This window comes from Cupressus sempervirens, chromosome 2 (genome assembly GCF_028749045.1).
Source record: "Cupressus sempervirens isolate cs-2001-9-10 chromosome 2, ASM2874904v1, whole genome shotgun sequence".
Lineage (NCBI taxonomy): Eukaryota > Viridiplantae > Streptophyta > Pinopsida > Cupressales > Cupressaceae > Cupressus > Cupressus sempervirens.
The window spans coordinates 133,491,904-133,563,992 of record NC_143119.1 but is presented as its reverse complement, the minus strand read 5'-3'; the positions used below and the strand labels follow the sequence as shown (position 1 = coordinate 133,563,992).

Genomic DNA, 72,089 nt, shown 5'->3' with positions numbered 1-72,089 from the left:
CAGACGCTAACCAATTGGGAATGGGCTTAGAAATAGCGGAAAGGGAAGCTTGATTATCAAATGTGCGAGAAAGAGCATCTGCCACAATATTCTCCTTACCCTTCTTGTAGGTGATCTCATAATCATACCCCATGAGTTTGCTGACCCATTTCTGTTGTGTAGGAGAGGATACCCGTTGTTCCAGGAAGTATTTCAGACTTTGGTGATCGGTTCTGATGCAAAAATGACTCCCTAAGAGGTATGGCCGCCACTTCTGTACAGCATGCAAAATAGCCATCATTTCTTTTTCATAAGTAGAGAGGGCTAGATTCTTACCAGAGAGGGCTTTGCTAGTGAATGCAATAGGATGGTCATCTTGCAGGAGAACAGCACCCAATCCATTGCCGCAAGCATCACTCTCAATAGTGAAGGGTTTGGAAAAATCTGGCATCGCGAGAACAGGTGTACTGCACATAGCCTGTTTCAGTTGTTCAAATGCAGTCTCAGCAACAGGGGTCCAGGAGAAGGCATCGTTTTTTAACAGAGCTGTCAATGGTGCTGCAATTTTCCCGTAATCTTTGACAAACTTGCGGTAGTAGCCAGTCAACCCCAAAAAACCCCGAAGGCTCTTGAGAGTTTTAGGATGCGGCCAAGTTTTCATGGCATCTATTTTTGTAGGATCCACCCGCACTCCATGGTGTGCAACAATATGCCCGAGATACTCCACTTCCTCCTGGCCAAACACACATTTAGATAGTTTTGCACAGAGTTGATGATCAGAGAGAAGTTGCAAGACAAGCTCCAGATGATGGAGATGCTCAGCCCAAGTTTTGCTATATATGAGGATATCATCAAAGAAGACCAGAATGAATTTCCGGAGGTATGGTCGAAATATGTTATTCATCACTGCCTGAAATGTTGAAGGAGCATTCGTGAGGCCAAAGGGCATGACTAAAAATTCATAGTGACCATCATGTGTGCGGAAGGCAGTTTTAGGTATATCCTCCTCATTAACCCGAATTTGATGATACCCAGAACGAAGATCTAACTTGGAGAAAAAATGAGCCCCATGAAGTTCATCAAGAAGTTCATCAACAACTGGAATGGGAAACTTGTCCTTTATAGTGAGATGATTAAGTGCTCGGAAATCAATGCAGAGTCGCCATGACCCATCTTTTTTGCGAACAAGCAGAACTGGAGAAGAAAAGGAACTGGTACTAGGGCGAATAATACCTTGCTTCAGTAAGTCACGGACAAGTATCTCGATTTCGGTCTTCTGATGAAATGGGTAGCGGTAGGGCCTGATGTTGGGCGGAACACTGCCAGGAAGGAGCTGAATACGGTGGTCCTCTGGACGAGAAGGAGGTAATCCCACAGGTTCAGCAAATATACCAGAATACTTGTCCAAAATGTGTTGGAGATCGGCAGGAGTGCTAGAGACTGCTGATGGCTGCATCTGAATGGAATGGAGCTGAGCGATGACACCATGTGAATTCTTCTTAAGAAGTTTTTCCATACGGTGTGAACTGATGATGCTGAGAGACCCTGGTTGTAAGCCTTTCAAAGTGTGTTGGTGCCCCTCGGCTGAAAACTGCATCCAAAGTTCAGCAAAATCCCATAGAATGGGGCCAAGAGTGCGTAACCATTGGGCACCCAAAACCACATCACAGCCACCTAAGGGTAAGGCAAACATGTCAGAGCGCATGTTATAATCTCCAATAGAGAGACGCACATTGCGACATTTCCCTTTACAAGGTAAAGTGCCCCCATTGGCAATCATGACTTCAAAGCTAGAGCAGGGATGGATAAAGCAATCAGCCTGTTTGGCTATGCGTGGATCAATGAAGTTATGAGTGCTACCAGAATCAATGAGTATAGTAAGAGGGATCTTCTTGAAGAAACCCTGGACCCGCATGGTTTGTGGAGTAGTGACGCCTGCCAAAGCATGGACAGATATCTCTGGTGGAGCTTCTGGGGAAGGAGGTTCAGGCTGGTGAGGCTCAACCTCAGCATCCACTGTTTCCTGAGCATCTACATATTCTTCCAGTTCCGGTGGAGAATCCACATCCAAGAGATAGAGCTTTTGCTGAACACATCTATGGCCCCGAGACCATTTCTCATCACAATTATAACAAAGCCCTTTGTCTCGCCTAACTCGCATCTCTGTTTCAGACAAGTGCTTGATCGGAGTAGTTCTGGGAGCTGGTATGACTGGAGGGTTGTGAGAACCTGTATTTCTGAATGGAACAAAATTAGATCTGGAGCATTGTAGAGCACTAATCTTGTCTTCCGCTAACTTAGCCAACCCAAGGGCTTCCATCATTGTAGTAGGTCGAAACATTTTGACTTCTGAGCGAAGTGCATCCTTCAGACCACTGACAAAACAACTACGGAAGAATTCATCAGACAAGCCCTCTGTGTGATTAGCTAATTTTTCAAACTCTGTCTGGTATTCTCTTACAGTGCCTGTTTGACGCAGTTTAGTGAGTGCTCCTGTGAAATCATCAAAGGAACTAGGGCCAAAGCGCTCCAAAATGAGGGTGCACAATTCGCTCCACGTTGGGCCTACATTAGCCTTGATGTACCAACGGAACCATTGAAGAGCTTCATGTTCCAAATGAAAAGATGCAAGGGAGACTTTGTGGTTATCCAAAGTATTATGCAAGCTGAAATACTGCTCTGCCCTATAGATCCATCCAGTCGGATCAGAACCATCGAAGCGTGGAAAATCAAGCTTTGGTCCACGGAAATTGCCAGAAGAGGACCCAGTATCTCCTGAATGGTTTCGGCTCATGGCTGACTGCTGAAAGTTAAGACCCAGAATTTTGTCATCCAGATCTTGAAGTCTGGTTTTGAGGGATGCAATTTCCTCTTCCATGATTTTTGCTCCTGTACGCGTAACAACCATAAAACAAGGTTTTTTTTTTTTTTTTTTTTTTTTTTTTTTTTTTTTTGAAATGGGTAGAAGATGAGAAACAAAAACTTTTTTAGTTACGGCAAACTTGGATTTGGGTAAAACTCATATAGGAAATGGGTGTTCGACGGGTGGTGGGAGACTATCTGGGGACAAGGGAAAAAGAAAAATGAGGGTTTCAAGGGTAGGGAGGCGAAATGAGGCGAACAGTCCAAGAGGGATAAGGGAGCAAAATGAGGAATTGAATCTTGTGGCTCAGTTTGGTGGCGATTGGATGAGAGGTGAAAAAGATAGGGCAAACCCTAAAATTAGATAAATGAGGGTTTTAGGGCTTTGATATGTAAAATTTGGGGTTGGGTCGCCAAGGAAGGAAGTATGCGAAATGATATTGCAGACGTTCTGCGGAAGTATGAGCAGAAACAGAAAGCAAACAAGGAAGCTACGACTAAAAAACAGAAAAAATTTTACTCTTTTTTTTTTTTTTTTTTTTTTTCTGAACAATCGACTTAAAAAAAATTCACTCACAGACAGAACAACTGAAAAGAGTTATTGCAATAACAAGAGATATTAGAAGTGAGAGGAACCTGAAGGCCACGACAGAAAAAAATTTGATGTAATTTCCACCCAGCGAGCCCAAGAGAGTGCTCTGATACCAGATGAGAAGAACCTCCTTATAGAAATATCGTGAGAATGCTCGAAATAACAGAATACAAAGTGATAGCAGAACTCAAAATAAATCTACTGATCGCAGGCCACTTCGAGGGGGTAACCTCCTTTGAGCAAGCTCAATACAATAAATTCGTCCGTACCCATCAAGGGCCTCAACCTATTCTTATATACTGGGTACGATCTAGAAAAGTAATACTACCTATGCATGTGGGATAATAAAATAAACTCACGGGACGACTTACAAAGCATATGCGTCCAACAACTCTACTCTAACAAAATAAACAGAAGGAACACACAGGTTCCTAACAGAAGTGTTGTGACTTTCCAAAGGATTTGTATTATGAAAGGTTGTGACTCTTGGAAAAAGAGAAACAAAATAGCATATTTTGTCCTTTCCTTATAATTAGAAAATGAAAAATTTTGGAAAGTAAATATAGAGTTGAGATAATCTAGAAGGAATAATTCATTGAAGGCTTGACTAAGGATAGAACCATACTGACCAAGAAAAGAAAACATGGGCATCAAAAAAGGTGGAGAAAGGAGCAAGTCAACGCTGCTAGCAATAACCTCTAATTTGCCAAAGGACAGGACAATGTGGAGGGAGTTGATCTGCACGTCTCCACATCAACCAAGAACCACATCATCCAACACCCACAGAAAAATGGTAATAAGGTAAACATTTATTATTTTAAATGTTGTTTAATATTAATTATGATAATAATGAGGTAACATAATTAAATAGAAATACCAAGGTAATAAGAATGAACATTTTCTTTCATTTGATATAATTAAATAAAAGAAATAAACATATAATCGATGTAATTAATTAAGAAGAGGTAATGATTCACAAAAGATCTCAAGATTATGATAATAAGTAAGAACTAGGTGGATAAGAGGGTAGGGCTAAGTCCTAAGGCAAGAGGGGAACATATCGACTCTTGGGCTTAGGTTTATCAAGTTATAGGACCCCACCACAATGTTTGAGGACTGAGGTATTGTGTGGCATCTAGGCATGGTGAGGGATGGAAAGCACTCATTTGAAAGGCGAGGACCAAGGTCTTGTCAAACCTTTAATGTGGTCTCCTTGTCCAATCCCGAGTGACCTAGAATATACATACAATGTAGTAGATAGGATATGAAAATATATATATATATATATATATATATATATATATATATATCTGAAGAATTATTTTAATTAAATAATGCAATGACAATCTTTTAAATTGATTCTTTGGGGAAAAAAGGACAATATTATAAGCCCTTGCAAATAGGGACATTATAGTGGTATCAAAGCATGATCTTGCCATCCTGTAGGGTTAAAAAGGATCTAAAAAAATAATTTATATGAAAGACTAATGTGGAAAGTTAATGACTATTAGAAAGGATTCAAACATATCCATGATAGCAACCTAATAATTTGGACTAAAAGAAATATATATTTCAACTCAACAAAAGAAATTATCTAATTGCTTGAGGACAAACAATTTGAGGAAGGGTGGTCTATCATATCCTCATTTTAAGATAGAATTTTAACAATTATTAGATAATACAATGTTATTAAATAAATAATAAAGTTATATTAAGACTAATACTAAGAAATATAAAGCAATATTGTATTTAATAACATTGTATTATCTAATAATTATTAAAATTCTATCTTAAAATGGGGATATGATAGTCCACCTTTCCTCAAATTGTTTTTCCTCAAGCAATTAGATAATTTCTTTTTTTGAGTTGAAATATATATTTCTTTTAGTCCAAATTATTAGGTTGCTATCATGGATATGTTTGAATCCTTTCTAATAGTCATTAACTTTCTACATTAATCTTTCATATAAATTATTTTTTTAGATCCTCTTTAACCCTACAGGATGGCAAGATCATGCTTTGATACCACTGTAATGTCCCTATTTGCAAGGGCTTATAATATTGTCCTTTTTTTCCAAGGAATCAATTTAAAAGATTATAATTTAATAATTATTAGATAATACTAAGACTAATACTAAGAAATAATTATTAAGAAATATAAAGCAAGAAAATATAATTATTGAATCTATATTATTATTAAAATAATATTTAATATGATATTTTAAATAAAAAAAATTTAAAAAAATCAAAGAGTAAAAAAATTAATTTAATTAAATACAAGAGACAATATTGTAGATTATGTTAACTTTCTAAATAGAATTTAATAATAAATAAAATAAACACAAATAAGTAAGTAAATAAATAATATACATTAACTAAATCTAATAAAAAGTCAAGAGATGTTTAACAAATAAACATGACTCGTTAAAATTTAGATATAAAAGGGAGGAGAGTTTATTTTAGAGAGTAGGAAAAAAGAAAGAGAAGAAGAGAGGAATTTAGAGAGAAAAGTAATATGAAGAAAATAAGGAAGTGACTTTCTAAAGAGGTATCAATGGTATTGACAGGATGCAAACCTTTGAAAGGGTCATAATTATGAAGAATTGTGACTCTTCAAAAATATTTTGATTATAAAGTATTTGGACTTTTCCAAAGGAATTTAGTTATGAAGTGTCATGACTTTTCGAAAGGATTATAAATATGAAGTGTTGTGACTTTCCAAAGGATTTGTATTATGAAAGGTTATGAATCTTGGAAAAAGAGAAACAAAATAGCATATTTTGACCTTTCCTTATAATTAGAAAATGAAGAATTTTGGAAAGTAAATATAGAGTTGAGATAATCTAGAAGGAATAATTCATTGAAGGCCTGACTAAGGATAGAGCCACATGGACCAAGAAAAGAAAACATGGGCATCAAAAAAGGTGGAGAAAAGAGCAAGTCAATGCCACCAGCAGTAACCTCTAATTCGCCAAAGGAAAAGACAACATGGAGGGAGTTGATCTGCACGTCTCCATGTCAACTAAGAACCACATCATCCAACACACACAAAAAATGGTGATAAGGTAAACATTTATTATTTTAAATGTTGTTTAATATTAATTATGATAATAATGAGGTAACATAATTATATAGAAATACCAAGGTAATAAGAATGGACATTTTCTTCCATTTGATATTATTAAATAGAAGAAATAAATATCTAATTGATGTAATTAATTAAGAAGAGGTAATGATTCAAGAAAGATCTCAAGATTATGATAATCAGTAAGAACTAGGTGGATAAGACAGTAGGGTTGAGTCCTAAGGCAAGAGGGGAATATACCAACTCTTGGGCTTAGATTTATCAAGCTATGGGACCCCACCACAATGTTTGAGGACTGAGGTATGGTATGGCATCGAGGCATGGTGAGGGATGGAAAGCACTCATTTGAAAGGCGAGGACCAAGGTCTTGTTAAGTCTTTAATGTGGTCTCCTTGTCCAATCCTTGGGTGACCTAGCTTATACATACAATGTAGTAGATAGGATACATATATATATACATGTGTGTGTGTGTGTGTGTGTGTGTGTGTGTACATATATGTATTATATATATATGTATATATATACATATATGTATTATATATATATATATATATGTATATATACATACATATATATATATATATATGTATATATATACATGTATATATGTATATATATATACACATGTGTATATATATATATATATATATATACATGTATGTATTATATATATATACATGTATGTATTATATATATACATACATACATATATACATATATATATATATATATATATATATATATATATATATATGAAGAATTGTTTTTGATTAAATAATGCAATGATAATCTTTTAAATTGATTCCTTGGGAAAAAAAAAGGGACAATATTATAAGCTCTTGCAAGTAGGGACATTACATATAAAGTCAATTTATTTTTAATACTTCTTTATTGAATCATTAGTCCTCATCAACCCACATAAAAAAAGTGTGGAATGTTGAAGGCCAACCCATTTAATGAACTAGTTCAACTTCTTTTTGGAATATGAGATCATCTCATTCTTTCTTGATATCTAGGACTCCCAAAGATTATCTTTTAAGTGATGTCATATGAGGCCACTACCTTAAAACTTCATTGATCCACAAATAACCTAGAGGTTGTCACTTATTCCCTTCTTTACAAGTTATTAAGACTAGAAATAAATTGCTAATAATCATTTGGCTATTAGAAATGAAATAAAGTCCAAACTTCATTTGATTTAAGTTAGAGATAGAGCCCCTAGATATTTTCCCAAGATCTCAAAGCTCATTTCATTTCCCATGGATCAAGTAAATTATGTATGAGCACAATATCGTCATAAAAATTAAATTCATCTGTCAAGCCTCTATCAACCTTGGTATATGTTCTCAAATATGAAAACTATGAAATTTGGTAGGAGTTTGATTAAACCTAGGCTTTTGTAGATTATGGGGAAGGAAAACCTTATTCATTTTGAGTTAATGCATGGGACCAACATAGACCTTTTTGTGTCCATTGATATCCTAGAAGTAAAATATAAATGTATTGAAGTTAGTCGAGTTTATACTAGTGATTTTAGAATGTAGTCATGCAAAATGGTGCAAAGATTTAAACATAAAAACCTTAATTTATTTCATTAGGTCAACAATTCCCTCTCCTTGTTGATTATTTAGCTCATGTTTTATATTTTTAAAATGCTTCTTTAGATAAATATTCAAATTTCTTTAGATAGGGTTTAGGAGGTTCTAGAATTTGCAATATTTAAGATGGTTACAAAATACTTCTAGAAGATAAATTAGAAGTCAAGACTATAAGCTTTAGAAAATGGTCTAGGATCCTATGTTGGCCCAAGGTTAATGCATTTGTGTGGCTTAAAGCCTTGTATGAAAAAAAAAAAATGAAGAAAAATAAGATAAGATTCAAAAAATGGGCTTGTTGATCCAACAAATATATATATCCTTGAAGAGTTGGAAAAGTCTATTAGACATCTTTGAGCTTGCTGTTTGTAAAGTTTCTTCATTATTTACAATGTAACATGTTGAAAATTTCATAAAATAATTTTAAGCCCATCTAAAACTTCTAAATTAGTTGTGACTTTCGTTAGGTTTGAGGTCGAATAATGATCATTGTAAAAGAACCCTATCAAATTTGGATTCAAGATTATGAACTAAATTCTTGGTGGGATTTCAAAAATCTGATGAGACATGGTATTTGTATACTTTCATCATATACCTATTCCAATAATAACCTTAAAATTATCAAATTAGTTGATGGAAATATGATCCTCTATGATTAATCAAAATTAATCATAATGGTGCATCCAAAGGCAATGCTAGAAATACTAGCATGGTAGCATTTTTCATGACCATAATGGTAGTCAAGTTTTTGTTTGCAAGTAATCATGTTGTTGGCTCTAATAATTTTGCAAAGGCTATGGTCAGTTATCAAGCTCTTTTGCATATTATACAAAAGTGATTAATTAACATTATTCTAAACCCTAAATCTACAATCTTAGTTGATCTTTTCAAATATCCTCACTTCAAGCAAATATCATATGAATGAATGCAAAAAAGACATCGAGGTCCTCATGCATGGTTTTGATGTTATTAAGTTGAACTAGGGAGTGAACGCCAATGGCCATTATAGATAACTTTACATACCCTAAACTCCTAAACAATACATTGAATTTCAAGGATTATTTTTATTGTCTCCATGGTTTTGGCTTCTAGGTAGTAAAGATGAATGTTATCGAATACTTTATGTGTGCAAGGGTCAATATATTATCATTGTAAAGTGTCATCCAAAACATATTCTATATTGCCACATTACCCATTTTCTTTAATGACCCCAAAAAATTAAACAATCAGCATAGTACTTATACACAAATGCCCCACTAATCATAGAGTCCTTTCCTGCTTTCTTCTTCTTCTTTTGTACTTGTTCCTTTTTGGACACAATTTGGTGCTCTGTTTGTTTGCTTTCTTCTTGGTGTAAGCTTCCAATCCCATAGACCCACATTTCGGTCTTTTGTTGGACATCAATAAAATTATCTTATCTTATCTTATCTTATCATACACAATTGGTACCAATGAAGTTGGCACAATCAATATTTGTCACATTTTTCTAGCTATTAGATAATGTCAATGATTGAGTAGATGATTTTCTAGCAGGAAAGAATCAGACCCCTTCCCCTATACTAAAAGGAACTCAAAATGTCGATCTTTTCACTAAATCAAATTCTGGTTGGAATAAATTTAAGGTTGATTCTATAAATAAATAAGATTGACATATTTAATATATAAGTAAATACTATAGTGATCTTTTGAATGCTAACTATAATGCCTCTCTAGATTTATATGTTATGTGTGTCTTTCTTATTATGCAAATTCTTTCATGTTCTTACTATAGGGCCATAATTACTTTGATTTTTCACATTTTCAAATGGATTCTATGTTTCAAGGAAATTAACATAAGATCAAACATTATTACAATGTTGGGATTCTTATTTGGAATGGACAAGTTCAATTTGTTCATCAATGGTTTGCAATGTTGTAGAAGGATGTAAGACAATTGAAAGTTTCATTTGTGCCCATTTTTTCATTGCCACTATTATCTTCTCAAACTTTATTTTTCCATTCTCATTTTTGTCTTCCCAAAATTTTCTTTTTAGTCATCATTTTTATCTTCTCAAATTTTGTTTTTTCATCATCATTTTTGTCTTCTAGAAATTTTTTTTTTCCTATTAGGATTTTCATCCACCCACAGATGGGATGATTCATAAGGACATGTCTTGTTGATGTTTTGTAGCTTTTGTCGGATAAACCTATATGTAATTATATATGAGATATAATTTATATATAAGTTTATATATATATATAACAATGATTAAATGTTATTATATTAATTATCAAATTAACGAATAGACATATTCCATGAAGGGACATGTCTCTTCTTATCTTTTCTCTCATTATGAATAAGAGGTCATTGTCATTTGGAACACACATACCAAATACAATGACAATGCTTAGTACATTTGTAGCGATCTTTAGAACTCCAACATGGTATCAAAATAGGTTTATTACTCGGAATAATGTAAATACAAAGGTCTAACAGAATCTATTAAATTGAAGTTTGTGATTCTTATATCTACCATGGAGTAAAGGAGGAATGTTGTTCAACATCCTCTCTATTTGAATGGAAAATCACCATGTAAGAAACTCGTACATAAAGGGAACCAACTAACAATGCTACACCATTTATGGCCAAGGGAAGAAATCAAGGTAGAAAACTATTTGGAGATTATCTGGTGAGTCTCCACAGTGATAAATTTCATCTCTTAAAATGTTCAAATCAGAAAAAGAAGATACAACAAATATGTGTTCATATATTGTCTCCATTTTTGTGAATAAAAGAGAGTATTAGCAATAGACTGCAGAGCGTCTAAATCCAGTAAGAGATTGTCTACTCAAAGATGAAGATGGGAAATCCAAAATTTTTATTTAACATGGATTCCATGATGTAAGCCAAAATTTGGGACGACTCGGTAGAAGCTACATGCGAGGTGAGACCAACCTATAATTGCTACCTTTGAAGTATCAATCCCATGAGTCGAATGCACTTTGATGACTGTTCACAAAAGAGATCACCCATGGATATGCATACTTGAGTAATTCCTGCATGAGAGGAGGCATATCTATAGCAAACAGAATTGAATGATTTATTGATCTCGACCCCAACTTATTATGGTAGGCTCCCCATTCAAATAATAAAGATATGAAAAGAAATATTTGAATGCAACCAATCTGAAGGTCATTGTTGGAGAAAACCATAAAAAGAAAAGCAATTATAATAAAGAGGGGAATCAAGATTGTTATCCATTTGCACGTGAATCAAATGAGACAAGTCTAACGTAGCACAAGGTGAATAGTCACCACGGATATTGCTTGAATTTTTTTGTGAGCACACAATTTGTGTGACCGCTAGGTATGATGTGACCAGTGATGGGCTTTGTGCTCAATTAGAGTATTCTACTCGAGTTTGAGGGGGTCAGGGTTTAACCCAGAAACCTTCCATGAATAAGAAGGTAAAACTGGGGTGGGGATAACACCCACAAAAATCACTATAGCAATCAATGTTCAACCACTTCTGATGGTCTGCCCTGTGAAAGGCCTACCCTGTGAAAGGCTTTACACTGTGTCAATAGTGACCTAGTTAGAGGATTTACAAACACTTACATGAAGTGCCACCCTATTAAAGGATTTACAATAGGTTGTTAAACCCACCTAATACATAGGATTTTTAGTCACCTTCTCCAAAGGTTCTTCTACCTAGTTGTTAAGCTAACCTATCAAGATAGGATTTCAACCTCTAATACAATTGTGAGAGAGTATTACAACATTTGACCTAATTGAATACAATCTCAAATTACTAGGTTTAGGTACTAAATCTGCTCTTCTCATTCTGATCCTTGCTTGATCTGATCTCTATATGTGTTCCTTATCCCTTGTGTTGTTTTGATCAACTGGATATGAAATTGCTACTATGTTCCTCTAAGTCTTTTCCTCCTCACACTGAAATTTCACTATAATCTCCCCTTATACTATTCTTTTCCACATATGCAATGGTGCATTCAACCTCCTTATAAAGAATGCAAAAACTTAGGGTTAGGTATGGATCTACGATCCATATTGAATCTCAAATTCTTGCTCAAATCCTTGGATTTTCTTCATTGGTTGCATGCCTTCTCCATTTTTCTAATTGGTTACATGCAGATTGCATAGGGAATGCAAATGATTCATCCTTATCCTTTTTCTCCTTTGAAATCCCTTTAAGTCGGCTCCAAAAATGGTTTAAATCTTAGTTTGTGAAAGCACAAACTCTTATGATGATCTTGAGTTACTCGGCACTCATGACATTACTGATACTCGGCATGAATCGATTCCTGGATTACTCGACATCTATTATTTTCCTAGTTTTCTTGGCACTTGTTAAACACTATATTGCTTGGCACATGTATGTTCTATATTGTTTGGCATCTAAACATTTATGGATTACTTGGCACATGAACTTTTCTAGATCACTCAGCACATGAACATTTCCTAGATCACTCGGCACATGAGCATTTCCTAGATCACTCGACACATACTACATTCTGACTTGCTTGGCACCAACTGTGGCTCGGCACCTATAGTGAAAATGGTTAAGTGTGTTGAAACTCAATTGTCAAGACTATTCTTTTGACCAACAATCTCCCCCTTTGACATGAGTGTCAAAAACACTTAACTAAGCATTTATGAACTTAACATTATTGAGCACATTCTTTATCTGCTCAGCGTACGTGCAAAAAATTTAAAACATTGCGAGTATCAATATACCTTATGACTCCCCCTAAGTTGATTATGCCTTGTCCATTCTTATGCCTTGTCTGTTCTTATGCCTTGTCCATTCTTGAGACTAAAATTCTATGCTAATGTGCCTGATTCTTTTTGTTGTTTGTCTTGTTTCTACATTCTGAGCCTGTATGTTGTATCTGATCTATGTGAAGTTCAAAATTTTGCATCTCCCCCTTTCTCAGGTTTATTACTAGTCTCCCCCTTTTTGGCTATTTACAAACTTTCTACTTTATTCTCAAAATGAAGGAATGTAATAAAAAATGATTCAAAATTTGGTATTCTCCCATAATATCTGCATATATACATATCTCCCTTTATACATATATCTCCCCCTTACTTTATCTCCCCCTTTTTTACATTGATGTCAAAGGGTTCTATGGAGTAATACCATGCTTAGCCAAAAATGTGTTATTTACCTCCAGGAGTATTTTTAGAGTTGCATCCCAATTTTCTAGTGCAATGTCCAATGACTTATATTGGATGGCAATCTCTACAGCTAGATGTACAAGTCCATCTGAGGCCTAAAGATTTGAATCTTTCTTGAGGATTGTTTCTGCATACATTTTCTCCTTATGGAGTACCTCCAAGTGAGGGGTTATGGAGGACTACATTGCATCAACTTAGCTTTCGTATTAGCCTCCTTTGTTGTTAATATAGCTAATTCTCTTTGAGTGTGAAGCATTTGAGAAAAATGCTTCTCACTCTGAGTTGGATTGGTGGGGAGTTGCATACTAGAAATCTTTAGATTTCTCTCCAAGCTCATTATTCTCTAGCTAGTCTCCTGTGTGAAATTGGAAAAATCACACAACTTGTTGTACAGGGAGAATATATTCCCAAGTACAATTTTCACTCTATCCAATTTCTTAGCCAAATCAACTTGAGATAGTACTATATCACCAGATATTTTCTTATTTACCTTTCCTTGGAACTTCCTTTCTAACCATTCCATTAATTTTGCATTTGTATCTTGGTCTTCATTAGTCACCTTGTCAACTATGTTAGATAGTTGCTCTACTATTGGCCTTGACTCATCAGGTGTCTACAAGCTGAAGGCATCCATAAAGATGTCCTTTATCTCATTCAGTGCTTGTTTATATTTATATTCCTTTCTCAATACCTCTTGCCTTTTTCTTCTACCTAGTGCATTATGTATTTCATTAATCTTCTCCTCTATGAGAGTGTTGGATTCATAGTAGGGTATTTTAATTTCTTCATCTAGCTCAGGAATTCCATATTGAAGTTTCCTGGCTACTTTTTTTGAGCTTGAGCCTGGTGTTCTAACTTGCAATGCTAGCATTTCAGTGCTCGGCTTCTAAAGAGTTTGAGTGGGAGTACCTGTATTTGGGTAGTTGAACCAAAGTTTGTATGGTAGCCTACTCCTCATCTCTTGTATCTTCCTTCTCTTCAGCTTGTTTCACCTTTTCACTATCAATGGTTGGGGGTGTGCTTGCTGGCTAATCTATTTTTCATGTATCTACCCTTGCTATTGCACTTGGCACTTGAAGTGCATCTGTTATTGTTCTTGGTGGAAATGGAGGTGGAAGCAATAAGAGTCCAGTAGTTTGAGTGGTCGAAGGTGGTTCTTGTGTTTGCACCTTGACTTCCTTTGATTTTGTTACTACTTTTTGCAACTCATCAACACTGACCAGTATTGGGCTTGAACATAATCTAGCTACTTGTGTTGATTGGTCAAGGATCTTTGTGAGATCCTTTGCAGTCAATAGATTGATGTTTTGAAAAGAGGTGTCAATAACATCCTTAATCTTGATAATCTATGCATGTGTGATGGTGGCATGAGGAGGGCTAGGAGGTGGTAGTTGTGTGTCTTGCATACTTTTCTCTTGTTGCTCATCTATACCCTTTTCTTCCTCTTTATTCTCCTCTTCATTTTTCTTTACTTCTTCCACTTTCTTCTCTTCCTCAGCCTTCTTCTCCTCTTCCTTCTTATATTCCTCCTTCTTCCCTATTTCTTTCATTTCCTTTTTCTTGGCTCTTACTTCTACCTTGTATTCCTCATCAAACACATCATCAATTTTCTTTAAAATTATTTTCAACAATCTTGTGGATTTGCTGACTACATCTTCAATTTTATTTTGCAAAATACAAAATGTTCTATACTTAGGAGTAAATCTACTATTGTGCCTCTTGACTGCATTAGTTATTTGATCCTTAGTCAAATCAAGTAAAAATCTAGCTAAAGTAGACTCCCTTATTTCCTTTTCCATTTGCAAGCAAAAATGACATTTGTCTTCTACAATTTTATACAATTCTTTGGGCATTGAGCCATCTAGCTCTAGAGGTATGTGCTTGTACTCAGCCATCATAGCATACACAGGTTCCTCTATTTTATTTTTCTCTTCCTTAGTGAGCTTATTAAAATCTAAATTCTTTAAATCTTTCAAGTCATCATTTCTAATCTTTGTACACAATTTATCAATTGAAGACTTGGGTGGACGACTTACCACTTTGAACTGACTGTTATCATCTATTTCTATCTTTTCTTCATCTGAGTTAGGTTAAGCTACATATTTTCTTCTCTTCCTTGGCTCCTCATCAATCTTCTTGGTGGATTTCTTCTTCTTTTTTGCCTCTTCTTTGGCCTTTTGTGTTGTAGCTTTGGTGGTAGGCTTCTTTGGTGCAGGTTTTGCCACTTTCTTTGCTTTGGGTTGAGGAGTAGGTGGATTTTTAGCCTTCCTCTTGGTGACTTTAGTTTTTATAGGTGCTTCCTCAGCTTCTTTTTCCTTGTCACCTTCCTCTTTATCCTCACCTAGACCTTGTGTTAGTTGTAGAGGCTCATCTTCTTCATTTTCATTATCATCCTCTTCTTCATATGCTTCCTCTTCCTTTGTTGAGCTTACTTCTTCAACTCCAAATATTTTCTTGATCTTCTTGATCAATTTGTCATTCTTTTTCACTATTGTGGTTGTCTTAAGGTTTGTCACCACCCTTGATTTTACAATGTCATAAGTTCCAAAATGTTTAGCAACCTTGTCAATGTCTTCTGCAAGTAGAGTTGTTATTGTTGCTGAGGCTTGATCAACATCAAGTTCATAACCTAGTGGCCTAAGCCATCTCACTCTAGGTATGACTGCTTGTATATAAGTGTAATCAATATCCACAAGGAAGAAAATGTCCTTTTCATGCTGCTCAACTAGTGAGACTGGTGTCCTCATCCTCTATTTCATGGACTTCTTAAAGTCCTCAAAATAGCTAGTCATTTGGGCATCAAAATTCTCACCCATCTACTCAATGAATCCATTTATTTTCTCAACAATGGTCTTATTCTGATCCCATTTCACCTTCCCTACTGAAGGGAATTCTTTCATAATATAGAAAAACTTACAAACCAAAACTGAGCCAAATTTGCATTAAGCTCCCTTAGACTTCCTTATAGCTCCCAGATTCTCATTGATCTGCTATAACATGAGCTCTGCAAGTTCATATTTATGATCTTTCTTTACCAATTTATAGGCAACATCCACTGCTATACATGGTACACTGTTTAGTCTACTTGACTGGTAGAATTTGTGGGATATGACTCTCACTAAAAAATCTAGTAGGGGTTATGTAATGGTGTCTATTTTTATTCCCCTATTATTCCATTTGGCACCAGTTTTCTTCTCTATGGCTTCCTTTTTGTCGCTTCTCAGGGTCTTTGGCCGATCTAGGGCTAGAATACCAGTAACTCTATGGACAATTTTCTTTGTAAACTTCATTGGCCCTGTCTCTAACCAAAAGGCTCCATCATGGATTCTGCTCAACACTATGTGTATCCATTCCATTTTGAAAACAATAGGAAAAACTAGGGCTTTGGTCAAACCCTTCTTCTGAACTATGGAGAATTCATCTTTAAGTTTTTCATTATCACACGGTTTATCAAATGCATTAAAAATCTCCAAATCTCCTATGGCTCCAACTTTACAGTTATAACACTTTCGAATGTCTTGAACCATAACAACTTTATCAGGTATTACGGATAGGGCGCCAGTGGGATCATTCTTATAGGCGACTTCAAGAATGGGCCTAAACTCTGGCTATTTGACTTCATTACTAACAAGTTGAATTTCATGAATTTCCTTCTCCTTAGTGGTTTTTGACCCAGATGCGATCATTTACCAAACTAGGGTTTAAAATTAAATAAGCTTTCAAACTCTATGTAGCTCGACACTTGAATGAAAATACCTTTGAATCGATGAAATCGAGTTGAATTGTTGTTGGAATCGCTGAAAATCATTGTTTGATCACTGTAGAATCGCCTCTTCGCTCGGCTCAACTTCACTTTGTGTTTGAATGATTCAAAAATGAACGATTTTCAACTTTATTAGGTTCAAAAACCTAGCATTTATTGCATTTGTGATTATAGCTGTACACTTGGCTTCCAAAGATTTTATCAGCTCAACTTCCACTGAAGTTCATCTACTCATCAGCCACTAACATCTCTTACTCGGCAACCAAAGATAGCTCGGCTCATCTTCTAACTTTTAACTTGACATCTGTTCTCATGCATATTTCTTCTTTACAGTACTTCTATGTTTTCTTGGGTTGATGTATGATACATCTTTATATGTATCAACTCCATGTATCTGTCTTGTGCTTAATTTGATGAGATGTGATCACTTGACCTCTTGGGTTAAGTGATCTCTCCATTTGATGTGTTGCATTCACCTTTCTTCTTCCATGTCTTGTTCATTTTCCCTCTCATTTGTTCAATATCAATCTTCTCTTTTCCTTTTGTTGACTTCAATCTTTGGTGCTTTTGACCTTGTAGGACAGTTTTTGCTGATATGACCAGTCTTCAAGCAACTAAAACATGTAGTTTGGTTTTGCCGCCTGTTGTAACTTCCCTTGAAATGTGTCCTCATGCAATTTTTAGGAATTTGTCCATACTCTTGACAATAGTGACAGCTATACCTGGTATTGTAATCCCAATTGTAGTGATGTGCATGATTGATTCCTCTTACAAGCTAATTAGGTGTCCACATAGGCTTTGATCTACATTCAAATGCTCTATGTCCATACTTTTTGCAATTGTAGCAGTGGCCCTCAAATCTTGATGTCCTCATGGTTTGGTTCTGCAGTCTTGTGTTGAATGTCCTTGCTTTTTGCACTTGTGACAAAAATTTGCATTTGTAGGCTTATCATACTGATGATTATTCTTGCTTCTGCACACATTAGAGGTATGTCCCTTTTTACCACAGAAATGAAAAGTAGGCTTAGTTTTCTTACCTTTGTTTATTCTTTCTTTTTTAGCCTTGGATGACTCTCCTTGTTTAGTGTTGATGTAGCCAAGTCCTGAAGGAGCATTACTAGCCCTTGGTTATTTCAACAATTGCTCAAAGTACTTAATGGCCTCATTGGGTTTGTTAACTTTCTGCTATTCCTTTTCTCTCTTCAATTCATTCTACATCTTCAAGGTGGAGATCTCAATGTCCTTCATGTTTAGCTCATGATGAACATTCATCATCTAGCTTAAGGTGTACAACTGTATGTTTGAAATATTTTCAATTTCAATTGTCTTCTCTTCCAACCTATTGGTGAGATTTCTCTTGTCATCTTCTATCATGGCCTTGTTTTCAATAGCTCTTTTCTTTTGTGCAGTCACTTCACAAAGCATTATGGCTTGTGATTCTTGTTCAAGCTTGAGTAATCTAATTTCTTCAGCTTGTGCTCTATTTTTCTCCATTAATTATGCTATTGCTGCATCAAATTCCTTGGAATCTCCATTGGAAAACACTTGTGTGGTGTCAATCTCCTTGTAGTGTATGTCATTTTCAGCTATGGCTATCTCCTTCCTTCTTTTTAAGGATATTCTCAGTTCCTCCCTGGCTTCCTCTACTTTGTGTGGAGCTAGTTGCACATCAATCACTTGATTATCAATGATCTTCCCAAGTTTGAAGACTTCCATCTTCTCACCTTTTTCTCCAAGCTGTTAGGCTTCTTCTTGTGAGAACCAGCACTTTGATACCAATTGTTGGAATGTTCAAGGAAGAGTACTTCTAAGGGGGGGTGAATCAAAAGTAACCAATTTTTATCCTATTAAACCCTTATTAACTCATAACTGAAAGCAATGTACATGTATGTAAACATATAAGAAAACATGAAATGAAAGCATGCATCAACACATAACACTAGAATTTATAACCCAAAAACCCTCCATGAATAAGAAAGTAAAACTAGGGTGGGGATGACACCCACAAAAAACACTATAGCAATCAATGTTCAACCACTTTTGATGGTCTGCCCTATGAAAGGCTTGCCCTGTTAAAGGATTTACACTATGTCAATAGTGACCTAGTTAGAGGATTTACAAACACTTACATGAAGTGCCACCCTGTTAAAGGATTTACAATAGATTGTTAAACCCACCTGATACATAGAATTTTCAATCACCTTCTCCAAAGGTTCTTCTACCTAGTTGCTAAGCTAACCTATCAACATAGCATTTCAACCTCTAATACAATTGTGAGAGAGTATTAGAACATTTGACCTAATTGAATGCAATCTCAAATTGTTGGGTTCAGGTACTAGATCTTCTCTTCTCATTCTGATCCTTGCTTGATCTGATCTCTGTATGTGTTCCTTATCCCTTGTGTCATTCTGATCAACTGGATATGAAATTGCTACTCTGTTCCTCTAAGTCTTTTCCTCTTCACACTGAAATTTCGCTATAATCCCCCCTTATACTATTCTCTTCCACATATGCAATGGTGCATTTGACCTCCTTATAAAGAATGCGAAGACTTAGGGTTAGGTATGGATCTACGATCCATATTAAATCTCAAATTCTTGCTCAAGTCCTTGGATTTTATTCATTGGTTGCATGCCTTCTCCATTTTTCTAATTGGTTACATGTAGATTGCATAGGGAATGTAAATGATTCGTCCTTATCCTTTTTCGCCTTCAAAATCCCTCTAAGTCGGCTCCAAAAATTGTTTACATCTTAGTTCGTGAAAGCACAAACTCTTATGTTGATCCTGAGTTATTCAGCACTATTACAGTATTGATGTTCAGAATGAACTGATTCTTGGATTGCTCAGCATCGATTACTTTCCTGGTTTGCTCGGCACATGATTGGTTAAACACTATATTGCTCGGCACATGTATGTTCTGTATTGTTCAGCATCTAAACATTTCTGGATTACTCGGCACATGAACTTTTCTAAATCACTTGGCACATGAACATTTCCTAGATCACTCGGCACATGAACATTTCCTGGATCACTCGACACATACGATATTCTGACTTGCTCGGCACCTATAGTGAAAATGGTTAAGTGTGTTGACACTCAATTGTCAAGATTATTCTTTTGACCAACATGTAATGCCTACCCCTATTTGACTTTTTTTATTTTGTTCTATGATTATCAGGTCTTGGTTTCCATATCTCAGTTGATTTATGTTATCAGCTACTTGAGTTATTCAGTTATTTCATAGGTTCATGATTATTTCGATGATGGTATATGTATGTTCATACAGTGATTTCAGTAATTTCATGATGTTTGTTAGATGAATGATTAATATTTGTTTCTATGGATACATACCCCATACTGCATGTGTATGGTGTGCATGTATATTTTCTTTATGTGTGACTTTTTTAATGTGGTTGAGGAAGGGAGTCATAGTCACCTGCTAGTCGGGATCTACACGATGAACCACTTTCTATCATTGCCTATTTAGTTTAGAATATTTTGTTTGTACATGCATGGATTTTATGCAGATTGTAGGTATCGGGTATCAATTTCCTTAAATTGCCTGGATGAGTGTACCCTATTGCAGTATTTCAATGGTATAAGTGGCTAAATAACTCTTGATTCCAAATCCTAACATAAGCCAATTGTCCTAGAAAATAGGACAAGTATCTAAGTTAGTTTCACCTTTCTGAATTCGTCAAGTGACATGAATTCATGACTTTGACCCTGGTGTTTGATTTAGTTTTATGTTATGTATGACGGGTTTTCGTATTCAGTCTTGTGAGCATGTGGTGATTTTCTATTAAAATTAAATCGACTTAAAAGATAATTTAATGATTTAATTTATGAAAAAATTATAAAGAAATTTGATATTTAATTAATTGAGAAATTAATGAAATAAAAATAAAGATATTTAAAGAATTTATTAAAGTTATAATTTTGACATATTTATATTTATTGAATTTAATAATAATTTATTTAGGAGTCTTATTTTAATTAATAAACTCTAAATAATATTATTATTTAAATTAATAAATATTATATTATATTTATTTAAATTAATAAATATTATATTATATTTATTTAAATTAATAAATATTATATTAATAAACTCTAAACGTATTAATTAAATAAAAGAATTGAACTTAAAGATAAAGTTATAGTTCTAATTTAGGCATAATTATATTTATTTTATTTAATAATTATTATTTAGGCGTTTTATTTTAAATAATAAACTCTAAATAATATTATTAGTTGAATTAATAAATATATTATTAAAGTGTCTCATGATTTAATAAGAGAGAGAAAACATAATTTAATAAAGTTAATTTAAATTAAATTGCATAAAGCTTATGCATGAAATTAAACTATAATAAATTAATTAAAGAGAGAAAGAAAATTAATTTAATAAAAGATATTTTAAAATTGCTAAGAGTTGTGCATGAAAAGGTAAAGGATAACAAGTAATAAACAGTAATTGATCAACGAGATCCCTTGCATGATTGCACAATCAGAGTCCCAAATTAAGGGAGAACCCTTTATCAGAGATCGCGTGATTGCACAATCAGAGCCCCAAATTAAGGGAGAACTCTTTATCAAAGATCTAGAGCTCATTATGCAATTACACAAGTTTTGGAGGAGCAATTTTCATAAAAAGGGAATTGTTGCATGTTCTGTGTGTCTGTCGTTTTAGCATCAAATCTAGGTAGGATCTTATGGTTTATTTGAAAAATGGTTTTTCGTTCTTCAAACTTTTGTCTTCTTTGTGTCTATTGAGTGTTCTAGTTTCAGAATGTTATTACGTTGAAACCCTTGTATGTAGGTTGATTTTTCTTTGCTTGAGAAATATTTGTTTATGCTTTGAGAATTTGAAATCCCTCGTATGGAAATTATCACTCTTCATTCTTAAAAATATCTATGAATGAATTTAGATTTTGAATTCCTTGTTTGAAAGGAAGTTGATTTCCGTTTTATGTTGTCTACGATTTAATTTAAAAGCCTTGTATGCAAACTATTGTTCTTCAATTGAGAAATATTTGTATATGAGTACGATGAATTTAGAAACCCTCATTTGATTAATTTGATAATTTGTAGTTCGAATCAATTGAGAAATGTATGTTTTTAGGGTAGGGTTTAGAAAGTTTCTATTTTTGAAAGTTTCCATTTTTAGTAAGTTTTCATTTTTGGAAAGTTTTTGGTTTTAGTAAGTTTATATTTTTAGTAAGTTTCCATTTTTGAAAAGTTTCTATTTTTAGTAGGTTTCCATTTTTGGAAAGTTTTCATTTTTAGTAAGTTTATGTTTTTAGTAAGTTTTCATTTTTGAAAAGCTTATGTTTTTAGTAGGTTTCCATTTTTGGAAAGTTTATATTTTTAGTAGGTTTCTATTTTTGAAAGTTTCTATTTTTAATAGGTTTCTATTTTTGAAAAAATTTTGTTTTTAGTAAGTTTCCATTTTTGAAAAGTTGTTATTTTTAGTAGGTTTCTATTTTTGGAGGTTTCTATTTTTAGCAAATTTCCTTTTTGGGAAAGTTTTTCAAAAGTTTAATAAATTTAAAATTATTATGGTAATAATTGATAACTATCATTATTAATAATGTTAATAAGTATTGTTAAAATTTGAAATTTAGTTATTTGAAAATTTGATATATTACTTTATTATTTAAATATAATTCTAAAATAAAATGGAAATCAATGAAATTAATTGGGAGAATTAATGGTTATCTTTAGTAAACTTGGGTTGTGTTTAATGATTTGATTTTATATGAAAATGATTTATTTTGCTAGGGAAATTTTCTTATTCAAAAATCTTAGTAATTAACATACTTTAAAATGTCAAAAACTTAGAAATGAAAACTTGAACTCGTATGTTTTGATAATGAATCGAACTATGAACAATGTTTAAACGACTTTATATGAATTGTTGAATCGTCTAGGATTCTAGTGAAATCAGAAACCATAATAAATCTAGGAACTAGAGAAATGAAAACATGAACCCTGAATGAAATTTAAAAACTCTATAAACAGTCATACTTGGAAAAGAAAATTGAAACCCTAGTTATTCTTGAATCTTTGTGTTGGAAATGAAAAATGAAAACTTGAAAACTTACAAATGAAAAATAAACCATTGTGTTTTCTAAACCTAATATTTTGTGAAAATTACTTATGTATGCACTATTTTTATGATGTGTGATTTTACTATTGGGTGTTGATTTGACTTTGACCAAATCAGGATGTTTACCAAAGGCTCTGGAGTTCTGTTTTGTGATATCATGATGATGTTTTGATCTTGATCTTTTAGACTCAACCATGGTAATGTGTCTTGTATGCTCTATGAGGAGTTTTGATCTATTGATTGTTATTGCTTTTCAATGTTATTATGTGAAACAGAGGTGAATGGTGTGACCTATCTGATATTACCTTTGAGTCTTCAATCAGTTGTATTTGGATTGCTTTCCAGTCACTTGTATAGGACTGAGATGTTTGTATGGTTTGTTCTTGGTGATGTTATGTTATGGATTGGTTTATATGTACTTTCTTGGATCAATCCTGTTAGGATGATCGTTTTAAGTAATGCTTGTATTTTCACTAGTGATATTTCAATGCTTGTCAGTTGCTTGTTTAAGAACTAATGTATGGTATGTGGTTTTTTGTGATCTTTTTATTTTATTGAGCTTAGGGTAGGTTATTTGTATGTCATATTGAGAAGTGGCTTGCAATGGAGGCCGAGGCCCTAAAGAGGCTAACAGGTAACACATTGTAGATTATTTAATAAGTGATAACATTTCATTAAATGAGTTTAAAATGAATTAATAAGAGTCATTATTTTCTTGCCAATAGTGGCATGTTGTGATGGTTAAGTTGTTGAGTTGTTATCATTGCCATCAAAGTTCAAATCTCACGGGGATGAGGTCCCCTATTTGTGGCCTCACTGGTTCATAACTCCAGGTCAAAGCGTTTACCCCTTTAAAAAATAAATAAATAAATAAATAAATAATGGTCATTATTTTCCTCGCCCATGCCACGAGTGCTAGTACAAGCTAGGATGGGAGTAGAGAGGATGCTTGGTTGTGACCATGCTTCATTAGTATGTCTTGTTAGTATGAAAGGATACTAGTGTCCCATAGAGTCACTAGGGGGCTAGAGGATTAAAAGACTAGCTGGGTAACCCTAGAGTTGGTTTATGTGATGACACTTTCTCACATGCATAATAAATTTCCTATGTGTGTGTTGCCTCTGGGTTTAGTTGATTCTTGTGTTTTTGGTACCTTGAGATAGTTTGCTTTCAGGTGATTCCTTGAACCTAGATGTTGGTTTTGACTTTTGATTTTGTTACCATGTTTGGGATTTGAGTTTATCTCATTAGCACAGTGGGAGTGGGTCATTTAGGTTCCACGAGGTCAGGTGGTAATGTTTTTTCTTATACCATTGAGATCCGACTGTCAAATGTCACTACTAGATGTGTTTGTGCAGATGTTCCTTTCTATCTATTCTTGTATTTCTATGATGGATGGTTATACCTAGTGTATTGTATTTGATTTCATAGATCTTATGAGATGATGTTATCTATTTTATGATGTATATTATTTTAGCCTTTCATACCCTATGACCTACACAGTGGATGATTGTGCATTCTATTTATTGCCAAGTGGCATCATATATAATTGTGTATTGTTTAAATGGAATTTGTACTTGTAGATATTCATTAATATGGATATATTGGTTTTAGTATTAATTAAACTTAAATTTGATTCAACATCATGGGACCCTTGAGAGTTGTAACCTATTTTTGTGTTGTTGATGTATGAGTGTATGTTAATTTCTTATGTTATTATATATTTGTTCTTGTATCTTTATCTTTATAAAAAAAAATGTTTGGCAAACTTAGTGAAACTTTAGGTTAATTTATTTTGGGTCACATGGTGGGGCGTTACATCATATGTAATATCAAACCTTATCGAGTATTTGATGAATATCATATGTTGATATCCCCAAAGACCAATACTCTTGATATAAAATATGATATGAAAATTATGGATATATCCTTAATCTAATAGGGAGTGTTGATTTTGTTGGAAACTACAATTGGAACAATCGTTATGTTGTGATGTCAAACCTTATTGGTGAGACAATTTGCTATTTGATGTAAGTGTCATATTTATTTGATTGATTAAGAGGATTTGAGAAGTTGGTTATAACAAAAGTATCTAGAGGACAAATTGAGTTATGAAGAGGAAACTACAAATAGACACCTAATTAGTTGGACTTTTGACAATATAAATTGGTTGCTTAAGTCATGTTATAAGCAAAGAAGACAATTACACTGAAGCCTTGAAGAAGAGATCAAAGATAGACCAAATGCATAGGCTTGACTGAGCAACAGATCAAAAGATTAAGGAACTTAAAGTGTATGTCAAGTGATGCTAATGTCAACTAAGTCACAATAAGTGTCGAGCAATAATAGTGTTGATCGAGCATTAGTTTGACCAAGTGACAGTATATGTGTCGAGGAAGAAATTTAGTAGCAACCGAGAAACCCAATGATGACTAAATGTCAAAACATATATTATATGGCCGAGGAATACGATTTTGACACATTCATTATATTATATATAATGATAAAATGATGTGTAATTATATTATATTAAATAATTTTTACTATAATAATAATTTCTTGCATATTACTGTTATCTAAATATATTGATAATTATATTTAGAAATATATCTATACTTCATTGTTTTCTATAGAACTTATGACACGCTATAGTCAATATAATTATTATATTATTTTTAAATAATAATTATATGTTATATAAATATAACATATAATTATATTTTAGTCTAACAGTTCAACTTGTTTTTTTATGAGAAGCAATGTATTAAACGTCTAAACACAACTAAAACTAATTAACTTTATAAAAAAAATATGTTTCTAGTCTATAATGATATAAAACTAACAGTTGCATGATTTTGTGCTTCAAACAATAAATCGATAGATACTTGATAATATTATAAATAATTTTCAATTTAAGTAAAATATTATGTTAAAATTTTGATTCACATAGAAAAAGAAATATTATTTATTTTTATTCAATTATATATATATAATGATCATTTTTTAAAAAATTAAAAAGTACTAAAAATAATTAGAAAAAATAGGAATCAAACAATTTACACCCTCTCAACCAAATAAATTATAAAAACTTAAAATCAATATTTAATTTTATCAACATTAAAATTAGAGAATGTAAATATTCTTCTTCTTTTAAGACTTGGAAGTAAAATTTGGCACAAACAATAAAGGTGATTCGAAGGTAGTTTAATCATAAATAAGTGCGCGCTCTCTCTCTATATATCAATCACAAAGGAAGTTTGCTTGTCTTTAAAATACTCCGACATCATTTTCTATTAGTTGTTTTTTAATGTGCTGAATAACCAATAATGAAGAAAAGAAAATATTTAAATTCTATAGATAGTGTATTAACATTTGTATTAATGAAGGTCATGTATGCTCAAACATATATAAACTAGTCATTGCACCTTGGTATGCAATGGGTACATCAAATAGGTCTGGATGACCCATTAGGGGAAAATTGTTATTAGATGGATTGAATAACCAATAATCAGGAAAGGAAATCTTTAGATTTTATAGATAGTGTATTAGCATTTATTTTCATGAAAGTGAAAGTCGTGTATGCTTTGAATACTATTGACTAGCAAGTGCACCTTGGTGTGCAATGGGTATGTCAACTAGGTGTGGAATATGGATTCAAACAATAATTGGTATACAATCGCTAAATGAAGAAGAAAGTATGGGTTGATTAAATTAGAAAAATAGTAATCAAACAATTCACACCCTCCCAACCAAATAAATTATAAAAATTTAAAATCAATATTTAATTTTATCGACATTAATATTAGAGAATGTAAATATTCTTTTTTTTAAAAGACTTGGAAGTAAAATTTGGCCACGTAGTTTTATCTATTTGATTGAAATATTTAAATTTATAATATATTTAATTCTTAATATTTAAATGAACAAATAATTATTTTTATTAACAAGTTAATTATCTTGTAATTTTTTAGAGGAGAAACTTTATGAATACATATAGATAATAAACAATTTTGAATTAAGTCCTCTCTATACCTTGACCGCTCACCCCCCTTTATTGTTATACCTCTCTTCTCCACACTCGTCTACTTTACCTCTCTTTGTATCTCTCTTATTCTATATGGCCATCTCTCAAATTATCTCTCTTCCTCATTTAGCAGTTGTATCCCAATTATTGTTTGAATCGTATTCCACACCTAGTTGACGTGCCCATTGCACACCAAGGTGCACTTGCTAGTTAATAGTATTCAAAGCATACACGACTTTCACTTTCATGAAAATAAATGCTAATACACTACTTATAAAATTTAAAGATTTCCTTCACCTGATTATTGGTTATTCAGTCCATCTAATAACAATTTTCTCTTAATAGATCATCCACACCTATTTGATGTACCCATTGCATACCAAGGTGCAATGATTAGTTTATAAATTTCTGAGCTTACACTACCTTCATGAAAACAAGTGTTAATACACTATATATGGAATTTAAAGATTTCCTGGTCTTGATTATTGGTTATTCAGTACATTAAAAAATAACTAATTAAAAATGAAGTCGAAGTATTTTAAAGACGAGCAAACTTTCTTTGTGATTGATATATATATATAGCGAGAGAGAGAGAGAGAGAGAGAGAGAGAGCGCGAGCTTCTTTATGATTAAACTACCTTCGAATCTCCTTGTGCAGTTAAACCCCTCAGAATACGATTTCTCCACTAAAATTCGAAAACTATTCCTTTCACCAAATATATTTTCTACTTATAGTTTGGCCTACCAGGATAATTGATAGTATTGTAATAACTATTAATGATTTTTATGCAGCCTTCGACTTCTCTACAGATCAGAAGTCATGTTTTCTGTAATGCTTACACTCTCAGAACAATAATAATTTTACAAGAAACATAGTTATCATTATCTTTAGTTTCTCCAATAGGTTCCTTTAACAACATTAAAAAACTATATATTTGTTTTTTAAACTAAATTATCTAACCTATTCCCCTCATTTTAGTGCTGTAAATTCAATGATGGTCTCGGTTCCAAGTTCAACGCATGGACGAGACAATTCAGAATACATCTATAAATCGGTCTTCAAACTTTTTGCCATAGAAGTATTAAGTTCATACAGGTTAACAGATTTGATGTGATGTCACAACTCACAAGATGAGATGCGGGGCATTTCCACCTCAAAAGATGAGCTTCTACCATGCCATGTTTAAATGAGTCGCAGTGTATTACCATCTCAAAATATACGCATCTACCATGCCCTGCTTACAGATGAGTCGTAAGTCCTCGTCATTTAATAAATCTACTGTCATGGTTTCATGTCAAAATCCAAAATCATTGCTCAGAATTAAGCCTCTATTGTGCCATGGTTTTATATCGAAATCCGAAATTGTTGCTCAGAATTTAACTAGTCTATGATTGGTAATCAACCACAATCTCACGTTTTAATTTAAATATCTCAAGTCATTTAATTAATGAGTTAATAGAAAATACTCTGTCGGTTAAAATAACCTTAGAAGAAATTAGACAATTTCTCACCAATGTCCTACTAGACATCAGAGTCGTCTTTCCATTCTATTTTTGTGCAATACAAAGAAAGCCATCCTTCCATCTTATCATATGCATGAAAATGAGTTCGAAGACTTAAAATAGCAACACGAATATGCTACTGTTGAAATGCGGCAAGTTTAATTCAATGCCTGTATCATGCTATCTGGGCGAAGTAAACAACAGTAACAACCATTGCTAAAGTTATCTTCTGAATGTAAATCCCCTCAAGCAGGTATATCTCTGCATGCAGCAGGCCCTTTTCACAAAATAACACCGCCATTGAAATAGCTTTGATCACATAAGATTCAAATGGCAAGGTTGAGAAAGGCAAATTTAAAACATTTAAACAGAGCTATTGGCGTTTTAAAGAAAATGAGCTGGATCCTATATAAGTATGGCCTCAGCTCTTGCTCATAATACAAGATTACATAGGAGCCTGATATCCTACATTAGTCTCAATCTCTCCTAAGTAAATCTGCTTGTCGCTACTACAGGATCCAATAATTGGCTCCGTCGGATGGAAAACACACTCATTTACAGAACCATTGTGGCCTGGCAGCTTGTACAAGATACGACGTGATGTGGTATCCCATATGTAGACCATACGATCAGCACTCCCAGCTGTGACCTTACTTCCATCTGACGACCAGCTACATTTCAAGAGGTTCTTTTCAAAGTTGTGTTGGTGGCCTGTTAGGATCTTTACACATCGATTCTGTGGAGCATATGGTCGCATGTCCCAAATGCGAAGAGAACAGTCCATGGAATTTGTCAAGAGATATGATCCATCGGGGCTCAACTGCATACCTGTAATTGTATCTGTGTGGCCTTGGAGCCGCATGGTGACCTCATTTCTTCGTAGGTCCCACACCTTAATCTCATTGTCGATTCCACCAGAAAATATCTTGTCTGCAGAATCAGAGAATCCAACAGCAGTGATTTGGTATTTGTCTGGAAACGTTTGAATAGCTCCTCTGAGACGCAAATCCCATAACTTTGCAGTACCATCATCAGAGCCACTCACCACAAGTGGAGGGCCCCTACGTGAGGGACAACATGAATTAACAAATGATGAGTGCTCTGACATTTTCTTTATTTGCATGCCTGTATCTGCATCCCAAGCTCGTAGAGTCTTATCAGAACTTGCTGATATGATTTGACTACCATCACTAGTCCAGTGGAGATCTAGTACTGCATTTTTGTGACCTTTCAAAACCATAAAACTCTTGCACTCTCCATACACATTCCACAAAAAAATTTCCCTGTCATGTGATCCAGATGCAATCACAGTTCCCAATGGATTGAATTTCATTGTATATATTGCACCTTGGTGCCCAGTCAATGCCATGATAGGAGACTCCAAGCCGGATGTTCTTCGAGGCCCATCATTACGAACTCCAATCTGATTGGATGTTTGAATACCATATGAGAAGGCTGACAGATCCGTTTTTGGTCTTTTCACCATCATCATAGGCTCGTCTAGTGGCCTCTTTCCAAGCATTTTTTTTCTTCAGAAAAAGACACCTTGCAAGCAAAAAATGTAAAAGCCACTTGCATCCACTCGTCAATCTGCAAGAAAATCAAGTGTCTGAAAAAATGTAACTTACACAGCAAGTACCATGGTGCTCAATAGGACTAGCCACTTATAATTGTAATGACAACCAAAAACTACAACAAAATCACAGAATGAAGATTTATGATATACACAATATGAAACATTGAAAGTTCTTATTGCATCAGCTTTATCTTATGGAGAGTAAATGTATTTTGATTTTAAGAAAAGTACTAACTTTTTAATTTTCAATGTCCATATGGGATTAATGCTAACCAAGTTCAATCCATGCTCTTTCACAAACTGGAGATCTGAATAGGTGGTGGCAAAGGGGTAGACCATCCATAATCATAATAAATTGTTCCTTTGGAAGGTTCCTAAGTTTTTGACAGAATATCATATTTTTATGTTTTATGGGATGCATCTTCTAGGCTTTTCTGGCCATCCCAAATCCAGGACAATTTGGAGAGGGTAGATAAGTTGGAAACATCCCTGAACTATCCCCTATCCCTCAGAGCGGACCATTAACACCTGGAGACATCCAGCAAGAGCTGGCAAACCCATCAATAAATACCACTTCAGTTGGATAAAACAGAAGGGGTGAGTGCCAACAAGACCCCCATAACCCTAAAAGCATCCGTGGACTGTCAATATTGAATGAACTTGCAATGTGAATGTCCAACAAAAGGACTTGGCTCATAATCGCTAAAAGCAACAGAAAAAATAAACGTGCATGTGACTGGGCAGTCGCATAATACTGTTCACTATTTTAGCAGCATCCATATTGTTTAAGGCTGACTCCTGAGGTTTGCTATTGCACTGCGCAGCTAACATTTCGTCTTTTAGCGGCAACTTGTAGCTACCATTTCAAGTTTCAGAGGGCAGTTCGCAGGTAAGGAAAAGCAACAGCAATGGTCAAGTAATAATTTCTGTATCTTTCAAAATTTGAAGTTAACAATTAAAACCAAACCCAAGACAGTTTTCTGAATTTCAACCAAACTCTAATTTTCTTCTCAAAATGACAATATAAGCAGAGTGACGGTAGCGAACATAAAACTTTTGGCACAAATCAAAAAGGAATTTCGGTTAGGGATTCTTTCTGCAAAGGGCTCGTTCAAACCCTCTTTAACTTATAACAAATAAATAATAATTAAAAGTTAAAACAGATAAAACAATAATTTCAAGGGGAGACAAAGTAAAGTTCAATTGTTTCAATTGTGCAATAAAGATTTCATAAAGAGCTCCATGGTATCTAAGGGGAATTTAAGGTTTGTCCAAAGATTACCATAGCTAAGCAATAAAGGTAGTATATTGTATATTAAGGGCAAAATAGCAAAAATGTTGAATGTGCAATCAAGGCAAGTGGCGGATTCCTCAATTGCCATTTTTTTCTTTGCACATGACGTACCAATTCATTTGGCAGAGTCTCTCTAATTCAAATAAATTTTAAAACATACAAATGTCATTTGTCCCCCATATGCCCCCTCAGAGAACATAAACTGTTCACCAGTCTTCCTCACAGAGACTTTGCTATGGTCAATTTGTTAATGGATGTCACAATGCAAATTTGGCTAAGCTAGGGACGGGCTGCTCTATAATAATGGGTAGATAGACTGAGATTAGACATCAGTTGCACATCAATATCATAATCGCATGTGCAACAGACTACTATTTCTTAGACTTATTGATTGTTTAGAAAATTTGGGTGCAAACTTCCAATTTGAACTTCTGAAGAACTCATAAAGGAGGTTGGGATTCAAATGTTGTCGTGGACTGATATTAGACAGTGAAACAGACTACTATTTCCTAGACTTATTGATTGTTCAGAAAATTTGGGAGCAAACTTCCAATTTGAACTTTTGAAGAATGTTATAGAGGATGGGGCTCAATTTTTGTACAAGCAGTCACCAATTTAGCAATGCAAGTTAGCTAGAAATATGCTGATGGTAATTAAAGAATATTTGTTGGACTCTGTGTTGCATTCATGCATTGAACAAAATAAAAAGCATTATAAAGATAGATTGGGTAAAAACAGTGGCGGCAAAAAAGAGAGACAAAGAGGATTATTATAAAACATTTTACATAAGAGAGTAGACAAAGAGAATTGTTTTTATGTTATGGATGCAATAATGTGTTGTCATCAATATAGAAAACTAGGAAACAACTTGAATTCTTCAGGAAGACAAGATACAACCTCCCTGCAGCTGGGAAGAGGATATCTAAGCTATGATAATCGCTTTGCTATTTTCAATAATGGTCAAGAAAGCGATAATGTTCTTTCAGTGTCTAAACCACCAAAGCTAAGTTTAAAATCTGCATTTCCAAACTGCCCAAGGATTCCAAGGCTTCCGCCATCCAGCAGGAATCAGCCAAACCAATGGCTAAATGGCTCTATATCGGCAAATGGAATCAATGGGCGGCATGGGGGCCAAGCGAACCCTAGAGTGATCGTGGCTAATTTAGACAAACCAGAAAAAGAAACAGATGTATGGCAACCAGTTAGAAGCTGTAAAGAGAAAAGAAGTCTAAAGGACAGAACTGCTTTGAGCAGTAACAGGGATAGGAATTATTATGGTAAACCCAATGTAACCAATCGGGGAAAGAGATTATGGATTATCCCCATCACAAGTAACACTCCTAAATTTGGCAGAGGAGCTAATTGTATTAAACTAGGGCAAAGACCTTCCTCATCTCTACGGGATCATCCAAACCCCAACCCTGATCTACCTCCCAACTCTCAGCTAGAGGCATCCTTCCGTCCGGGAAGAAAGAATTATGATACTCACAGGGCAAGTGGCCCAAGGGATATGATTGAGCAAGTCAAAACCTCCAAAAATCTGCAAAAGGAGAATAGTACCTCCACCTCTGTGGAAAAACAGCCCAAACAATCAGAATCAGGGACCTAGGAAGGAGACTGAAGAAAAAGAGTTTGTAAATCTGGAGGTACAGGACCAATTAAGCGACAGTATGCGGATTAACTGTAAGAACCATGGACTCTTCATTAAATGGTGTGGTTATGAGGTGGACTTGAGGACATTCCTCAGTGGTTCAGGGAAACCTATCCTAAACAGGTAAGTTTTGCTACCCTACCAAATGATTTCTTAAAGATAAGTACACTTACACTTAAGATATTATTGGTCTGAGCTGCTAGATGGATTGAGTTTTACAATGTTTCAGTAGAATTGTTTGGTCAGATTTTAGTTAGAATCAGTAATTTACTAGGAGGATTTGTTGGAATGGAACTCTGTGATCCAAGATCTTCTATGAATTAAATGTTGGTTAATACGGAAATAAATGTTACTAAACTCATGCCAATCAATATCATAACTAACGATTCATCTTATCTCCTTGAGCCATATGTTTATCAAGGAGATATTCACCTAAACAATGTAGTGGATAGATGGAATCATCCCCTCTTTAAAATAATTGGATTGGGAATAAAGCAGAGGTCTGTATTACGAAATGTTCTTGTGAGGTGACAATTTGTTTCGATGACAACAATGGAGGCTTTCTTATCCAACAGTCAAAAGTTCTAGAGCTCTGTTCCCCTATCATCGATAGTAACCCCACTCAGCACAAGAATGACGAGAACATCTGCAAATAAGAAGGTTAACTTCCTGGAACGGCCAGAAAGGAATATCTCTACTTGTAATGACCCAATTCTGGTCATTCCAATAAAGAACAAAAATATCCAATAATAATTCTTAGTATTATAATGCTTCCAAACGCATCCAAGAGCCTACGGACTGGCCCAATGGCCAAAAAAAAATTACAAAACAAACACTTAAGTTGCCCATACAACACATGTTGTAATTGCATTTTGAAGTTTTTTTTTTGCTATGAAACCCTAAAATGACCCTAAAGGTGAATATTGAAGCATTCACAACTCATTTTGAAACTTTGTTTGCACCTACAACCACTTCTCATTTGGTCTCTAGTTTGCATTGTCATTGTGAAGCTATGTTCAGCATTTTCGAAGAGGATCGATTGAAGAGGGAGAGATAGCTTTCTCAAAGGAGTTTAAATCATTCAAGGTAAGTGATCAATCTCATTTTTGAGTACTTTGATGAATTTTTTCAAGTTCTTGAAGGATATTTTCAAGTTTTTTTAAAAAAGAATTTTAAAGATATGTAGAAGTAAGTTTGGGTATCTATTTTAGTAGTTTCTTCTCACTTCTTTCCACTTGTATGCATTATGTTCAAAGTTGTTAGGACCTAATTAAAATTCATTTATTTTCTTATAGAATAGGTTGCAAAAAAAAAAGCAAGAATGGATACCGGTTGTAGTGCTAGTCAAAGTTTAGTGGGGGGCCAAGGAGGGGAAGGGATTGATAATTTCAAAACTGATATAAGTTCTCCTTTGTGGAGACATACAACACGGATATCACAGGTTGCAGAAGGTGGCTCATACTATTGGAAGTGCAATTATTGTCAAAGTAACAAAGAAAAACCTTTCAATAGCCCATATTCCCAAGTGAAGCTTCATTTTATGGGCCCTACTGGCAAAGGATTTGGAATGTGCAAAAGCAAAAATGGTACTAGGATGACTCGTGCAAAAATACTTTCATTTGTAAGAGAACAAAAAGCTGCTGATGCACTGATCAATAGATTAAAAAAAAAAACTACTATCAAGGTCTATCCTCAAAGAGCATGCAAAATGCACCCACTGAACCAATTGCATCCTCCCAACACTTGCAAGTAACTATGCCAGGAGAGGATGAGGAAGAAGTGGGAATTTCAACAAGCAAAAGAGGCCCTTTGCACATCACATTTAAAATGGAGGCAAGAGACCGCACTAATGAAGCTATTGCACGTTGCCTCTATATGAATGGGCTTCCTTTCAACTTGGTGAGATCGCCATATTGGAAGGAAATGGTGGCAGCAATCAAAGAATTGCCAACTAACTACACAAGCCCGGGGTATGAAAAGTGTGTAGGACTCTATTGCAACAAGAGCAGAAACATATAGAGAAAGACCTTCAACCAATCAAAAAATCTTGGAAAACTTCAGGTCTAACTATTGTGTCAGATGGTTGGCAGGATAGAAGAAACCATCCACTGATTAATGTGATTGCAATTTCCCCCAAAGGGGCAATGTTTTTGAAGGCTATTGAATGTAAGGGGCAAGTGAAGGATTCCGAATTCATTTTTAGAATTCTCATCGAGGTCATCGAGATGATAGGTAGTGAGAATGTGGTACAGGTGGTTACAGACAATGCCGAAAATTGCAGGGGTGCAGGTGCTTCAGTTGAGAGTCGATATGAGCATATTTTTTGGACCCCATGCACTGTTCACTCCCTTAACTTGATCATGCAAAGGATTGGCACTCAAATAGATTGGGTGAAGAAAATATACCAAGAGGGGGAGGACATACAGATGTTTGTGACCAACCACCGCATGTCACAATCCATTTTTAGAATATACTCCAAATTGGAGTTGCTGAAGGTAAATTGATTTTTTAAAATTACTAAGTTTCATGGCTTTGTAATTTAGTTAAAAATTAAATATTATTATTATATTGTCAATTGACATATTGTTAACTTGCTTAGGTTGCTGAGACCCATTTTGTATCTCATACAACTGTTATGAAACGACTCCTCAAGGTAAAAGCTACATCGGGCCAAATGGTCATCGGTAATCAATGGGGCACATGGAAGATCTCAAATTCAGAAAGAGCACAAAGGATCAGGGATTTGATCCTAAATGAGAGTTGGTGGGCTCGTGTGGCATATGTATTGGATTTCACTGAGCCCATCATGACTATGCTCCATTTTGTTGATATTGATACACCTTGCTTGGGGGATGTGTGTGATGGCATGAACACCATGGTTGAGAAGGTAAAACATTCTATAAAAGCACATGAGAGTAACCCCACACAATGCGAAGCCTTATGCAAACAAGTGCAAGCAATTATCCACCATTGCTAGAATAAGATGACTACCCCATTGCACCTCCTTGCATATGCCTTATCTCCTAGGTACTATAGTGAGGAAGTAGTTGGTATGCCGAGTAGAGTTGCACCATTTGCGAATGGGGAGGTTGTTGAGGGATGCCACAAAGCTCTTACAGGACTCTTCCCACTAGAAGAAATGCATGAAAAAGTGAGGGAAGAATTTTGGCTGTTTGCTTCGGGGTTAAGGCATTCTCCATTTGCACTGAAAGACCAAAATAGAATGGGAGCTATCACATAGTGGTACATGTATGGTCAACCTTTCAAGCATCTTCAACCTCTTGCAATCAAGGTCCTATCACAAGTAAGTTTTTAATTTTGTTTTGTAAATTTGTTTTAAACTTTTTTGTTTACACTTGCATTCTAGAATTTAGGGTTTCACACTTTCTTTAAAATTAATTTGCTTTTCATTTGTATGTTTTGTGACAACTATCTAGGTTGCTTATTCTTTTGCTGCTGAAAGTAATTGAAGTACATACTCCTTTATCCATCCAGTGAAGCGCAACCGGTTGGGCTCCAAGAAAGCTGAAGACTTGGTCTTTGTCCAGACCAACTTGTGTCTTTTGTCACATAAGAATGATCATTACAAGGAAGGGGCAACAAAGCTTTGAGATGTAGCCCCTGAGTGTGCAGATTTGGATGCAACACTTCATGATCTTATTACAGTCAGAGACGGTGATGATGATAGCATGGCACATGGTGCATCTAGCATAAGTGGAACCATGTTTGGTTCAAATGCTCTTTCAGCAATTGGAGATGATGATGGGAATGTGAATTTTCTTGCGAATCCCTATGATTCAGAGTCAAACTCGTATGCAAGTTGATTGAATCTTCAATGATTCAATCATTAACTATGTTTTTATTTTGTTGGAATCTTGAATATGACCTATTTGAACTTATTCTCTAAGACTGAACTCTAATGTTGGACAAGCACATATTGATATATCATATGAATTTTGAAATATCTTGAATTTTGATAAAGGGTTAAGTATCATAAATTCATAGTCATACTATCAAATGATTTGTTTTTGTATATTTCTTGCATTTCTTTGCATACATATACATACACACGCGCACACACACCTATATATATGTTTCCTCCCACATCTGCATCCAAAAAAAAAAATCTTTTCATCACGTATCCACTTCGGAATCCGCATCTGAATCGATAACTTAGTAATATTATTATACTTAGAATATGTTACTTGGATATTTTACTTTATATACATAATTATTCATTATAATATAGTATGGATTATATATTATTACACTAATGATATACATTTTATTATAATAGTAATAGATTTATTATTAATATATTTATTTGATTATGATTACTTATTAATTTTCATTATTAATAGTTATTATTAACATTAAATACAATTTAGGATCATTATGATTACTTATAATTTAACATTATATTTAATTATTAAAATATGATATTTAAATGGGGACATGACACTACTCCCATTGAACTACAGAAAACATACGAGGGACAGATGTCTTGGAAGGAAATAGCATTAGAGCTGGGAGAAATTCAGGAGAATGAGGCAGCAACCCTTCCAATCAGTATAACTCTGATGACAGGAGTAATGAATTTACATTTGGTAAAGAGGAAGCAATTAAGGTTGTAGGCAAAAAGGAACATGCCCCAGGTGTAGAAGAAAGAGAAGGAAATGAGGAAGGAACAGAGCGAGCAAAGACTGTAAACACTGATCCAGAATGTAGTATGCCAAACAAGGCCATAGATGCTGAGGAGGTAGCCATGGAGCAAGGGAAGCAGGATGGTGAGATGAATGCCACGAATACTAAGGCGGAGATGAACAACAGTATGAATAATAACCTCAGGATCTATACAGAGACAGAAAGGATAATGGCAGAAGATTGTCATGACAAGGAAGAGGAACCAGAGAATACTGAGAGGGTACAAGGAGAAGTTAATACCATTACAAACTATTTATGCAACGACGTGGTCAATGACCTTGTGGAGAAATTTATGGATAAAGTAATTCATAAGGAAGAAGTAGCTTTGCAAACAAGGCTGCTTATAAAAAAAAGTAGAAGAATCAAGCAATGAACCCCCCGTTACAGAAGAAGAAGAAATGATGGTGGAATTAAATCAAGAGGTATGGGAGGATGCGAAAATCCTTGGAGTTGCGCAGACAATGGAAGGCAAAGAAGCCCCGGACTGTGCCAAGTCAAGTAAGAAAAGAGGGAGAAGAACAATGGCTGAACTAAGAATTAAGGATGGGACTGCTGTGGATCAGTCTAGACTCACCTCCATGTTTTATGCCGGGAAGGGGAAGGTCCTTCCCAAAGAGCCATGAAACTCCTTGCATGGAAAGTTAGGGGCATGAATACCCCTAACAAGCAACGCAAAATTAAATGCTGCATAGCTAATACTAATTCAGATTTAATAATAATTCACAAAACAAAATCAAATAAGAATGATAGCGACACATTTAGGAAAAGATTGGGCTTTAAAGAAGTTGCTAGCTCCCCTGCAAATGGGGTATCAAGGGTTTAGCCATAATCTGCGATCCAAGAAATGGTGAGTTCACTGTGAAGGAATGCCAAAATAATTGGATGAGTGGTCGGTGAAAAGTATAAGGAATAACCTCAGGATTCTTCTAACAAATGTCTATGGACCCATACAGAATATAGACATAAAAACAAGTATGGTATTTGATAGAACAGTATTTGAAAAGGACCTTTGATCAGGTTTGTATCATGGGAGGAGATTTCAATGGAAATTGTGTGTGTGTGGTGGGGGGGGGAAGCGGGGTGGGTGCAAGAGAATGTCAACAGCAGCCACAGATTTTGTAGATTGGATCAAAAGATATTGTTTTTAAGAAATCAAAAAAGCAGAGAATGCCTTTACTTGGAACAATAGGAGAAAATGGTTAAGTAATATAGCCAAGAACTAGACAGATATTTCATTTAGGCCCCATTTGGTTGCAAGAATTGCTGAACACCGAATTCATCTATGCTGGAATAAGCTCTCTTCTGGAATTCGTGCAATTTTAAAACAAGTTCTGGAATATCATTTTGACCTGTTTGGTTGTACTAGAAGAGGAGTCGGCAGATGCATATTCTGTGTTTGGTTGCAACAACTGAAATAGGAATTGGAATAAGTTTTTTTTAATCTTAATAATTTAAACTTAGTCTGATAATATTTTAATAATTTTTAAAATAGAAAAATTATCTTAAGTTTCTTCTTTCTTGTTTAATTAACTTTATCACAACCCTGTAATTGTAATTAAACATTAAATACAATTATAAGTTTGATTACTAACAAGAGCTAAGAGCTAAGAACTTCAGAATATCCCTCAAAAAACATGATCCCAAGCACATTCCTTTTAATATCGAAGTCTTACACTACTTATTTATTAGAAACAAATTTCAACATTTCAAGATTATTACTTACAAATTTATTTTACCCAAATAATCACAAATTCTGCTACACCAATTAAAAAAAAATTCTGTTACACCAATTAAAAAGTCCATGCAATCTACTACCCAAAAGTATCATAAAAATAGATTTACTATTGCAATGTTGAGTTGAAAGGCAAGAGAAACCGGTGGTCACCATGGGACAAATCTATGATGCTTCTATCCTCTTGTCTTCTGGACCACCTTTGCAGTGGTAGAGTCTGCGATTCATTTTGGCACTCACTTAGTTTCCCCAACTTCTCCACTGTCTAAATCTGCCTAAATCAAAATGTTATCTACTAACTTTCTACCCAAAAACTAATTGATCTTTGTCAACGTGGATAATGATTTAGCATGAATGACAAAAAAAAAAAAAAACCACCAGATTTAACATTGAAGGGCCTCTCATTCGCCGCAGCTAATCGTGAGAGTCGATTACTAATGTTTAGGTTTGGTTAATAACAGTGAGTCTGGAGAAGTAATATAAGTGCAGATATATCAGCACAGAGATGCCTACATTTCAATGATGTTGATTAAGAAACCACTCCTCTTCTAACCCCAATTGTTTTAATCCAAAAAATTAATGTTCAGGAATTTTGTCAAACAGATTGCGTGCATGAATAAACCTCCTACAACTCTGGTTGGCAACATGCAAATACCTCCACAAGAAGAAACCTCTGCAAATGTTCGACGGTGATGAATGTAAAAAACTCCAAAGTGCATCGAATGGCAAAAGAAGGAAAAATCTGGCTCTGCCTTTCTTTTTCACTGACCCGGCAAGACATTCAATTGACTTTTTAAAAATATGGAATAAGCATAGCTTAATCTTATTCCATGTTTTTTTAGGAAACCCACTCTGCCCAATTTGAGGTCAAATGAGGAGAGTCGAATTCTAATTCTGATTTGGTGGATTGCAAACAAACGTGATATTGGTGAATGCATGAATTGGGAATTTCTTATTCCACCCCAATTCCGGCAACCAATGGGGCCTTATGGCAGACTGATGAACTTCCCCTATACTATAGAAACAGAAATTATGCCAATATCTAGATCAGACCATTACAAAGACCAACCAAGGATTTTAGAGGACACGGGGCCCAAAAATGGCCATTCAAGTTTGAACAGATGTGACTGAAAGATGGAAACATATTAAAATTTAAAATTTATTGAACAGTGGTAGAATGAAACCCATGTTTCAGGACCAAATTCTACATGGTAGAAAACAAACTAAAAATCGTTAAACAATAACTTCAGAGATGGAACTTAGAACACTCAGAAAATATGAGTCGAAAACCAAACTTGAAGAGGAACTAGCTGAAGTAAATACTATAATGATTAAGAAGGGAATGGTTGACACTCTCTGTTTAAAAGAGAGAATTTTTAAGAGAAATGAGAACATCCTAGCAATGAAGGAAATTTATCAGAGGCAGAAAACCAGGGAAGCATGGCTGGAGTCAAGAGACAAAAATGTCAAGTTCTTTCATAACAGTACAAAACAGAGATGAGCAGTAAACAAGATAACTAGAATTAAAACTGAGAATGGTGCCCACATAGAGGAACCTAAACAGATTGCAGCCGAGGCAGTTAGTTATTTTGAGAATATATTAAATAATGTGGGAAGGATCTAATCTCAGAGGACATGAAAATATAGTTTAAAACATCCCAAAACTGATAATGCAGGATCAAAACAAAATGTTGATGGCCAAATTTACCAAAGGAGAAGTAGCGAAAGCCCCGATGCAAATGAATCAGACAAGTCACCTGGACCAAACGGATTCCCTGCTGGTTTCTTTCAGAAATGTTGCAACTTCACTGGGGATGAGATGACTAAAGCCGTTGAAGGACAACGAAACTCAGGAAACAAACTTAAGGAGACTGATGATACCTTCCTAGCAATAATCACTGAAAAAGCCAAAGTAGAAAGCTTTAACGACTTTAGACAAAATAGCATTATGTAATACTATCTATAAGCTACTCACCAAAACTCTGTGAAGAACCTCCTTATAGCAATATCGTGAGAATGCTCGAAATAACAGAATACAAAGTGATAGCAGAACTCAGAATGAATCTACTGATCGCAGGCCACTTCGAGGGGGTAACCTCCTTTGAGCAAGCTCAATACAATAAATTCGTCCGTGCCCATCAAGGGCCTCAACCTATTCTTATATACTGAGTACGATCTAGAAAAGTAATACTACCTATGCATGTGGGATAATAAAATATACTCACGGGACGACTTACAAAGCATATGCGTCCAACAACACTACTCTAACAAAATAAACAGAAGGAACACACAGGTTCCTAACATCCCCTCTCCCTTAGAAAAAAGCTTTGTCCTCAAAGCTTAAGGTGTGGAAATTGTTGTTGAATATGAAGAAGGGGTTCCCAGGTAGCATCCTCTGGTTGCATGCCATGCCACTGAATCAAGACCTCAGAGATGGAGCGAGAGCGAAGCTGGCGAGTGCGCTGGTCAATGATTGCCACCGGCTCCAGGATAATGGATCCTTCCGTATCCATTTCAGGGAGAGTAGTTTGTGCTCTGACAGTGGTACCCAGAACTTTCTTTAGACAAGAAACATGAAAGACTGGATGAATGCGGGAAGAAGGAGGAAGTTCCAATTTATAAGCAACTGAACCAATCTTCTGCAGAACCTTATAAGGCCCATAAAATTTTGGGGCCAGCTTATGACGCCCTTTCAGCTTTAGGGAGGATTGTTTGTATGGCTGTAGACGAAGAAAAACCATATCCCCAACTTGAAATGAGCGCTCAGAACGGTGTTGATCTGCTTGCTGTTTCATCCGATTACGGGCCATGTGAAGATTATCCTGTAAGGTACGAAGAATCTGATCCCTGCTGCGGAGAACTATGTCAACTGCCTGGACTGGTGAGCTATTGGGAGTGTAGGGAAGGAGCACTGGAGGTGCCTGACCATAGACTGCTTCATATGGAGTCATTTTAGAGGCAGTGTGGTAAGAGGTATTGTACCACCATTCAGCTAAAGGGAGCCACTTGGCCCACTGATGTTGCTGTTCGGAAGTGAAGCAACGAAGATAAGTTTCCAAGCATTTATTGACAATTTCAGTTTGACCATCAGTTTGTGGGTGATAGCCCGAACTCATCTTCAGTTTGGTGCCAGTTTTCTGAAACAGTTCAGTCCAAAAATGACTGGTAAAAGTTGCATCACGATCAGAGACAATGGAAGAAGGGAGTCCATGAAGACGAAATATCTGGTCCATGAAGATTTGTGCAACAGAGGAGGCAGTATAGGGGTGGCTGAGGGCACAAAAATGACTATATTTCGAGAGACGATCAACCACAACCAAGATCACTGTCTTGCCACCGGATTTAGGAAGCCCTTCAATGAAATCCATAGAAATATCAGTCCAAATCCGTGTAGGGATGGGCAATGGTTCGAGCAAGCCAGGAAGGAGGGTCGTTTCACCCTTGTGGCGTTGGCAAGTATCACATTCAGCCACCATCTGTTGAATCGTCTGTTTCATCCCTTTCCAAAAGAAGTTTCTCCTTGCTCGCTCATAAGTTTTGAGGAAGCCTGAGTGCCCTGCTGAAGGAGAAGCATGGAGTTCATAAAAAATAGCCTGATGTAGAGCTGGGTTCTGAGGAAGCACTAGCCGACCCTTGTATCGAAGAGAAGCACCATCCCAAGAGTAATGTGGTATAGCAGAAGGATTATTGGCTAGCTGGTGAATGATTTGAGATAAAGAAGAGTCACTGTCATAGCCCTGCTGAACAGACGCTAACCAATTGGGAATGGGCATAGAAATAGCGGAAAGGGAAGCTTGATTATCAAATGTGCGAGAAAGAGCATCTGCCACAATATTCTCCTTACCCTTCTTGTAGGTGATCTCATAATCATACCCCATGAGTTTGCTGACCCATTTCTGTTGTGTAGGAGAGGATACCTGTTGTTCCAGGAAGTATTTCAGACTTTGGTGATCGGTTCTGATGCAAAAATGACTCCCTAAGAGGTATGGCCGCCACTTCTGTACAGCATGCAAAATAGCCATCATTTCTTTTTCATAAGTAGAGAGGGCTAGATTCTTACCAGAGAGGGCTTTGCTAGTGAACGCAATAGGATGGTCATCTTGCAGGAGAACAGCACCCAATCCATTGCCGCAAGCATCACTCTCAATAGTGAAGGGTTTGGAAAAATCTGGCATCGCGAGAACAGGTGTACTGCACATAGCCTGTTTCAGTTGTTCAAATGCAGTCTCAGCAACAGGGGTCCAGGAGAAGGCATCCTTTTTTAACAGAGCTGTCAATGGTGCTGCAATTTTCCCGTAAGCTTTGACAAACTTGCGGTAGTAGCCAGTCAACCCCAAAAAACCCCGAAGGCTCTTGAGAGTTTTAGGATGCGGCCAAGTTTTCATGGCATCTATTTTTGTAGGATCCACCCGCACTCCATGGTGTGCAACAATATGCCCGAGATACTCCACTTCTTCCTGGCCAAACACACATTTAGATAGTTTTGCACAGAGTTGATGATCAGAGAGAAGTTGCAAGACAAGCTCCAGATGATGGAGATGCTCAGCCCAAGTTTTGCTATATATAAGGATATCATCAAAGAAGACCAGAATGAATTTCCGGAGGTATGGTCGAAATATGTTATTCATCACTGCCTGAAATGTTGAAGGAGCATTCGTGAGGCCAAAGGGCATGACTAAAAATTCATAGTGACCATCATGTGTGCGGAAGGCAGTTTTAGGTATATCCTCCTCATTAACCCGAATTTGATGATACCCAGAACGAAGATCTAACTTGGAGAAAAAATGAGCCCCATGAAGTTCATCAAGAAGTTCATCAACAACTGGAATGGGAAACTTGTCCTTTATAGTGAGATGATTAAGTGCTCGGAAATCAATGCAGAGTCGCCATGACCCATCTTTTTTGCGAACAAGCAGAACTGGAGAAGAAAAGGAACTGGTACTAGGGCGAATAATACCTTGCTTCAGTAAGTCACGGACAAGTATCTCGATTTCGGTCTTCTGATGAAATGGGTAGCGGTAGGGCCTGATGTTGGGCGGAACACTGCCAGGAAGGAGCTGAATATGGTGGTCCTCTGGACGAGAAGGAGGTAATCCCACAGGTTCAGCAAATACACCAGAATACTTGTCCAAAATGTGTTGGAGATCGGCAGGAGTGCTAGAGACTGTTGATGGTTGCATCTGAATGGAATGGAGCTGAGCGATGACACCATGTGAATTCTTCTTAAGAAGTTTTTCCATACGGTGTGAACTGATGATGCTGAGAGACCCTGGTTGTAAGCCTTTCAAAGTGTGTTGGTGCCCCTCGGCTGAAAACTGCATCCAAAGTTCAGCAAAATCCCAGAGAATGGGGCCAAGAGTGCGTAACCATTGGGCACCCAAAACCACATCACAGCCACCTAAGGGTAAGGCAAACATGTCAGAGCGCATGTTATAGTCTCCAATAGAGAGACGCACATTGCGACATTTCCCTTTACAAGGTAAAGTGCCCCCATTGGCAATCATGACTTCAAAGCTAGAGCAGGGATGGATAAAGCAATCAGCCTGTTTGGCTATTCGTGGATCAATGAAGTTATGAGTGCTACCAGAATCAATGAGTATAGTAAGAGGGATCTTCTTGAAGAAACCCTGGACCCGCATGGTTTGTGGAGTAGTGACTCCTGCCAAAGCATGGACAGATATCTCTGGTGGAGCTTCTGGTGAAGGAGGTTCAGGCTGGTGAGGCTCAACCTCATCATCCACTGTTTCCTGAGCATCTACATATTCTTCCAGTTCCGGTGGAGAATCCACATCCAAGAGATAGAGCTTTTGCTGAACACATCTATGGCCCCGAGACCATTTCTCATCACAATTATAACAAAGCCCTTTGTCTCGCCTGACTCGCATCTCTGTTTCAGACAAGTGCTTGATCGGAGTAGTTCTGGGAGCTGGTATGACTGGAGGGTTGTGAGAACCTGTATTTCTGAATGGAACAAAATTAGATCTGGAGCGTTGTAGAGCACTAATCTTGTCTTCCGCTAACTTAGCCAACCCAAGGGCTTCCATCATTGTAGTAGGTCGAAACATTTTGACTTCTGAGCGAAGTGCATCCTTCAGACCACTGACAAAACAACTACGGAAGAATTCATCAGACAAGCCCTCTGTGTGATTAGCTAATTTTTCAAACTCTGTCTGGTATTCTCTTACAGTGCCTGTTTGACGCAGTTTAGTGAGTGCTCCTGTGAAATCATCAAAGGAACTAGGGCCAAAGCGCTCCAAAATGAGGGTGCACAATTCTCTCCACGTTGGGCCTACATTAGCCTTGATGTACCAACGGAACCATTGAAGAGCTTCATGTTCCAAATGAAAAGATGCAAGGGGGACTTTGTGGTTATCCAAAGTATTATGCAAGCTGAAATACTGCTCTGCCCTATAGATCCATCCAGTCGGATCAGAACCATCGAAGCGTGGAAAATCAAGCTTTGGTCCACGGAAATTGCCAGAAGAGGACCCAGTATCTCCTGAATGGTTTCGGCTCATGGCTGACTGCTGAAAGTTAAGACCCAGAATTTTGTCATCCAGATCTTGAAGTTTGGTTTTGAGGGATGCAATTTCCTCTTCCATGATTTTTGCTCCTGTACGCGTAACAACCATAAAGCAAGGTTTTTTTTTTTTTTTTTTTTTTTTTTTATTTTTTTTTTTTGGGAATGGGTAGAAGATGAGAAACAAAAACTTTTTTAGTTACGGCAAACTTGGATTTGGGTAAAACTCATATAGGAAATGGGTGTTCGACGGGTGGTGGGAGACTATCTGGGGACAAGGGAAAAAGAAAAATGAGGGTTTCAAGGGTAGGGAGGCGAAATGAGGCGAACAGTCCAAGAGGGATAAGGGAGCAAAATGAGGAATTGAATCTTGTGGCTCAGTTTGGTGGCGATTGGATGAAAGGTGAAAAAGATAGGGCAAACCCTAAAATTAGATAAATGAGGGATTTAGGGCTTTGATATGTAAAATTTGGGGTTGGGTCGCCAAAGAAGGAAGTATGCGAAATGATATTGCAGACGTTCTGCGGAAGTATGAGCAGAAACAGAAAGCAAACAAGGAAGCTACGACTAAAAAACAGAAAAATTTTTACTCTGGTTTTTTTTTTTTTTTTTTTTTTTTTTTTAAATTCACTCACAGACAGAACAACTAAAAAGAGTTATTGCAATAACAAGAGATATTAGAAGTGAGAGGAACCTGAAGGCCACGACAGAAAAAAAATAATTTAATGTAATTTCCACCCAGCGAGCCCAAGAGAGTGCTCTGATACCAGATGTGAAGAACCTCCTTATAGCAATATCGTGAGAATGCTCGAAATAACAGAATACAAAGTGATAGCAGAACTCAGAATGAATCTACTGATCGCAGGCCACTTCGAGGGGGTAACCTCCTTTGAGCAAGCTCAATACAATAAATTCGTCTGTGCCCATCAAGGGCCTCAACCTATTCTTATATACTGAGTACGATCTAGAAAAGTAATACTACCTATGCATGTGGGATAATAAAATATACTCACGGGACGACTTACAAAGCATATGCGTCCAACAACACTACTCTAACAAAATAAACAGAAGGAACACACAGGTTCCTAACAAACTCTGGTTAGTAGACTTCAGAAACTACTTCCAGGAAGGTCCATATATGGGGTTATTATTTATTAAAGCTCAAGAAGCTAGCCATTCAATACAAAAACCAGAGACATCAAGAAAGCCTATGACAAGGTGGATTGGCGCTTCCTATGCAAATGTTTGGAGGCTTTTGGCTTTGTGGAAACTTGGATCAACCTGATCTATGAATGCATCTCCTTCCTCTGATCTCCATTTTAGTGACTAGCTCACTGAGGAATACTTTAACATTTCCAGAGGCTTAAGACAGAGAGATCCAATATCCCCTTTTTTATTCATTGTCATGGCAGAATCCTTCAGTAGATCGATTACTAAAGCTAGGGAGATTAATAAAATAATAGGGATTCAAATAACAAGTCAACTAGACCCAACCACACATCAGCAATTTGTGGACAACACCATGTTGTATGGACAAGGAGAGAAGCAAGAGGCAAAAATATTGAAGGAAATATTAGACTCCTTTTCAGAAGCCTCATGATAGGAAATTAGTCCAGAAAATTCAGAGTTCTTTTTAAACACTGAGACTAATCAAGGAAAAGAGATATGTAAAATTCTGAATTTTAAAAAGGGAGAGTTACCTTGTAAATACCTTGGGCTACCCCTGGACAAAGGAAGTAGATCGTCTAAAATATGGGATCCATTGATAGATAGAATCAACAATAGAATGGATTCCTGGAAAGAAAAATGGTTATCTTTTACTGGAAGAGTGAATATGGTTAGATTGGTACTATCCTCAATGCCAATTTACCAACTATCATGCATCAACCTACCACTGATCAAAAGAGAGGAGGAATTAAATAGATATTTAAGAACTTTTTTCTGGCAGGGTAATGGACAAAAATATATATCATTGTTGGCTTGCGTGTTAATGTAGATTAGATTTATTGTAGATTAGAATATAGATATATTTTTTAATTTTCTATCTCTTGAATGGTGCTCTTACATATCTTATAATTTCTTGCAGGTTGTTACAAGAATGATGAGATAATAATACTTCGCAAGTATTGTATAGAATTCTGAAAACAGTAATACTTAAATTAATTCTGATTATTGCATCACAGATCTGAATAGGGATGAGAGAGAGAGAGAGAGAGAGAGAGAGAGATCTCAAAACCCTTTGCACTGTTGATTTTCTGTACATTGCATCTTGACTGATCAGATTTGATATATATATAATCTTGAGGAGACATGTCAATGAATAGGCATGCCTCCACATAACTGGAAACATGCCTCTTCATTGACATGTCATTCCATTATCAGTGCATTTGGTTACTTTAACAAAATCAATTTGTTGTCGGCAATATCCAAATACTAAACAATGCAGATTAAAAATGATTGATATCATTATCAATGGCAAAGAGTAATGTCTAAGATTGATACATTTTAAATGGCAAAAATAATGATATCCATTGATTAAGTGCAAATCGATAGTTACAGATTTTATACTTGAAAATTACAATAATCATGATCAATAATTTACTCTTTTATTAATCAATTTAATGATGTATGGTTTGACATTCAATTATGCATGTAGGTATATCAACATACGTACTGTATATTGATATACATGCATACATGGAATCATATATCATTATATTCATATTTATCAGTCATGTTTATCTGACCGAAGCTAATCATTATCAACACTTCCTCTTAGCTAGGGAAGATAAATTTATCAAAGTATCCAACACAATAGATCCATTTATTGTGAGAGAGATATCACCTTGTTGTGATATCAGGAAATATGGTATACACAAGAATATCAAGTCGTGATATTCTCCATTACCCAAAATATCTATACTATGGTATGTGTAATGGCATCAAGTCTCATAATGTCTACCATATGGATATTTAATCATGGTATATCCATAGATACATTATCCATCATGATTATCTCCTAAAGATCATTATGATCTACCAAATTTTATCAAGTCTCATGATATCCATCAAAATGTGAAAATGTCTAAGAGATTAAATTATCATGACGTCTACACCGATATCAAGTCGCATGATATCCACAATGATAGTGAGTGGATCATTGTAAAGTTGTCACCTTACAATGTCAATCACATATAAGTGTTCATCATTGGAAAGTCGTCACCTTTCAATAATGTCCACAGAGGCCCATAAAGTCATGAAGTCACACACATGACAACAAAAGAGTTTACGCATTAAACATCTTTATATATTAGTACAAAACCAAGAATAACCGAGACTCAATTTTGACTGACATTTTCAACCATACCAAGTTTGTTCCGAAAGTGTTCAACTTTTACCCTAGAGAGATGCTTAGTGAGAATGTTTGTTGTCAAATCACTTGTACTAATATACTCCAACTAAATCACATTCCTTTCTACCATGTCTCTTAACACAGTAATAAGGAATCTCGATGTGTGTTGATCTATCATGTAACATTGGATTCACTGAAAGCTTAATGCAACTTTGATAATCACAATGGATATTTGTAGGATTCAAAGGCGCATCAAATAGTAACAATGCTAATGTCTTTAGGGACATGCTAATGTCAACCCCTTTGCAAACAATGGAAATAACACTCCTCCTAGAGCTCTAAGGTCTAATCTCAATGGTTTTGACTCTCCACCTAGATCTTCCAATCACGGACATACTTCACATAGGTCTGAACATGGAAGTGAGGTAGATAATGAAGTCACTGATGAAGAACTATTGAAATTTCAGCAAGATGATCATTTTCAAAAGCTTATGATCAAAACTTTGGAACAAAATGGATATCAATACTTCATGCACTTGGCCTCTAGGGGATTGAAATTGCCACACAACTTTGATGTTCAAAGATTAATTCAAAAGAAAGAACCAACTCATCTTGAGATTGCTATGAAAGAGATAGCAGACTTGAAAGCTGAAAAGTCGAACTCAAAAAAAGAGAAGGAAAAACCTAAATCCTCCTTGGCTATGGAATCTATATGTGGATTACCTTGCGATAAAGGTCTCTACACGATGCCTTTTCCTCGAGACATTGAGATCCCTAAGTATGACAAATAGGATGGAAATGGGGATCCACATTACGACATAAAGCAATTTTACACTTTAAGTATGAACTTTATGCACAAAGACACTTATCTCATGAGATTTTTTCCAAGGAGTTTAAATGGTCAAGCCATGGAATGGTTCACTAAGATCACACCCCCACTCAAATCTTTTGATGAACTTGTTCAAAGGTTTATTCAACACTACTCCTATAACATTCAACATCTTGTCACGATGCTTGACCTAGGCAACTTTAAACAAAAATCAAGTGAACCCTTTGTTACCTTCTTGCAAAGGTGGAGCAAGTTATACTCTAGATATCCTTGACAACTTCTTGAGTATGAGAAAATTGACATTTTCATCAACAATCTTATACCAAAATTGCACTATAACCTTAGAAAGCAATTGTTCCTCACGTTTAATGACATGATTGAGAGTGCCTTTCACATAGAAGATGTTGTAGACAAGAAGGGAGAAATAACATTGAACAAAGACAAGTCTAATAATGGAAATGGCAAAGTCAAGAACAAATCTTGGAATAAGAACAAATACGTTGTCAATGATGTGCCTAAGACTAAGGAACATATTGTCAACTTGGCTAGTGTTGTCCTAACAACTAAACAACAAGCGGTTGTTAAAACTAATGACTCCAACAAGTCTAAATCCACACGAGCATCAAAGCCTAAACGTAATTTTTCTCCCTTGGCCAATTCTTATGATGTGATCCTTAAAACTATTCTTGCCAATAAGATTATCACACTACCCGACAACTCAAGACCATACGAACCCAATGTATCAAACCTCCATTGCAAAGAGATGATCATAACTGCAACTTTCATAGGAACAAGGGTCATAGTACTGACAATTGCATCAAATTGAAATGTATCATCCAAAGACCTCATTGAGAATGAGAAAGTTGGTGTAGATGGACTTGTTAAAAATGTTAATCACAAGGTCTTCAAGAAGCATCTTCCTAAATATGAACAAGGAGAAACGTCAGCATCTAATGAGAAGAACAAAGATGCTAAAATCAACTACACTTACACAAATAGCAACAATTTCATTCACATGCTTGGGCCTGTAAGTGAAAGCATTCACGTGGTGAAACCAATGACGAGACTAACTACGATTCAGATCTTGACAAGAGACCTAAGGTTATCTTGAGAGGTGTTGGTTCCACACAAAGACAAACTCCTAGTGAACACAAACCCATGATCATGCTTGAACTGCAAACTCTTCTTCACATGGTGAAAGACTTAACACTATTACTAGGAGCCAACCTAAAGTTATCATAAGAGGTGCAAATTCTTCCAAACAATCCAATCCTAAGCAAGTGGGTTCTTCCTCTTCCAAACAAGCGTCGACTAGTGCCAAGTCTACTTGCAATCTTGTGGATCAACTACAACTTACCCCGGCATGAATATCTATCTTTGAGTTGCTCGAGTTGTCACCTTTGCATAAGGAGATTCTACAACTAGCGTCCCCACTGATATTGATGTTGATAGCTTCCAAGCTATGGTTAACCACATTTCCAATCCACACTGCCTCTCATTTTTTGAATAAGACAGTCTCTTGATCATCCACATAATCTTGCTCTTCACATCAACATCCAAATCTATCGAACCCAAGTCAAATGTGTGTTGATAGACAATGGTATCGGGTTATACATTTGTTCTTTCCATGTCATTCAACAACTGGGTCTATCTAATTTTCCTATTGACCCTAGGAGAAAGATCACAATAAAAGCTAATCGTGAGGTTAAAAGATCTTCTAAAGGTTTAGTGGTATTGCCTATCCGAGTTGGTCCAATTGAGAAGGATGCAGTCTTTCAGGTCCTTGACATACCTCTTGCATACTATATTTTGTTAGGGAGACCATGGATCCATGATATGTAAGCAGGAAGTTCCCTCTACATATCATCAGTGCATTAAGTTCCCCTTAACAATACGGAGATATCTATTCCAATGCGCAATTTTATGTCTATCAATACACTTACTGTTGCTGAACATTTGGTACCAAATAATAGAGTTGTTGACGAAGCCAAAACTACACTTGCTGATTGTGAAAGGAAACTCAAAATGATGAACATTGGCATGGGGGAATACACACTTGATTCTATCGTTGCACTTCCAATTTCCCCTCGCTCCAATGGAAAACCTTTAGAAAGTACAAGACCTTCATCTTCTACCATGACAGTCTTTGACACTTTTGTCCAATCCTCAATTCTATTAGAAGATGAGAAAGCGGATCAAGTTGTTAGAGATTTCATTTATAGAGAAGAGATGCCTAATGAAGTCACACTTACTACTCGTGTTTCTCCTACATGCTCTGGAAAAGGCTATGAGTTTCCTAAGAGAATGAGATATTCAAGACATAGTCCTTTAACTAATAACAAATATTCTCTAACTAAACCTTTGAGTCATACTAATGGACAGCAAAGCAAAGATACTACTAGCCTAGGTTTTGTTGTTGATGATGGCTTACCTATTTATGATCAAGAACCTCCTACTACAAGTGATTTAGAAGAGGAAGTCCAACCTGTTAATACTACTAGTCAAGATGATGAGGACTTTTTGCCCTCTACATCTATCCTTTGGGGAGAAATTGGACAGCCAAATGATTGTAGTGCTGAAGTGTCTACTTCTAGACAATTTGATGAATCAGATATAGAAGATCCTAACAAAGATAGAATCATAGAATGTGATCATAGTACTAATTCTAATGAATATAAATGAGATTCTCTCTCAGTTGTGTCTCATGAATGGGGGTAGATGTTATACACTCTTATGCTAACCAAACCTACGTTGTAGACGAGTCAACCGTAAGACTTGACAAGTTGAGCACACATGTTGACTTAGTGGACCACATTGACCTCACTAGGAATCAATCTGATTTGAGCATCTTCAAAGACTACCTTATAGACTCAAAATACCTTGTCACTGGAGATGATTCCTTCCACATCAATAACTTGGAATCTTCCACTTCACTTCCACTCATGTATCCTAATCTCATTGACTAATCCTTACAAAACCAACGACCTGAACTACCCTCTTTCCAAAATGACTATGAGATTGCTTGCTATCTCAATGCCATTGAACCTGCAGTATTTTCAACCAGTGAATAGGCTACTAGGATGACAGAATCAGATATCAAGTACCTTAGTCATAAGATCAAAAGAAAACTAAAAAAGAATAGCCATTGTGAAGGTGAAACCCACTGTCGTAGTGTTAGGGCCATAAATAGTAAAAAATAAAGACATGTCCAAGGGTGAAAACCTCTTTTAGGCGCCCAAGGATGAGTTAGTAGTCTGCCCAGCTACTTTCAGGAGAGATCATCAGTGTTGATTAGGCCTACACAACCTATCAATCTTGGAACAAAAGAGGTTCCTAACATCATACATCTAGCCCAGTCCTTGTCAAGTATTGAAAAAGAGCACTTTACTAACTTCTTCCGAGAGAAGAAGATCAATTTTGCTTGGACCTATGCAGTTGTGCCAGGACTTGACACCAAACTTATCATGGATCATCTATTTGTAGCTCCTAGTGTCAAGCCAGTTAAACAAAAATTGAGAAAAATGCACCCACATATCGCCCTTTTGGTGAAAGTTGAGCTCAACTATAGACTATGTTGAATGGATTTCCAACATTGTACTTGTATCCAAGCATGACAAATCCATTCGAGTATGCATAGATTTTTGAGACCTAAGCAAAGCTTGCCCAAAGGATGATTCCCCACTTCCTAACATTGACATGATAGTGATTACGACTATGGGCTAAGAGATGTACTCTCTAAAGGATGGATTCTTGGGTTCAACCATATTAAGATAGCTCTAGAAGACCAAGAGAAAACTGCTTTCACATGTGCATGAGGTACCTTTTGTTGGAAGGTCATGTTGTTTGGGTTAAAGAATGTTGGTGCCACCTATCGAAGAGCTATGACCACCATTTTCCATGTCATGATGCACAAGAATATTGAAGATTATATAAATGACACCCTGGCAAAATCTAAAAGAACAAACACTCATCTAGCAAACTTGAGCTTGATTTTGGACCACATGAAACAATTTCCGCTTAGGCTAAATCCCAAGAAATGTTCTTTTGGTGTCACCTCAGGTAAACTGTTGGCATACATTATATCTGCTAAAGGGATTGACGTTAACCCCGAGAAGGTACAAGCAATCGTGGAAATGCCACGTCCCCACAACATTAGTCAACTAAGGAGTCTTCAAGGACGCCTTCAATCAATCAGGAGGTTCATATCTCAGTTAGTTGATAGGTCACAGCCTTTTAATAAGAACTTACACAAGGGGTCCACAGGCATATGCAATGAAGAGTGTGAGAAAAAATCCTATTCTAATGCCTCCTATCCCGGGAAAACCTTTGATTTTGTACATCTTGGCTACGGCTACTTCGTTGGGGGCATACGCAATGAATAGTGTGAGAAAAACCTCCTACACCTCCTATCCCTGGAAAACCATTGATTTTGTACATCTCGGTTACGACTACTTCCTTGGGGGCATTACTAACACAACAAGATGAAAATGGAAAAGAAAGTGCTATCTACTATATCAGCAGAACACTATAGCTTATGAGGTCAACTATAACAACATTAAGAAGGCTTGACTTGTTGTGGTGTTCGCATCTCAAAAACTCCAACACTACATGCTTGCTCATACTACACGCTTGGTTGCTAAGATTGATCCTCTCAAATATCTCTTCAGTAAAGCTGCCCTTACTGGTCCACTAGCTAAATTGATGATGATTCTCTCAAAATCTAACGTTCAGTATGTTAATCGTAAAGCTATTAAAGGACAAGAAATTACTAACCAACTAGTTAATTCCACTACAGGATGATGTTCCTATGCACTTTCTTGACTCATCTATCATGTATGTAATTGAGAGAACTTGCAAAATGTTCTTTGACGGATCTCACACTCAAAACGGTGTCAGTGTTGGTATCTTGTTTGTTACCCCTCACGGATACACTATTCTAAAATCTTACAAGTTCTTGTTTCCCTGTACCAACAACATAGCTGAATATGAGTCTCTTACAAATGGGATTAAGCTAGCCATTGATGGAGGATCACGGAATTACACATCTTTGGAGACTCCCAGCTTGTCATCAATCAAATCAATAATGCCTACCAAACTAGAAATGACAAATTGATCCCTTACAAGAAACTGATTGATGCTTTAAGGAATTACTTCACTTTTCACATTTCAACAAATTCCTAGAGTTGAGAATAAGGTTGCAGATGTTATGGCTACTTTAGCAACTATTCTAAAACTACAAGAGCATGAGTCCAGATTTGAGTTCCTGTTGGAAGATCTATGTCACCCTGCCTATGACTCCCCTATTGACAGAGTTATTTGTGTTGTTCATGAGTCTTCCCACTATGTCGCTATCTCTTCTTTTTACGTGATCAAATCATACCTGACAACTTAACCTGCAATGAGAAATGACAACTCATTTGCAATGCCTCCTGCTATACCCTCATCTCTAGTGACTTGTTTAGGAAAGGTCTAGACAAAATGCTTCTTAGATGCTTAGAGAGGGATGAGTCCGAACGAGCATTAGTTGAAGTCCACAACGAAATATGTGGGTCTCACTCTAATGGCCTTGGGCTAGCTTGAAAATTGCTTAGGGCTGGTTATTATTAGCATACTATGCAAACTGATGTTATGCGATATGCTAAGTCTTGTAAGAAATGTTAACTTCATGGTAACTTGATTCATGCTCCTGGACGTGAGTTGATACCTTCCATTACACATTGGCCTTTTTAGCAGTGGGCTTTTGACTTCGTGGGCAAAATTTAACCTAGCTCTTCTAGCATCCATAAGTTCATTATCACTGCAACTCGGTACTTTACGAAGTGGGTTGTTCCTCTTTTTATTGCTACTAGAAAACACGTGTCCCTCTTCATACTAAATCACATAATATGTTGCCATGACATTCCTCATCTACTGTCACTAATAATGGAGGACAGTTTGAAAACAAAGACCTTAAGCGATTATGCAAGAAATTCAAGATCAAACAACATTGGTCCTCAATCTACTATCCTCAAGGGAATGGCCAAGCTAAAGCCTCTAACAAAACACTATTTGAAAATCCTACATAGAACTATTCACAAATCCAGAAAGGACTAACACTTACAGATAAATCCTACATTATGGACTTATAAGACTAGCACTCACACATCTACTAGGGCAACACCTTTTGCACTAGTGTATGGATCTGAGGTTGTTCTACCACTTGAGGTTGAGATACCTTCTCTAAGAGTCTCTTTAAAGGGTTTGATCACTGATGAAGACTACAAAACTATAAGAATCCAAGAACTAGAGCTTCTACATGAATGTCAAAAAGTTGCTTTTGATCACATGAGAGCTTATCAGAAAAGGATGTCTACAAGATACAACAAGAAGGTTCGTCCTAGAGAGTTTCAAGTTGGTGACTTAGTCCTTAGAGAGAATCAAAAAAATCAACAGAACAGAGCACAGAAAGGCAAATTCGAACCTAATTGGTTGGGTCCTTATATTATCACTCTTGCTTTTGGATCTGGAGCTTATCAGCTTTCTACACCTAAGGGAGTGCAACTCCCTGAGCCTATCAATGTCCTACATCTCAAGAAGTTCTATGCTTGATGCTCTTGTTGCTCAAACCTTTGTACATACTATATGATCCTAAAAAACCCTTTAAAACTATAAAATATCTTGAAAAACGATCATCTTAGTGAAAACCTAGCAATAAGCACTTTGATGTATCATCAAAAAACCATCTCAAAAACACAAAAAAAATCATAAAAAAGTCCTAAAAATAAATATATTAAAAAATAGTACCAAGTGGTGAAAACCTGAAAACAGGCGCTACTTGAGATCCTTACACTTTGTCTATCAGCATGTCACTTTGCACTCAGACATAATCCATCTCATATCCCCTTTTGCCTTCCCTGGTTTGGAATTGATCCTCGTCTAAGTCTAGGGGGCATGAACTGTATAGCTTTCTAGGTCTCTTGGTTGCATTTGTGTTTCTTTGACAGCTCTCTAAACAATGTTTTTCAATATCCCAGTTGATATCAATTGTTTCTCAACACTTATCAAATACCTTACCTTGAGTCGACACTTTATTTATAGTTAGGCTGATGCGATATTTATCATTTGCCAACATGAGTCCTAGGATGACAACAACTTGACTTTCACACAAACACTTCAACTAAAACCGACTGAGATTTGCTTGACTTAATTTCTTTGCGTGTTGTCTATGCTGATTTTTTTGCTAAGTGTTTCCCTCCTTAGTCTCACAAGGATGTCATTGAACTAGGAGGATTGGGGGCATGGAGCATGTTTTCCTTTGATTTTTGTCTATGGGTGTACTTTGTGGATCTTAGGGGTCTTTAGCATCTTGCATTGACCCCCTTGACACTTAGGTCTTCAAAGGTACATCCTTGGCTATTCACTGTGTTTGCTCCCGCAAGACTGTGCTTATGGCCATATAGAAATTATGTGTCTTGATGCGAGCATAATCTTGCTACATTAAAACTAGGGAATCTAACTGCACTGTCATCTTAACCTTTATGTCTTTGATGCATAGGTTGGGTTCCCACACTCCTATCCGATATAAGATCATATTCATATCCCTATTGTCAACACTAGTGATGATTGTATGATCTTGCGATGTCCCTAATAAGGCTCGATGATAAAAACTAGGACCTACTTATATAACCCTTGCAATTGCACTTTGCATACTAGTTTGCATTCTAGGGTTTCATTCTAGTTCAGTTTTACACTTGAGTTTTGAGAATCTATTTCATCTTTCTTGGACGCGTCGTCCGTCAACTGCACCCAATCATTTTTCCCTTAATCCTCCCTCGATCATGTCTTGTCATCTCCTCTTGTCTTTCATTCATCTCCTTACTATCCTATCATCAAAAGGAGTTAATCATATCATCCCATCTATCTACCCCTTTGGACCCCTTATATACCTTTCTGACCTATTTTGACCTAATTTTTAATCACTTCAAATTTTCATAATTGCACACTTACCTAATTTTGACATCCTAGATCTATTGTCGGGATCAAAATTGAAATCTAGATTCATCTTGATGGTCAAAATCGACTTTTAAAATTTTGCCTTCTTCGATGCAGTTGATTGACCTTTTGAGGCTTAATCTTTTGATCTTTTTTGAGGCATTCATCATTTCTACCCTCCTCATCTCTCTTCTCATTCATTTCACCTTTCTTCTTGTTTTGATCTAATTCTCATGATCCATCTTTTTGGTCAAACTTAGTCAAATTGGGGCATTATACCAATGCTTGGCGGTCAACCTTTGCTCTTCATCTCTTATCTGCCATCATGGACTTTATCTTATCTCGATTTGATCAAATCTTACTCATTTCTTCATCTCCTCTACTTCATTTCAATTTCGACCCCGAGGGGGCAGGAATACTATAACTATAGTTTTGCACACTAATCCTGACTACATCTATCTATCTGCTTTGGACTTGTCAGTTCTCATCTTCTCATCTTATCGTTATGGGTCCTAATTTGTCTCGACTTGATCTATCTACTTGCTCTTGATCTACTTTAATGCATTGGTACTCATCTTATCGTTAGGGGTTCTAATTCATCTTGACTTGACTATCTATCTTGGACTTTTTGGTACTCATCTTATCATTGTGGGTTCTGATTCATCCTATCTTTAGTTGTTACCATGACATCTTCATTCTTTGACTCAATGTGTTCCCAGATCGATCACACATTAGTCAAAGCGGGGCAAATATAATCACCCAAAAATGGTCTAGTAAACTATGAGGCCCCTCTCTGCATTTTAAAATTCTTAAATGCTAGACTAAATCTCTACAAATCTTGATTTAATTTGAAATACTTTATATTTAACCACTTTATCCTAAGTTCCTATTTAATTAAAAGAAACATGTCCCCTTTTACTTAAATAAAGTGCCCAAAATCCCTCTTGTCTTATGTGTGCACATGAAAAGGATTGTTCTTATTTTAAAAATAAAAGAAAAGCATATTTGTCTACACATGTGAGTGCACACTTTTCAAAGTGGTGGAATCTTTTTTCTCCTCCACACATCTTTTGCCTCTTAACCACTACTATTGATTTTGCCTTAGAGATTAATTCTCCACCGTAGATTTTGCCTCTTATTCTCTACCGTCCATTTCTCTTTAAAAGGAGGCTCTCTCATACCTTATGCTTGCACTCTATTGTTATGTTCATTTTGTTTACTCACACTCTTCAGCACATTTTGCACTCCCTTCACTTGCATTCTTAGGTTAGATTTCCTTTATGTGGTAGCTTAACTCACCTAGTCTAGATAGGGGTTTTTGTAACTCTTTGTTAGCTTAGATCTTGCATCTCATTTAGCTTATCTTGCATCTTGCATTGCATATTTGATTCTTGGATATTGGCACTCTTGCCTCTACTCCTTTGAATCTTTCGTTCTAGGGTGCACCTTGCAAGGGTTGCTTAACTAGGTTCATTTAAGAGCCACCCTTCTATCTTGTATCTTTGCACATCATAGATAGAAAGCTATAGGCCGCCTCTTGAAATGCTCTTCATCATGGGTATTCTCAAGTATAATGGTCTATAGAAGTGTATTCACCTTTTGAGCATACAATGAGCATCCACAAGAAATTATTAGGAAGTTCAAGAAGTTTGCTAAGTACCTCGAAATAGGAATCAATATATCGAAGGATGTAAGATGGGACACCAGCTGAGTCAATAAAATAGTTTATTATGTAATTAAGGATGTAATTGTAAGTGTCTATATGATATATGTCATGTAACATCAATCCTAAAATCCTAAAGGAGCGATGATTCTGCAAATAGTAATGTATATTTGCATATATAGGCAACAGACTTTAGAATTTGTAAATGAGGAACCTTTGCCCTTAATTCACCACTCATGAACATAGGCAAGATATGTAATTTTATGTACAAGACCACATAAGCCCCGAAACCGGAGGTTTTTCTTTCCTCTATTCCTTTCCTTCCGGTGCCCGCACTGAAGGGGTGTAAAAAAACATTTCAGTATTAATAAAATACTTAAGGCTTCAGCCTATTGCTTAAAAAAAGGAAAATATGTACTTATTGATTATATAACCGCTATTATCTTTATGCAAATCTAGAGTATAAATAAAGTGTGAGAAAACAATATTCACAATCTCTCATATTTATGAAGTTCGTTCAACACTCTTTATGACACATGCTGTTTCATCTTCCTTCCTAAACATGGATTTAGCAGAAATCCTTGTTTAAACTATTATAAAAAACTCCTCTTTGAGATGAGTTTAATTATGCAAAAATTATCCTCAACTCTCCCATCTCTATTTGCATGCATTAAAAACGAACTCCTTGATGTAGCTGGGGAAAAACCTAAAACTATGCAGAGATTTTTTAAAATCTGTAAACCTCAGCAATCGATTGAAATAGGAGGCACAGCTTAGAAACAACCGTGTACAATGTGAAAAACATTTCCACCATTCAAACACAAAAGATTGCTTCCTCATTGCATTTCTGGTAACATAGATGTGCACCAATGGCTAGGATGCATCCTTGTAATGATGAAAAGGTGAAGGAAGAGTTAATGAGAGCCCTTTAAAAACATATAGCATTGCAAACATAGTAGGTTGCCTTTGATAATCAAAAGGCCCGATATTGAGAAAACTAGAAATGAAAATACATGAGTTGTTCTAGCTCAATCCAGGCCTCTTGGATAGTGGATATCACACGGCAAGAACACTCTATAATTGAGACTGATTGTCACTTGACTCTCTTCACAAATTGTTAATTCCTATACTATAAACAAGAATTGGTCTATATATAGCTCCATTTAGTTAGTTAAGAGGAACAGGGCTATCTATAGACAAGTGAAGAAGTTGGAGACCATGCACTATGTGTGTGACTTTAGGGTCAATGAACAACTTTACGGTGTGAGGTTGATCTTGAGTGCCATAAAAATTAATGAGAGGCACACGAGGAATTGGTTGGTGTTCAATTGGATAAAGCAGTCCCTTGTATTGGTAATGATACAAATCCAAACTCTAATTCAGATTTATGAAAAGATGAGGTGGACAGCAGTTGTAGAAAGAGTTCTCCATTTTGTCATTTTGTAACAGTAACCTTTTAGCCTTTTAGCCATTTTGTAACAGTAACCTTTTAGCCATTTAATGATCTTGTAAATAAGCATTGCTAATGAAATCTCAAATGACAAGAAACTGAAATCTTTTTAATCTGTGATGCAAGAGCTTCCAACATATGAAATCAAACTTTTATCATCAAAAAAATGTTTTTTTTTTATGTTTTGTTTTGCTAACTATGTAGTAAAGCTCCAGGAAACATATTTTCACCAAAAAAGACAATCTAAACGCACATATATTCAAGTTCTAGACATATTTCGATAACATAAGAGTTCAAATTCAAAATCACTATGCAACATTGCAAAGTGTTGCAAGCCACTGCAATTCATTTCCAGAGATCCAAATTCATATCGATGCTTCGAGATAGATTTGTGTACATTAATGTCGAAATGAGTCCAGAAACTACTCAATAGTTCACAGTTGTGGCTTGATTAAATCTTTAAGGAAGACATTTTTGAGTGTGTGGCAAGCTTTCAAGATTTGCACCAACATTTGAATACGTGTCCAACTCTACTAGTGCCAATGAGATTTGTAATTAGAAACGAATGTAATTTCATTGTATAGATCCGACCGCACACATAGTTCATTTGACAAGTACTACATATCTTATTGCGCAACAAGCTTTACACCACCTTGTAGAAAACACAAATTATTCCAATTGATAGAACTCACCATGTAAACAGTATTCATGATAATTTGGGAGGTAGTTGGCAGTTACTAGTAGACAAAGCCTTGCTATAATATTTCATTATTCATAAATGAGTAAGGATAAATGGAGATGTTGTCTCCTTATATTGAGAACAACAAAGAAGGAAATAGAAATTTCTAATAGGCTAGAAGGAAAGTTTCCATGTTATCTAAAAACTCACTAATAAATTAAATACGCCTAAATGAACATCCTCCCTTAATAGTCATTTTACTAACTACCATGCAAAAGTGACGCATCCAAGATCAAAGAATCCCCAAGGGAGATGTCTAAACTTGCAACTAACGTAAGAAACAGCGGAAATGCATATAAAAAATTTACAAGAAAGAGCACAATACCGAAGAATACCACTAGGTTATCATCAAGTTAGCCTGCAAATACAATTATTACAGCACCATTGTCAATATACAACTGCTAGAAAGTTTGCAACTGAACATCTCTAAAAACTATGGACAATCAACAAAACTAAACTTCCAATTGCTTCTAATCTACCTTCGGCAGTCTATCACTTTTGTCACACCTAATTCCACAACCTTGCACTTTCACGCTCTACCTTGCACTACCTAAAACTAGAACCTCTAACCTACTTATATCCAAGATCACCAACCACACAGCTTATCCAATCATTAAATTCAAAGACAAAGGAAACATGTTATGACGAATAGGCCAAGACCCAAATCATTAGAATAATCCCCAAATGAATACATTGTGTTGTGCAAACATACAAGAGGATCAAGGAAATGTATTACAACATAGAACTATGCACCAATAGGCATCGCATGTCATGAATCTCCATCGCAAGCCACATCTTGCCAACTTCACCATTAGAACAAGAAAGCCAAAATAGGATCAGACCAATCTTACGGCAACTTCATTTGGAAACATCTTAACACCATGTGAAGCTAGACATGGCAAGTCCACGATGCCTAGACCACGCCATAAGGATTAAATAAGAAAACTACCCAAATGAATTGTAAACAGAGAAACAAAAAGGAAATATTTTTGGGTGATGCAAGAATGCCAACAAACTAAGGATGCTCCTGCATCAAAAAGACACAATGTCTTTGGTAACAAATTAAAAAAAGGCCACCACCTTCCCATCAAAACGTTCCATTGTTGTTAAGACCCTCCCTAGATCTGCAAAATGTTAATGAGCAAGACTCTGTCCAACATAATGTTGAGTAACAAAGTTATCCTTGCAAGGTCAACCATTGTAACTTAAAACCATAATTTTGTGGAAAAATCGGCAAACCCTTGTGTGCAAGCCATTGCCTTGGCAACTCTAGATAAAACCTAGAATAGCTGCAAAAAGAAACACAATTTCTATGCAAAAATTTGCCAAACCCTAAAACTGAAGTTTACAAAGAATCATTTTGTCGAAAAAAAGGGTAACCTTAAAACCCCTTCAAAAATAATTTTGAGGTTAAAATTGTTGATGTTTAGCGTCAGGAGAAGCAAAACTTGAATCTTCTATGATGTTATTATTTGCAAATACATTTCAGAGATATAAGCATTTGTATTCTATCACTGATATCTATTATACATTACTGAGATATAATGCCATCACTATCTGATATGCATCACAGAGACATATGTATACGTACATATATTCATACTGATTTATGCATACATATACGTATGCATATATCTCTGTTATGCATATAGTATATTGACAGAAAATGTGCATGATGATTGACCAACTTAATTGGTCGAGTGTCATATTACTTGTAACAGATATTATTGCCTTATCGGATTTCATATTACCCGCGACTGATGCTATTGTCGGGTTTCATATTATCCGCCGACTGATACTATTGTCGAGTTTTCTATTACTCACGACTGATGTTATTGTCGGGTTTCATATTACCCGAGTCAAGGTTACATTGCCTGTGTCGGGTATTTAACTGGTGCCTTGACTTTGTTATTAATACTGTGTTGTTATCAGGCAGCATACATAAACTAATGTTGACACAGTTTCATGCTAACTAAAACATGCCTCTGAAGAGGCATGTCCCTACATGACTCTTCGAAGTCATGTCTCCTTTTATATATATATGTGTGTGTGTGTGTGTGTGTGTGTGTGTGTGTGTGTGTGTGTGTGTGTGTGTGTGTGTGTGTGTGTGTGCTCATCGGACTGCAATGAAAGCATCAATAACAAGCATCCAAGTACCTGCAGTATCAGATCAATATTATTGAATATCATTGCTATTATTTACATCATTTGTCTTATAGTGATCCAGTACAGTGATCGTTGCTGAAGAAGGAAGAATATTAAAGACCTTGCTGCAAATACAATGAAAGATAAGTACATTCATTCTGCTTATTTGAATCAGAATTTATCTACAAATATTTGTAATTGTTTATCTATTAGAGATCCTTTATACATTATTTTTCAGGAGAGAAATTGATCAAAACTAGACATGATTTTTTAGGATTAAATTGATCAAAACCTAGCACAAAGTTCAATACATGAATTGGATTACAAGCTTTGTTTTTGAGAAAGGACAAAAATTAGAAAACCCATCACGCATCACAGAAACCTTCATATGAAAAGTGGCCAAGCTTCGCATGGTAAAATACATCAATAAATGGCCAAAACTTTGTCACACAAAAAAACAAGAAAACACTTCACATGGAAAACAACACATGCAAACCACAAAATTTGCAAGCTTTCGCTCACACCAGAAAATCGTGCAACTCAAACCCTCGACCAAGATCGGGAATTTCAGCAAAAAATCTTTGAATCTGCCAATGAATTTGCAAAGTCATTTTTTAATTGAAAAGCGATTAAAAACAATTGGAATAAATTCCAGGAAAAAGGACTACGAATTTTTCTTTTAGAAAGTTTGCCAAATCTTATAGAAGCCCAATGAGTCGCTTTATTCCATACATAATATTTCATCACAAATGAGTAAGTACAAAACAGAGAGTAACTTCCTTATATGGAGAACAAGTGAGAATAAAATAGAAACTTTCTAAAGGCTAACAAAAAAGTTTATATGTTATCTAAACACTAACTAATAAACTAAATAGGGCTAGATGACCACTACTATCATATTGAATACAGCCTAGCTTGCAAATTGATTTTCAGAGTTTGTTCAGTAACATATTGAACATTGTTAAAAATGTGTGATATGAGATTTCTGAAATTTGTAGACAAAGTGTGCATGTATATTTGAAAGTTGAGGCTTCATAACGTAAGCCCTTACAATGGCAATTACCCGACAGCGTGACAGTGGTCATGATCCCTATTGATAGAGATGTCATGTGTTCTTCCACCCTTCACATTTGAGACACCTGCACGAATGAGAGATGAAAAAGTTGGTACACTTGATCATTGTCGTTGATGAAGGTCTATGCATACACAATGAAGGTGCCTAATTATACTTTGACTATGGACATTGCAGATGTGTGAGCCTAATGACAAGTGACTTGGAAGGTTAAAGTGGTCAATCGGTGGTTGTTATTCTCGACAAGGAGTTCCATGTTGGCAGCAAGATGGAATATATAAGGGATTGGTGCTTCCATGGTAGACTTCTAGGGGGTAGGGTCAATGCAGTGAGGTGATAATGCAGTATAAAGGTATAAGGGGAATTGTGTGGAGAGATAAGGCATGGTAGATGCAGAGATAAGGGAGTGGAAAGATAAGGAGAACAAGTATGGAGTGATGAGGATTTTGGAGTGAAAGGGAGTGAAATGCCTACCCCTAGTTTACTTTTCATGTTGGATTGTCGGATTCTTTTAGGCCAATTTTATGATTATCGCTACTTGGTTACTGGATTTGTTTGGATGTTATTTCATACTCGATTGATATATTGATGAGCTACTTGACACTCGGTTATTTCATGCATTCATGATTATGCTTTCAATGATGATACATATATGTTCATATAGAAATTTCAGCTATTTCATGATGTTAGCTTGATGAATGATTTATATGCAGTTTTCTATCGTTACTTACCCCATACTTGCATGTGTATGGTATACCCGTATGTTTTACTTTATGTATGACATTTTTGATGTGGTTGAGGGAGGGAGTCGTAGTCACCTGCTAGTCGGGATCTACATGATGCACCACTCCCCGCCATTGCCTATTTAGTTTAGATTATATGTGTATGTACATGCTCGAATTTTATGTAGATTGCAAGTACTGGCCATCGACTTCCCTGAATTGCCAAGATGAGCATGCCCTATTGCAGTATCTCAATGGTAAAAGAGGGAAGATAATTCTTGAGTCCAAATCCTAACCCTAAGCCAACTGTCCTAGAAAGAGGACAAGCATCTGAGTTTTACCCTTCTAAATTCGTCAAGTGACGTGAATTGGTGATTTTGACCCTTGAGTTTGTTTTAGTATTTTGTACTTTATGTGATGTGTGGTTTACTGATGTTGGTTTCGGGTTTGACTTAGTACTTTGACCAATCAAGATGTTTACCAGAGGCTTGGGGGTTTTGATCTATAATGATGTTATGTATATGATCTTTTATACCCGACAATGGTGATGTGTCACATATTTCCTATGATGAGTTTGATCAAATGTTTGTAGTGCTTTCCAATTGCTTGAATAGAACTGAGGTGAATGGTATGATTTTCTCGGAGTAACCCTTGAGTCTCCGATCAGTTATCCTTTGATGCTTTCCAATTGCTTGTATAGAACTGAGGTGATTATGCTGATTTTCCTGGTGTAACCTTTGAGCTTTGTTTAGTTGTCTTTTGATGCTTTCCAATTGCTTGTATAGGACTGAGGTGTTTATTGTGATTGGTCTTTAGGTGCTTTCCAATTGATTGTAAAGGACTAAGGTGAAAATTGTAATTTTATGAGTTGTAATTTTTATGAGCCTAGGGTAGGTAATTTGTGTGTACGTTGGAAAGTCACTTGCAATGGAGGCCAGAGCCCTAAGTGGCTGCCTAGGTAACCCATTGTAAGTTGGTTTAACAAGTGCTAACATTTCATTAAATGGGTTTAAAATGCACTAATAAGAGTCATTGTTTTTCCTCGCCCATGCCTCGAGTGCTAGTACAGGCTAGGATGGGAGTAGAAAGGATGCTTGGTTGCGACCTTGCTTCGTTAGTATGCCTTGTCTATACGAAAGGATACTGGTGCCACATAGAGGTTGGAAATTGAATCAAATTGAAGCTATAGGGGGTCGAAGTCCAAAGAGGCTGCCAGGGTAACCTTAGAGTTGTCTCATGCGATGACACTTGCCCACTTATATAGTAGATTTCCTACGTGTCTTTGTTGCCTCTTGGTTTAGACGTTACTTGTGTCTTGGTACCTTTGAGATAGATTGCTATCAGTATTTCCTTGACCTAGATGTTGGTTATGACTTTTGAGATTGATATATGTATGGGACTTGAGACTATCTCCTCAGCATTGTGGGAGTGGGCCATTTAGGTTCCACGAAGTCGGGCAGCAATGCATTTTTCTTATTCCATTGAGATTTGACAACTGGATATCAATGTTGGATGTTCTTGTGCAATTCTTCCTTTCATTTTTGATATTGTGTTTTCTGTTGGATGACTATATTCTGTTGTACTGTACTTGATTATTAGAGATTTTATGAGAATGTATTTTATTGATGATGTGTATTCTTTGATCTTTTCATACCTTGTGCCTTGTTCAATGCATGATTATGCATTCTAATTATTGCCAAGTGGCATCCTTTGTAATTGTATAATATTTATTGGATTCATACTTGTGATTATTCCATGATGTGGATTTTGGTTATGTGTTACATTTAATATTAAATAAATTATACATGTGATTCAACATCATGGGAACCTTAAGAGATGTAATATGTTTATGATGGTTGTATGTATGTGAGTTATTGCTTCTGCTATGTTATCTCTTGTTGTTTATTATCTTTCAAAAAAAGATTTTTGGCAAAATTAGTGAAACTTTAAGGTAATTTATTTTGGGTTCCCTGGTGGGACGTTACAGGGAGAGGAGTGTGGATTTTAGCAAGAGTCAAATCTAGGAGGCGTTATTGCCTCAACATATAATCACATGGATGGGCTCCCCTAATGTGACCCCACTGGCTTGTAGCCCTAGTTAAAAATGACTACTAATCAAAAAAAAAGTAAGCCTTTGCAATAAATTTGGAATGTATTGTTGATTCTTAATCAATTAAGATCTTATCTCTGTTTATATATAGTGTCATTAATTTCCACCACAAAAATGTGTATCTGATTGTATGGTTGGATAATCTTTATCAGATCCCTGGTCATGAATACATCAATCTGTCTATTGCCTCCAAAATTCTTAATTACATCCTAATGTTTCATATTATTGTATGTAATGAAAATAATGAATGTCTTTGATACAAATATTTGGAAAAAAAAAAAAATTAATTCCACTTTTTTAGTTGTCATCCCATAAAAAAGGCATCCCATTCTATACAATCTTGAAAATGCATCCCCACGTTTCCTGATGTCCCCACACCAAAACGCAATTAAATGTAGCATATTTTGTTATACACACAAGCCAACACTCTTTGCCTGCCAGAAAGTGTGTGATTATTTATGGAAAATATTGCAAATCACAATAAAATAGTGAGCTGGAAGTTTCTAGCAACTTTTCCACAATTTTTTGGTATCTTTTGTTCAAAAAGTTGAAGATTTTTGTGTTTTATTCAGTTGTGTTTTATTCAGTTTCAGCAATGCTATTCTTTCTTTAAAAACAATCCCCCAACGCTAATCTATTTACCTATAATTGAAACAATATTTATCTTTTGGTCCTATGCGAGTTATTCCCATTAAAGATTTATATGACCATGCCTTATATAGTCCATATCTTACAAACAAGGCCATCAGCACATTCAAATAAAATACCTTTTAGTTAGCAAGAAAATTCAACTTACGCATGCTAGCCATATGCCAAGCAATATCATCTCTTACTTTGGATCAGTAACTCTCACCCACAATATTTTCTCATCTTAACTTGCCCCTTGTCACAATCTAGCATGTTCTTTCAATTTCGGAAACCTCCAAGTTGTGTCTCAATAGTTCAATCTCCTAAGGTCCTGTCTAACAGTCCTGCTTCTTCTTTATTGATTTGAACTTCCAAGATTTCTAAATACTCAAAACTGGTTGGAGTTTCTTTTGTCGCTGACAAACAAAGGTAAGTACTGCCACACTCTCAAAGTCGGTTCATAAATTCAAACAAACAACAACCATGATTGATTCCACTGCTGATATACTCAAACTGATTTCGGATTCTTCTGAACATCATCAGTCAAATGGGCAGTACTGAAGTTGCTTAACTATTGAAATTTTTTAACTTTTTCAGATTTGTTTGGTTCATCACTGTGTAGACAGTAGCTAAGGGTATAAGCACTTCTTTTCTTTCAATATATTTTCGAGATCGATCTTTGCCTCATTTCATATTTTATCAATTTTACCCTAAAGGTCCTTGGTTCTCGTTATTGTTCTATTATTCTCTAGCAATTATTTGCTTCAGCTGCTAGCTTTCAAACTGCTGGAAGTGGGAAATGGAGCCACAAGTGAAGCCAGATAATAATTGCAAGTCCTTCTACCTGCATATTAAACCTGGTCCAAAACCAAAAGTCACTCCTCTGACTACCTAGCAAATGGTTTTCCCTAAGCTGCTAAGACCAGAAATGTAAGTAACTCTTATTAAAAAATCTTGCAGTCTTACGCACCTGCGAGGGCATAATACTAAAGAAATTGTGCTTCGGAGGGAAGGCAATGGTTCGAATATAGAGGATAACAGGATACGCATTACCCGTCGTCGAAGCCTACTCGGGTGTTTGGGGAGATCAAATCTACTATTAGTTGCCATCTATACTAAAACACTTATACATTCATATATAGCTACACCCAATCATTCTGAAGATGTTACTCTAGCGTCTAACCATTATAGAATTATCCCATGGAACAATTTCGAATTCTAGAAGTGCCCTAGATGTGCTAGGGTTTACAAGTACATAAATCCAACACATTAAAACCCTGATATATATTTTCCCGGATTCTGAAAATCCTAGCAGCTTCACACTCTATACTATCATGGGGATTGTCTCCAAAATCGTTGCAAATAAACTTGAATATTAGTAGAGGGCTTTTGAGACCTGAAGGCAGAGGTTCGATCCATGACCAGAACGCTCGCATCACAGAAAGAAAAATAAGAATATAGTGTTAGAGTTTAACCGACAAAAAAAGAAATACTGAAAGAAATAACGAACCTGAGCAATGTTGAGGTAATCTGTCGAATCCGCTCTGCCTGTACGTCGTGTAAGCGAAGATATTGAGTGATTTTTTACTACTAAAGCGCTATAAAACTCGTTGTGTCATCCCCTTCGACCTTAAAAAGGCCTTACGTACATGTGATATGTATTTCTAACCTTGGTTAGGACCTTTTCGATTTTGTTTTTTTTGTTTTTTTTTAAATAATTGCATTTAACATATTAGTATTATTAGTTCCTGTCGTAAGGGAGGAGACTAAAGTTTTTGATTCAATTTCCAGTTTTAATCCATTCTTCAAAAACTGTGGAAACTCTATAAAATTGCATTTATACTATGGTTCTTTGAATTTTTCTTTATTAAAATGATTTTTTATATTTTATTTCTCATTTTCCATTGGTTGTAATGGTTTTTCTCTATGTTATTTTTCTTTTCTTGCAGCAAAATAGAAGAAAATAGGATAGGTGTTCATAACAACATGCAACATTTTCAATTTTGAAGGCTCCACGTATCTGCATGTGCATGTGGTCACTCAACAACTAGGAGCGGAGGGTGGCATCAACGTGGAGCTATCATAATATTTTGCAATTAGCGATTACAATAGTTTTTTAATGCTTTATTTGCAAGATACTTGCAGTTTTAATCAATGGTGTTACAAAGAGATTGCAAATCATTTTAGATATGTTTCTTTGTGGGCTTCCATATTGCTAATCTACTTCAGAGTAGATTTTATCTTATTTATTTATGTATCACTCACTCTCTTCCCACCTTCATTTTGTGCTTGGAGAGTAGACTTTTGTGTAACTTTTGGGATCTGCAAGAGCTTTCTTAAGACCGTGGGTGTCATCTTTTTACATGGTAAATGTTTTTTATCACTTTTTGGCAATAGTCTCTATTTCAAAAATTGGTAAATCTTTTTTATCACATTTTTTGCAATCTTTTTGTTTTCCTGCAAAGGAAATTGGGCTTAAAAAAGCTTAGAAGTTCATGGCATACGATGGCAATGGAAGATGATGTGTTGCTCCTGGTTTTCAATACAGATTAACACATGTTGCCTTTGCATTTGATGTTCATTGGAGGGCATTGACATCTTACAACAAACAAAGGTGCCCTGACTTTGCCTTCAATATTCTATTCACCAAGGAACTCGATCCTCATTTGGAATTAAAAGTATGCTTGTAATTATTAATCCTACCCTAGATATGTAAGATAGATGATTTGCTTGAACCTCTAAAAGTATATTTAGGTTTTGTTTTCATCAAGACAAAGGGAAAATATATAAGTCGTTTAACATTCAAATCTTTGTGTTTGGATCAGTGACATGCTTTTGATGCTTGTATTTTTTGGTGTCTAACAAAGCATTATTTAGGGTTGGGTAGGTTTTGTTTTCCTTTTTTCATCCTTTTTAGCAGCGTCTTAATTTTTGCATTTTCACAGTGCCATGGTCTCTTTACAAGGGCTTTCCATTTTTTCACTATAGTGGAAACAAGGAATTTCATATCAATTGCTAAAAAAAATTTAAAAATTATTTGAACAAATATTCAAATTGGGATTTTCATTTTTGCCACTCTATTGTATTCAATTGTGTTTCTCTAGGTAATTTTCTTTCGTCATTAGAAAATTATCTAGAAAATAGCAGGACTACTAGAAACATGGCAAGAGTGTAGGAACCATGGCATACTTATTACTGCATGAAGCTTTCATTGGCAATTCTTCCTTAAGAAAAA

At 35.8% G+C, this 72,089-nt stretch overlaps 1 protein-coding gene across 1 annotated transcript; it reads right to left on the bottom strand.

The window, feature by feature from the left end:
* Positions 1–28,610: 28,610 nt before the first annotated feature.
* LOC149571396 (Transducin/WD40 repeat-like superfamily protein) lies at positions 28,611–70,456 on the bottom strand. Its single transcript, XM_089812929.1, has 2 exons — positions 70,365–70,456; positions 28,611–30,287 (listed from the first exon to the last, which is right to left on the bottom strand). Exon 2 carries the CDS (start codon positions 30,217–30,219, stop codon positions 29,143–29,145), a length of 1,077 nt encoding a protein of 358 aa, XP_089669055.1. The 5' UTR covers positions 30,220–30,287; positions 70,365–70,456; the 3' UTR covers positions 28,611–29,142.
* Positions 70,457–72,089: the final 1,633 nt, after the last annotated feature.

What these genes read in the sequence shown, in the direction of transcription:
- LOC149571396 (XM_089812929.1), bottom strand. Translation starts at nt 30,219, where the DNA reads ATGCTTGGAAAGAGGCCACTAGACGAGCCTATGATGATGGTGAAAAGA.